Genomic DNA, 72,089 nt, shown 5'->3' with positions numbered 1-72,089 from the left:
TGGTCTAACAATGAAGGAATTTCTCTCATTTTGTGTAATCCTACACGAAGGTCGACTGACTTCAGGGCAGAAATTTTTTGAAGTAGGAAGAAACCTAAACTTACAAATGTAGGTCTAATTTCAAAATGCTTTTTTTTTAGTAACTGAAAAATATTTCTGTGAGTTCCATTTTATTGCGAGACATTTCAATTTTTACGGAGCTATGTAGCCAGTAAGGTAATTGAAAGTGCACATCATGTACTCATAAAAATATTTTTCATTGAAAATGGATGAAATTATTGTTCATCAAGAAATGTTTCACATCGTAATGTTTATCGCGCATATGAACTAGATGCGTACCTGTATTTAGATAAAAATACCATATTCTTTTTCCACGATAGAATTTAGGATCAGAGAGGCAAGAACTTGACCTTTTACGACCTATGCACAACTCACTGGCTGTAACTGCAAAATGAGGGAACGCGTCTCCAGTATTTCACATCTTCCACTGAAAATTACTTGCTTATGTTCTTATTACATTCTTAACCAAAGTCTAAATGAAGCCAAAGTAGTAGCTTCTTAGCTAAAGCGATGGCAACTACAGAATACGCTTCTTAGGAGAACGTGTGGGGAAAATGATTGTGAACGACTTTTTTTCTTTTTAATTTTCCATCAAAGTAACACTGTATCACTAACTGGTATCTGTATTAAAAGGAATATCATTTTCCTAAAATGTTACATTTTTTATAATTGTATGTTCTCCTTCGCTGAGTGTGTTGAACGCTAATCTTAAGCAACGTAGTGATATTTTCAGCGAAACTGCTTGGTTGGAAATTTGACAGCCTCCTAACAGCTGTAAAAACAATGTTTGTCAGCTTCTGCTTAAGGGAGTGTTTTTCTCACTGTTAATGTACTTGTCGTCTTTCACTGTTTTTCACATCATGCTGAAGGACAGTATGACAGTTGGCTCTGCTCTTTCCGTTGGCTTTGTGCATTAGGAGTAATCCATTAGCAGTAATTTAATCCACCAGTATCGCACATAATATGCTGTTCGTTCCAACAATTATTATAACGCAGCTCGATAACGATATCAGCCTTAGTCATGAAACTCTAATCACTTGCACATTCTTCCAGTCATGTTAAAACACTACAGCGTGAAAGATATGGAAAGCGTACCTATTTTCTTTAATTCAATCGGTAGTGAACTACGATAAGGCTCGCTGTTTTCTCTCATTTAATTTAAACTTGGAGACTAATTTGATGAGGTTCTATTTCTTGAGCTACCGCTACGCGTGCTTTCTACGCTCCAATCACACACACACACACACACACACACACACACACACACACACACACACTTAGCCACACTGAATCCCGTGAAGAGAAGGTGGAGGGGACTCTATACTGCGAGAATGTAAAGTCTTGTGGCGGTAACACTGAATTAAACATTCTCTGGGTTCCAGACGCGTCATGTGGTAAAAAGGTCAAGAGCATTAGACCAAGGACTCCCGGGCTATTATCAAATGAATGAGTGCTCATGGGCTACTGGTAAGCCCTTATATACACTAGCTGCTTGCTGTGAAGCCCCTGACGCTCATGTTATCGTTGTGTTAGTGTACACGTTGACTTGCTGTTCGCTGTGACCACTTCACCCTCGCGTTCTCTGATCCCACACGGCGCTAAGCTGTAGCCCGCCGTCTCTCTTAAACCTTCGCAAATAAAGTTTTTATACACCCGCCTGTTTCTCTGGACTGAGTAATTTTGGGATGGTTGACTTACATAGATTTTTGGACACAAAACAACCTACCGGCTTACTACTTTGGAAAAGAAAGGTGTTTGCCGGCCGGAGTGGCCGAGCGGCTCTAGGCGCTACAGCCTGAAACCGCGCGACCGCTACGGTCGCAGGTTCGAATCCTGCCTCGGGCATGGATGTGTGTGATGTCCTTAGGTTACTTAGGTTCAAGTAGTTCTAAGTTCTAGGGGACTGATGATCTCCGATGTTAAGTCCCTTAGTGCTCAGAGCCATTTGAACCATTTTTGAAAGGTGTTTCTATCAGTGGGTCTGTAGACCAATAGTCCTTTATTTTGCCCTTTTTCACGCAAGCAAGCCATCAGCCTGCAGACAGCTAAAAATAGATTAATTTCATCTGCGCTTGTATCTGTCAAGTGTATTCCCATAGAGGACCATAGGTATCGTTATTTCACTACTTTGTAAATGCTGCTTGTTTCACTGGCAATGCATACCATCAGTTGTCTGTCCAATATAAGCTCAAAATATTCACTTTCACTGCGTTATTCACAAACTCCACAATGAGGATTCATTCGAGAAATATCGTTTGAAAAAGAGTAATGCTGAAGTGTAAACATGCCATCTGTCAGCTGTCTATATTCAGACATAAGGCCTCCTGAAAATGCAAGCATATCCAAATATTCGCAACAGATTTCAGCAACATTCAGTCACAGAAAGGAGCAATCGTACCGACACGGCGGCGATACATATGACAGAAAGGGGGAAACGTACCGGTACGGTCGTACGCTGGAGCAAAAATGTGGCCGCAACCGTAACAGCACGGTTTCCGTCCGCAAGGGTAAAGGATGTTGTCGGCGATTTTCATGCAACGTCTGCCGTGGCTCGTACTAACGGCTTCCAGGGTAGTTTAATTAAAGAAGCCATCATAATGAAAATCACCAGTAACACATTTAATAGAAACGGCGGCCTGTAGCTCTGGTAGCGTGGGATCTCGTGAACGCGAGATCGAAACGGGCGAAGTGAACGCCCAGTCAGCATACGGCTACATAGAGCGATGCCCCGAGAACAGCGGCGTCACAGCCGGCTGCTAGAGTATTTGAGGACACACGGTATAAGAGCGTACCAGGAGGCCATTAGCAGCCATTCATTTGACAGTGGCCAAGGAGTGCTTTGTTGAAAGCTCCTGGTATTTTAACCACTCGACCCGTCTGGAAATCTACAAAATATCATTCACCACCAGCTTAGGTGCAATATACAGGGTGTTACAAAAAGGTACGGCCAAACTTTCACGAAACATTCCTCACACACAAAGAAAGAAAATATGTCATGTGGACATGTGTCCGGAACCGCTTACGTTCCATGTTAGAGCTCATTTTATTACTTCTCTTCAAATCACATTAATCATAGCATGGAAACAAACAGCAACAGAACGTACCAGCGTGACTTCAAACACTTTGTTACAGGAAATGTTCAAAATGTCCTCCGTTAGCGAGCATACATGCATCCACACTCCGTCTCATGGAATCCCTGATGCGCTGATGCAGCCCTGGAGAATGGCGTATTGTATCACAGCCGTCCACAATACGAGCACGAAGAGTCTCTACATTTGTACCGGGATTGCGTAGACAAGAGCTTTCAAATGCCCAAATGAAAGTGAAGAGCGTTGAGGTCAGGAGAGCGTGGAGGCCATGGAATCGGTCCGCCTCTACCAATCCATCGGTCACCGAATCTGTTGTTGAGAAGCGTACGAACACTTCGACTGAAATGTGCAGGAGCTTCATCGTGCATGAACCACATGTTGTGTCGTAATTGTACAGGCACATGTTCTAGCAGCACAGGTAGAGTATCCTGTATGAAATCATGATAACTTGCTCCATTGAGCGTAGGTGGAAGAAACTAAAATGAGCTCTTACATGGAAATTAAGCATTTCCGGACACATGTCCACACAACATCTTTTCCTTATTTGTGTGTGAGGAATATTTCCTGAAAGTTTGGCCGTACCTTTTTGTAACACCCTGTATACTTTCAAAGTGAGCAGCTACATCATAATATTATTGCTATAAACAGACAAGAGCAGAAATTTTTTACACACATAAAAATCTATTTTTGGAAGCGATGAACGACAGCATCTTTCATTTAAGATTTTCACTATTTCATGCTTTGTTATCGAAGCAAAGGAAACGTTCTATCCTCTTTTAACTATTATTAATATTTTACTTATGTGGTCGCACCATTAAGTTTACAATGTGCCACATGTTGCCTTTCATTTTCAATATTGCCTTCGCTCAATTGAGGACTGCCTCTCACTCAATAGCGAAACCGTAGTCCTGGTAGGTTAGAGAAAAGTAGTTTTATGTATAGCAACACAAAACTACCATTATAAATACCTGAAGTTTTGGGTGGACAGCAATCAATTAATTCCTTGTGAAGAAAGCTTCTCATATGAAGTTTTTTATTGACTTGACCGCGTGTATGTACACTTGGTTACTAGTTTTGATAAGACTAAGTTGCCATCTTCAGATCGATAGAGCACTCTATGTAGCTGATGATGTAGCTTAGTTATGTCAGAACTATTAATCCAGTGTACACATACGCGAACAAGACAATAAAAACTTCGTTAAAGGAGCTTTTTTTCACATTAAAACTGCAATTTGTTCTCGACTAGATCATGTCTTACACTCCTGGCCCACTTCCGCAGCACTAACTAAATGTGTATAATACACTACGTGATCAAAAGTATCACGACGCTTAGCCGGCCGTGGTGGCCAAGCGTTTCTAGGCGCTACAGCCTGAAACCGCGTGACCGCTACGGTTGCGGGTTCGAATCCTGCCTCGGGCATGAAGGTGTGTGCTGTCCTTAGGTTAGTTACGTTTAAGTAGTTCTAAGTTCTAGGGGACTGATGACCTCAGAAGTTAAGTTCTATAGTGCTCAGAGCCATTTGAACCATCACGACGCTTATTAGTGGACTTTAGTTTGGAATGTAACCGCCATCCTTTCGATCTTCTTTGGGGACGATTCAGTTAGGTATCTGAATGTTTGTAGAGGAAGGGAGGCCAATTATGCCTCAAGAGGCGAAACCAGGGAGGGCAGTGACATTGTACACTGAGATCGGGAGTGAAGTGGACGTTGTCACACCTTCCATAGGGGTACACTGGGTACTCTGGACAGATCAGTCAAGCATTATTATTTTCCGCAAACCATTGCCTCATATACAGCGTGTACTGTCATGCTTACACAAACAGTCATCGTCTCCGAACCTATCTTCTTACGCAAGCAGTACACAACGCTGTAAAATACACTACTGGCCATTAAAATTGCTACACCAAAAAGACGACGTGCTACAGACGCGAAATTTAACTGACAGGGAGAAGATGCTATGATATGCAAATGATTAGCTTTTCAGAGCATTCACACAAGGTTGGCGCCGGTGGCGACACCTAAAACGTGCTGGCATGAGGAAAACTTCCAACCGATTTCTCATACACAAACAGCAGTGACCGGCGTTGCCTGGTGAAACGTTGTTGTGATGCCTCGTGTAAGGAGGAGATATGCGTACCATCACGTTCCCGAATTTGATAAAGGTCGGATTGTAGCCTATCGCGATTGCGGTTTATCGTATCGCGACATTGCTGCTCGCGCTGGTCGAGAATATGGTGGGTTCAGGAGGGTAATATGAAATGCCATGCTGTCCCAACGGCCTCGTATCATTAGCAGTCGAGATGACAGGCATCTTATCCGCATGGCTGTAACGGATCGTGCAGCCACGTCTCGATCCCTGAGTCAACAGATGGGGACGTTTCCAAGACAACAACCATCTGCACGGTTCGATGACGTTTGCGGCAGCATGGACTATCAGGTCGGAGACCATGGCTGTGGTTACCCTTGACTCTGCATCACAGACAGGAGTGCCTGCAATGGTGTACTCAATAACGAACCTAGGTGCACGAATGGCAAAACGTCATTTTTTCGGATGAATCCTGGTTCTGTTTACAGCATCTTGATGGTCGCATCCGTCTTTGGTGACATCGCGGTAACGCACATTGGAAGCGTGTATTCGTCGTCGCCATACTGGTGTATCACCCAGCGTGACGGGTTGTGGTGCCACTGATTATACGTCTGGGTCACCTCTTGTTCGCATTGGCCGCAGTTTGAACAGTGGACAGTGGACGTTACATTTCAGATGTGTTACGACCCGTGGCTCTAACCTTCATTCGATTCGTGCGACACCCTACATTTCAGCAGGATAATGTTGCAGATCTTGTACGGGCCATTCTGGATACAGATAATGTTCGATTGCTGCCGTGGCTAGCACATTCTCCAGATCCCTCACCAATTGAAATCGTCTGGTGAATGGTGGCTGAGCAACTGGCTCGTCACAATACGCCAGTCATTGCTCTTGGTGAACTGCCGTATCGTGTTGAAGCAGCATGGGTTGCTGTACCTGTACACGCCATCCAAGCTGTGTTTGAGTCAATGCCCAGGCGTATCAAGGCCGTAATTACGGCCAGAGGTGGTTGTTCCGGGTATGGTTGTTCCGGGTACTGCTTTCTCAGAATATATGCACCCAAACTGGGTGAAAATGTAATCACATGCCAGTCTAGTATAAAATATTTGTCCAATGAATACCCGTTTACCATCTGCATTTCTTCTTGGTGTAGCAATTTTAATGGCCAGTAGTACATGTCCATGTCCTTCCACATTTAGCGTTCTCTTAAGTGGCACACCATAACGTGATAAACAGCCTCGTACCGTAACACGATCTCGACCGTAATTTACTGTTTGCACTACACATAATGGCATGTAAAGTTCTCCATGAATTCGCCAAACTCAGACGCTTACATCAGATTGATTGATTCAAAGTCCCCGTGTGCTCGGCCGACTTTGCATAGCCCGCGACCATTACCACCCCCGCTCAGGACAGTGACGTCCTGCATTGACTGTTGGAGACGAGTCGCACGGTTCTCGACCAGGTTTCTGGGAGATGTTTCTGGACGGGCAGAGCAGGCAACTGACCAACAACAGTTATCCTTTATCTGGCTGTGACTACCCAGACCACGGAGCGAGAGGATGAATATCTTTCTCAGATGCTCCCTCCTGGACAACATCGGTAGTGACTTTCTATAAATTTAAACTCTTTCATATATGCTTGGTGACTGTAATGAAAGGACAGCTGCTTCCGGAGCTCCACTGCGAGCTGTAATTGTCTTATGGCAGCAAAAACTGGTAGATACTATAACGCTTTAATGTGGAACCAAACTACGCTGGGAAAACGTTAGTTCCAATTTGGGTCACCACGTGCAAATCTGACGCTGTACAGCACCTGGTCGACGCCTCCGGTGTTCATGTTGAGCGAAGTGTGCAAGGGGCGGTAAATAATATAATGAACATTATGCCTTTCTCAATTCTTTGACCTTTGAATCCACGTCCCTTTGCTAATCTTTTTCATATGGAGACATGTCTATACATCTTTCTTGCATCCACAACGCCACATATGCATCTGGTGGCCAAAATAAGAACTAATGTTCTCTCCAGTGTAAATCGGTTCCCCATTAATGCATTAGAATATCTACTAGTTTAAGCTACCTTACAATTATTATAGCCCACACTGTACCCTTGCGACTAGCCGTTAATTATACTACTTTACTGTCTTCTTAATAGAGAAACTGTTAATTTTAAGCATTTTCGTTCCCAGTTATTTTTTAATTTTAAAATTATTTATAACGCTGAATTATTAAGACTTTTTCAGAATGATAAGAACTTCAGATTTGATAATGTAAAAACGCCACCTTAGTCACTAGGTGGCAGGTTATTTGTAAGTGACAGGAAATAAACATTATAAAAAAGATTTCCAATGTTTTCCACCAAGGCAGCTCACGTACACGTGATGCTAGCTGCAGTACAAACGCCTCCAAGCCTGCCCCCTAATCAAAGAGATGCATCAGAACAGAGCCACCGCGTCCTGATGGGCGGGCAACATGGATGGCGTGCTGCTAATGTTAAATTCATGGCAAACAACTACGTCTAAGCTGCCACTATGTCGCTCAAGGTTAACTCTCAACATTATTCAGCAGAGTCCAGGACTTGGGATGTTATCTAAAAGTAGCTTCCCAACGAAACTAGCTAACAGGAAATCTGAGTCCTTTATATCCGTTCAATGGGCTGAGATTGTCTACGGAATCTGAACTACATTTTTATGCTTCTTTATCGCTATGAACCCAATGATTTTCTTGGATGGAAAGCCTTTCAGTAAACATTAAGATCAATGAGACATCCCACAGAAAGAAACTGTCTTGCTGTTTTTCCCTATCTGCATGCAACTCGGGTAACAGTGTTCCATGTTACTGTGGCGACGGATTAGAGGCTTTAGTGACGGAGATATTCTGTAACACAGACTCGTGATTGCCATTTGTCACACCCCCTTAAAGATATTTCTGCTTGGTGGATATAGAACCAGACGAGAATTAAAGGCGACTATGTCCAAAAACCGCTGTTGAAAAATCTGGACCAAATGCGTCTTATATCGTATCTCGTGTTCATGCCATTTATTGTTTGTCATCTTCTATTAATGTACTCCCGCCTCGTTTTCTTAATCCATTTACTGGCGTCACTAACTTCCTGCCTTACTTGCCCGTGAGTGGCACCATCAGCGGTTATCGATAAGTGCACTGTCGTACCATCTCTGGAGCGAGCGATAGTATTCCCGGGTCGTCGTGTGTCTGGCAGACGGACCAGCAGTGCAGTCGGGAGGCAGCAGCAGTGAAGTCGGGGACGGAGCTCCGGTGAGGCGCCGACAGCCAGTGCTCGCCGACGGCTGGCGGCAAACAAATAAACTGTCCGACGGAGGGAGGCTGGAGTGGAACAACCGTTGGTTGGTCGTTCGGTTGGTCGTCTCATCGGCCGACGCATATTTGGTCCTTTCACCGTTTCCGGGCCTGGGCAGTTGTCGGTTGGCGTGGAGCAGCAAGGAAGTCTCCGGCGCGTGTACTCTGGCGGGAGCTGCTGGCGGTCTGCACGCGCGGTTGGAGTCTGAGGTGCTGCTTGCGCCCACCGATCTTGGACATGAAAGTTATGTCCTCACTTAACCTACTATCGAGCGTCAACTATTTACATTTCTTCGTCTGATCCAGGTAGTCGCTTTTGGGACATTCCCGCGAGTAACAACGTGTGTGTATTCAAGTCGGCTAAGATTCCAGCCATCTTCCTGCAGAGTTTAACTTAATTTATTCCCTGTTTTTGAAGTTGCCCATCGGTATCTTCTGCCTTGTGGCCATTGACGTTCCGGTTACCTGCCCTGATCGTTGACGTAATTTTCGGCAGTGTATTTTCCCCATCGTGTTGTTGCTGTCCAGAGCGGCGTGTACTTCGACAGCTGAGGTTTGGGTGGTCAATGTGGGCGTCAATATTCTGTGTGTCGTATTGAAATCTTGTGGTCGTTTTGTTGGTTGCGAGGAGCGGAACTAATCTTGTTGATTGGTCTGTCGGCTTTCTGTGAGTTGGGTTGCCTTCAGATTAAGAAATCGTTGAACAGGCGTTAATGTTACAATCTCAGGCCAATCCTTGGAAACTTCTGAGCACCGTTCCTTGTGTGTTGCACAGTAATTTCCCTGTTTGTTGATGTGTGGCCTTCAGCCGAGTATCAATATCTCTTAAGTTAATGTCATTGACATGCCCTTAAGGCACGAGATTTTTTTTTTTTTTTGGGGGGGTGGGTGGGGGGGGGGGGGTCTTCAGCCGAATTTTACACGAGATGTTTTAAGATATGGCCTTCTGCATTTTAAATTGTAACTCTTCTTCTAGGCCTTAAGCCGTTAAACATATTTTGTTGATATGTGGCCTTCAGCTGAGTATTAATATCTCTTAAATTAATGTTCTTGTCTTGGCCTTAAGGCATAAGAATGTTGTGCTTTTGTATGGCCTTCAACATAATTTTGCATGAAATGATTTAAGAGAAGGCCTTCTGCCTTTTGATTCAAACTCTTCTTATTGCTTAATATGCGGCCTCCAGCCAAGTTCCTTTAAAACTGAATTGCTAAGGCCTTCAGCCTGTTTAGATTGAAGATTGAGAAAATATTTTTGGGTGAAACCTCCAGAAGAGCATTGTATTTCAATGTCTTCCTTAGGCCTTGTATCTTGGATTTTGAATGTGGCCTCCAGCCGATCTAAAGTTAATCAAAGGAGGTCGATTAAAGTTCTGAGTGTTTTGCACCCTCGTTGTTATGTTGTGTGTCGATAAATAACGTTTGTATGTTGAGTGCAACTGACAGTAACTTATTTTGGCCCCTTTCCACAACCTAATCCGCTCTGTCCTACTAGCTCCGGCAATTCAGTATCATATCGCAGAACGATATTTCAAGAAAATGTTCCATGAAATTACACGATATAAGATGCACTTGATCAAGATTCAGTGAAATGTAGCGCAGAAGGTCTGATGATGGCAAATTAGTTTGCTGAAACCGGTCACCACAATAAAGGCTGTACTGTAGCGAAGTTCGCTGTTTGAAGTTGTCCTTCTGCTTCGGCATTAATCTAGATTGCCCTTGACAGTGTCAGGTGCATACCGAACACCATTGACCTTGTCGCAGTGGTGTGGCTTGAGTGTTTGGAAGATATACAGGGTGAGTCAGGAGGAAAGATACGTGTTTTGACGGATGATAGCATTAGTGATTCTGAACAAAAATCTTGATGTGGACGTATGCACCATTCTGAATGGTTTCCGAGATAGATGTACATTTCTATTTATTTTCTGTATTAGTTTGCTGAAACCGGTCACCACAATAAAGGCTGTACTGTAGCGAAGTTCGCTGTTTGAAGTTGTCCTTCTGCTTCGGCATTAATCTAGATTGCCCTTGACAGTGTCAGGTGCATACCGAACACCATTGACCTTGTCGCAGTGGTGTGGCTTGAGTGTTTGGAAGATATACAGGGTGAGTCAGGAGGAAAGATACGTGTTTTGACGGGTGATAGCATTAGTGATTCTGAACAAAAATCTTGATGTGGACGTATGCACCATTCTGAATGGTTTCCGAGATAGATGTACATTTCTATTTATTTTCTGTATTATTCATTGCCATTGTTTACAACGCACCACAGTAATATAGTGGAAATTGAGACGGAAATTTTGATACAGGACGCTTGTGGTCAATCAATCCGGAAAACTACCTGAAACTGACCTACAAAATTACAAAAGCTAAAGCGCACGCGTGTTTCGTGAGACTTTCAATATTCTCGCCGTCTCTTCGCGCAAACTGTTGGACCTAGCCAAAAAATAAGTAGGAACTTTTTTGTAGGAAACTTAATTTAGTTTAATTGTGTACTGAGACACGATTTCGTTGGAGTGTGGGGTTTTCGAGTTAATAAAGAAAAACGTACAAAACTGATATTAAACGTCTTCTATCTTGGAAACCATTCGTAATACGGCATATGTCCTTATGAAATTTTTTGTTCAGAATCACTAATACTATCGCGTCTCAAAGCATCTACCTTTGCTCCTGACTCATCCTTTATATAAGTCTACCATAAGCGCAAATGCATCAGACGGGTTTCTGCGGGGAGATCGCACTAGTACCTCGTTTCTGAGGAATGGGGTGAGCCTTTTCAGATGTTACACGGATAACGCTCTAGATGGCTGACTGGTGTCAGCCAATATGTCCTTACAATGTTGGTGCTGCGAAACGACTGAAAGGAACGGGACTGGAGGCCATTACATTTTTAAAACGTTCAACTCTATTGTATAATTTGATGGTGATGACATCGTCCTGGCTAATATATTCTGGAGGTGGAAAAGTCTCCCATTCGTACCTCTGTTCAGGGACTGCTCAGCGGGACGCAATCATCAGAAACAACTCTTTTGGCATTCTCGTGTTACTTATGGCTGATACAAGTGTTGCTGGAACAGGAATATCCCAATTTATTCTTATTTCTTAACAGGAGTATTCTGCGTTACTAGTTGCCTTTCATACACTACTCAGATGGCAGCAGCGCAACAGCTGGGCGAGGCTGGTTGGCGGCGAGTGACGTATACCGAGACTTTAGAGTGCTGCAGGTGCGTAACAACCGCCGGCAATGACGGCAGCCCCGTTGTCACAAATCGGGTGTCAGGTCAGTGGCACTGCAGGGACTGGCTAGATCACCCCACACGCGGCCAGAAGCGGCTGGAAGGAACTTGCAGCCACCCCGACTTGTACTCAGGACCCTGGACACTGCTTTGAGTGACAGCCGCAGCTTCGCTTGACCAGGTCCAGTTCCAAGTCCAGAAATACCATGGTTACCTGATCTTGCCTAACTGGTGACACTGCTAGATAAGGCTTTCGTAGCTAAACTACACAGTCGATCGATGACTAGTACACGCAAAAACTTCACCAGTAAATGCGCAGTGACGAAGGATAGTTGCTTTCGTCTGAGCTGGTAGCATCTGTACTCGCTCTGACCAGGCTCTGCCCACCACACATCCCCTGGCTGCAGAAACGCCGCTCTGTATTACAGCATGTAGCGATCTACTGCGCCTCTGACCGTGGAACGTCACATTGCAGGGTAGTGAGCCAATATCACAGCTCCAGAGGTAAGCAATATTAAACTGAACGTCATGTCATATTTGGAACTGTAGGCTTGTTTACGTCGTTACGGGGTTAAAAAGTTGATATACGTCGTTAGTGGTTAAAAAGTTGATATGTTTGTAAATCTGATGTAATTAACATTGCAAGATCGCAAGTTAATGGGAACGCGAGGTATCTCATTGCAAATGTGAAGTGGTGGTATATTAATAACCGGTGTAACAGCCAAAATGTTGAATGCAAGTAGGCAAACATGCATGCATTGGGTTGTACAGGTGCCAGTTGTCAGTATATAGGATATAGTTCCATGTTTGTTGCACTTTGTCGGTCAACGCAGGGACAATTGTTGCTGGTTGTCGACGACCCTGGAGTTGCCGTCTGATTATGTCCTCTATGTGCTCCATTGAACACTGATTTGGTGAAAGACGAGGCCCAGGCAACACGGACGAGAGTTATCCTGTAGGGAATCACCCCCTGGAATGGCGTGCAGGAGATGGTAGCACAACAGGCCCAATTACTATACTGACATTCAAATTTGTAGTCAGGCTGAATGAGATAACTGCAAGAGATGTCCTGCCACCATACGAAACCGTGCGCCAAACCACAACTCCGTGCCGGCCGGAGTGGACGAGCGGTTCTACGCGCTAAAGTCTGGAACCGCGCGACCGTTACGGTCGCAGGTTCGAATCAGTGGAAAGCATGTTACAGGGCGTCTGGCTAGGAGCTATCCTTAACGTAACTGATTTGTAACAGTTCGTTGTGTCACTATGGTGCCAGGCCGTACGCCGTACACGAGTCTTCCCTCTCGGTTGCTCCACGTGGCCGTCCGGAGTCGCGTCTTCTCGTGACCACCGCAGACAGCAGTCACATACAGTGGCTACATTCTTGTCGTTTTGCAGTAACACAGAAACGACTTTCAGTTACTCGTAGCCCTACTACACGACCTCTTTACGATAGTGAAGTGTTGATAATGACGTCATTGTTGCCTTAAAGGCTTTCTTGTATCTCAAAGGTAACTAACGCTCATGACCGTTAGAGGGTGTATTTAAGGCAAACCTGTATTCAGTCCTCCAGTCGTTTTGCGACTGGTACGAAATCTAAATAGACATCATTTATCAGAGTTAGACACACGCTTACCAGTTTTCGTTTATATCGCACAGCTCCTCCTTGATGTTGCCATCTTTATTTCGTCAGGGTATTTACTCATATTGAAACTTCTTAGAGGTCTAGTTTCGTATTTATTAACCAGTTGCTGCTATCTTGTGGAGCTAGAATTAAATTACATTATGGTTATACAATAATGGACTAAAGTGTCCGTATTATGTCTTGCCGGTAGAAGCAAATTATGAAGTCTACAATACGCAACATTTTAGCCATGGACGTCGCAATTATCCATGCAGCACTTGCCGTAACAGTGGCCGCCGTTGTTGTTAGGAGAACGGCAGGACGACGATGTAATGCCTGGGTGGGAATCAGGATTCCTGGCCGGGAAGACGGGGATAAGGCAGGGACATACACTCCCTGTTAATCAAAGGGTAGAGGCCCGAAGATCGACAAGATTTGAGGCACTTGGCCCAGAATAGAAGAAGCTGCTATCCATATGCAGGGAGGGTTCGCGCAAATGTCACAGTTATAAGTATACCAGCAAACGCTCGGTTGATGCAAATTTTACCGAGCCTCTTATTGTTATATAGTCTCTCTTTTTCTGCTTTGCACAGTAGTGCGACCGTAAAGCTGCAATACAGCTTTCACAGTCCTCACTGGTCCCATAGGCACAACCACTCTGACTCTTGTGTCTCTTCTCTCAAAATTATTGTCCCTGGCATACCGACATATTACAAAGGGTGCAATCTAATGAAACACGTGCGGTGCCTTCAGCAATGAAGGTGATATGTACATACATCGAAGGTTAAAATACCTGCACATTTACGTAAAACATATAAACTCTGAATTAAACGTTTGTAGACATACCTTATTATGGTACAGCTTATCTAGGCGATCATATAGACACTTTTCTTGCTGTATGCTTCAATAAGCATGCTCATATTTCTCTCTTCCCTTTCCTTTTCTATAGTAAGAAGTAAGAAGTTATCTTCAGATATACAGCTTTTCTGAACGCAATACGGAAAAGAGAAGTTTAATTTGTTTTATTACTCTATATAAAAGAATGTATTCACTCATAAATGTGTAAAGTGTCTCGGGCAATAGGCAGAACAGTCCTCCAGAGCTCCCATATATCTCGTCTGCTGAATACAGGTGAAGACATAAACAAGCAGAAAATGCGCTCGATATGCAAGTTCCTGCACATGCGCATATACACCTCTCCTGCCCATACTCTTTTCCAGGGCAGAAGAGAAAGGCTCCTGTTTCTCCACGGCTGCGTGCTAACATTCTATGCAAAAATTCTGAAAACGTTTGCTCTTGATATTCATACTGTAATTGATTTTCAAGAGAACTTAACTAGCAAGTTTTCGTCGTGTCTTGCTCAATTACTGTGCAGACCGAGATACTGTTTCCTTTACTGCTTCCTTGCTTACAGATTTAACATAATGGCGGACAGGTTTGTACCGTCTCTGACACCCTCCTAAATTACTGCCTGACTCCCATGTCGCTCGACTCTTACAATGGCAATTTGGTTTCGTGTAAGTTCTCCGAAAAGGGAAGATAATGTTATTATGACTGAAAGGAACACTCAACCACTGATGACAGCAGAAGGCCTGTCACGATGCCAGAGAGAGCAGATTAAAGTATGGTATGCCCCTCCACGATTGTCCGAACTGTGATCAGGACGTACGACATGAAACTATTTCCCGAAGACAAAGATGTTCGCGAATGCACTCGTATTTTCAGAAAGTCTGATTCAGTCGTAGGTGTCACCATCTGCTATGAGCAAGGACGCTCAAGTCCAAATTTTCTGTGAACTAAAATCGCAGCTTCATCTTTTATGCCGTTACGTAGCTGGCCGTCTACGGCCGACTTGACCACGTTAGGTGAGACGCTTAATGACGGCTTTACGTCGGCAGCTGGCCCTCATGCCCCTTGGCCAGCTGTGAGGGCACACCTGAAGCTACTGAAACCAAACTTGTTGTCCAGTTGGTGGAACTCTGTTCTAAAAATTCCAGCAGTGAACTACTAAAACAACAACTGTGTTTACATTTTCCTCCTGCCCGCGCTGTACACTATTTCTACTTCACACATTGTCTGTTCTTCTGCTCTACGCACTCCATCACATGCTCTGTGGTGGCCGGTATACCCGGAATAATTCATCATCCCCGTTCAAACTTGTGGTAGATCCAATGGTTTGTTTGATAATGAAGTGGGATTTTAAGTGTGCTGATGGTTCTCAGCCAATAACGGAAATAGGCCACTTGAGCGATGTCCAAGACTAAGAAAGTTTCCTGGGACGAAAGTCCCGTTTCCACCATTCGGTAATGAGATTCGCCACATTATATCTGAACATTGTAGAAAAAATATTCTGCACAAATACGTCCATTCTGTGCTGCAAACAGTTTGTCGAATGAAAAAAGTGTGGTGTAAACTTTGGCAGCACTGAAGTAGATTCGGAGCCTCAGTCCCTGTTATGGTCGCTCAAACAGTGAAGCTTATTTCGAATTTCGCACATTTCGCATTGAGTCGTATTTAGCGGTACTCCACCGTGCCGTAATTCTAATCGCCTTGAACGTCCTTGCCCCTAGCAGGTGGTGACACCTACGACTGAATCAGACTTTTTGAAAATGCGAGTGGGTTGTAAGGCCGTCCCATGAGCATCCGCGAAAGTCTTTGTCTTCGAGAAATAGCTTCATTTCGTACGTCCTGATCACAGTTCGGACCATCGTCGAGGGGCATGCTTTAATCTGCTCTCTCTGGCGCCGTGGCAGGTGTTCTGCTGTCATCAGTGGTTGAGTGTTCCTTTCCAGCATATTAACATTACCTTACTTTTTCGTAGAACTTATACGAAACCAAATTGCAGTTGTAAGAATCGAGCGACAGGGGAGTGAGGCGGTAGTTTAGGAGGGCATCAGAGAGGGTACAAAGACGTCGCCATTATGTGAAATCTGTACGCAAGGAAGCAGTAAATGAAATCTTATGGGACTTAACTGCTAAGGTCATGAGTCCCTAATCTTACACACTACTTAACCTAAATTATCTTAAGGACAAACACACACACCCATGCCCGATGGAGGACTCGAACCTCCGCCGGGACCAGCCGCTAAGTCCATGACTGCAGCGTCTCAAACCGCTCGGCTAATCCGGCGCGGCCTATCTCAGTCTCTACAGTAATTCAGCAAGAGACGACGAAATACTTTGTAGTTCAGTTGTCTTGAAAATCAATTACAGTATGAATATCAACAGCAAACATTTTCAAAATTTGGTTCTTGTGGCGGGCCGGCCGAAGTGGCCGTGCGGTTAAAGGCGCTGCAGTCTGGAACCGCAAGACCGCTACGGTCGCAGGTTCGAATCCTGCCTCGGGCATGGATGTTTGTGATGTCCTTAGGTTAGTTAGGTTTAAATAGTTCTAAGTTCTAGGGGACTAATGACCTCAGAAGTTGAGTCCCATAGTGCTCAGAGCCATTTGAACCATCTTGTGGCGGTCCACAGCCTCAGTACGTCTTAAGAACGAAAACATGGTCCAAGCAGGTTGTAATCTATTTATTGTCTGTGCTGTTAGCTAAACTAGAACGTTGATCTTTTTCAAGCACTTATCACAAGCTTCTTATCACATTTGAATGAACAGCCAGTACATAAGTAAAGCCACACATCAACTTCATGTGCGCGTGTAGCACAAATACAGTCCAGCAGTGCACTAGATTACATAATCTACAATGTTTTCGCTATTAAAACTCAGATAGTACCTAAAGTGATAGTGGAGGAATTTGATTAGTTAATGGGAAACTAGAGCAATAAACTAATTTTGCAATTTGTGTAGCAAAAATATTGGAGGACGTCAGAAGTAACTACTTCTAAGTCCATATCTCGCATACTCGTCAAAATGTTATGAAGTGGATGAAAGAGGCTACTCCCCATTGTATCACTTATTAGGCCATTTTCCCTCTCCATTCGAATACTGATTGTGGTAGGAATGATTCCCTAAGTGGCTAGGTGCACGATGTAATTTGCTTCATCATTTCTTCGAGACCTCATGGGAGTTGTAGGTAGGGGGTTGTAACAGGTTTCTAAATTACTCATGTGGTAACAGTTTTTCAAATCACGTAAGTGGGCTATGGCAAGATAGTTGGCATTTATCTTCAAATGTCTGTCAGTTCACGTTTTAAGTAAAGAGAATAAAATAGCAGGAAATACCCAAAAGAAGAGAATAGCTACAAAAAATTGTCACGACTAGATGCGTCGATCGGGTAACAACTGAAGGCCGGATGCGTCGAATCAGCGAAAACAAGTAATTCGCGGCAGATCCTCACTAAACAGGTGAATAGGTGTAACGAAATAATTCATTTAACAGTGGACAGAAGTGTTTATAGGGGTCTGAGATGGTGTAATGTAACACAGATATCGAAGTAAATGAAATAAGAACTGTAAATGAAGGTGTCATCACTACTACATTAAGATATATAAGGGCAGTCAAATGAAAACGAGACAGATCGAAAAAAAGTACACAATTCATTGTTTCAAAAGTAATTGTAAAAGTTATCGAGACAACGTTGGCAATATGAGGTCACGCATATGCTGGAGAATTTTAGCTGGGAAGCCCTTACACGTCCGCAACACAGTCCCATTCAGTCCCGATGAGATTCCGTATTTTTGGAGTCCTGAAGAAACATGTTCGTGCCTGTCGATTTGATTCGGACGAGGTGTTGCGCGTCTGGAAACAATTATGGTTGCATACGCATCCGCAAACTTTATAGTATGAAGGCATTCAACCATCTTGTCTCACAGTAATATAAATGTATTAACAAGTACGATGATTATTTTGGAAATAATGAGCACTTTACTTATTGTTTCTCCATCTGTGTCGTTTTCATTCGACTGCCCGTTATCAGTGACAGTTATCATTTATGAACAATCAGAAGATGAATGCATGAACATTCGAAGTATTTGGGGTTAAAAATGTGGAACCAGAGCAAGGGTTCACAACAGTTGGCAGGTTCAAGCGTACAGAGATTATAGTAGTTGAGATGAGATTTTCTGAGGCTAGCACGGAGAACAGCATCCATTCTGTTCTTGAGTAAAGCTCACTGGAGCAACAACTGTTAATTACGCGCAGTTTCAGCATAGAAAAAATGGTTCAAATGGCTCTGAGCACTATGGGACTCAACTGCTGAGGTCATTAGTCCCCTAGAACTTAGAACTAGTTAAACCTAACTAACCTAAGGACATCACAAGCATCCAAGCCCGAGGCAGGATTCGAACCTGTGACCGTAGCGGTCTTGCGGTTCCAGACTGCAGCACCTTTAACCGCACGGCCACTTCGGCCGGCTTCAGTATAGACATTTTCTTGAATGCAAGAGTATGTATTTATTAAACATCATTGCGGTAGATAAGGAAGTAACTAATTATGTTTTATGTTAGTCGTATCTGTCAGAGAAATTTTTAGACGTTACGCTGTACCGTTTGAAATATCTTTGAATCACAGAGAAAGACTGCGTAACTGGTCCTATTTTTATTTCATCTCGCCCAGGAACCTGATTAGCATTAACTTTGGCTATCAAAGTAGCGCCAAGTTTGGCGGCGGACATTACGGCTGTAGTTGATATTCATAGCGGCGAAGAGAGACGAGGTGCTGAGGGCGGCGTTCTGTTGAGGCGTGCTGAGACCCCGATCAGGGTGGGGTGGTTGGTGGGGGGAGGGGAGGGGGCAGTCGAGGAAGGGGAAGGGCTGGACCGAATCCGATCCAGCAGCTCATCCTGGGAGGCAGCTTACTAGGCTGCAGTCGATTCACGCCGGTCTAATGAATGCAGAGTAGACTTGCGAATGGAGGACGAGGTGTGCTCTTTTACTTGGTTGCTGAGAGTGCGTTATTAGCGAGATGAGTACACTTTGCCATTTAACGTAATAAATAAATTATTTGTTAGTAGTGACAAAAATACTATATGTATTGTAACAGTTTTCCGAAATTAGTAAAAATGATACATTATACGCTAGCCGGAAAAATCACTAGCAACTTCCCTTAAAAGAACACACTGTTGGATTTGGAGCTCTATGTGTATTGTAGAACTTGTACCAAGAGGTCATGTGACCTTCGACCCCTGACGTAAGTAGTGGCAGTGCCGCGATATAGCTGGAGCGTTCAATAAATAACGCGGCTCAATTTTTATGAAACCAGGTTGGTTTTCTTCAAGATTCCAGTACTCTGTTATCTCCCACTCTTTTGCCTAGAAAATGCTTTTTTTTAACATAGTCTCTGCTCAATGCGACGGCATTATGCCACATTACTGGTAGAGTCCGTATGTCCGCGAGGGAACGCTCTACAGTCAATGTCTAGCTTTATCAATAGTCTCCCAATCATTCACGTACTGCTTCCCGCGGAGCAGTTCCAAATAGATGCTTCCTCGTTGCTTTTTATTATCTTATGTTGGGAGGCGCGGAACACTCCTTTGAGTAACCAAACTGGTGGACGAGTGTTTCAACACTACCAGCAGAGACGTCCAGTCGCGCAGCGAGGTGTCTCATTGTGATCCGTGTATTGCAAGAGTCACAGCAATGTGGAGCCGGCTGGCAATCGAGAGATCGGACTGATCGGCTGTGATGACAGACGCCTCACCCAACGACTCAACGTGCTTTTGTTCACCGTAAGGTCTCCGTAGAGATGCTGCAAGCACCTATGAACACTGCGATGCTCTGGTTTTCCGCCAAAAGAAACTTTATAACAGCGCTCTGCTTGGAAGGCTTCTCCGTTACATACGCCATTTTGAAAGGTGCATATAGCGCCACATCTATTGGAACTTCATAAAATTATAATGGCTTACAAAAAAATATGTTGCATTACATACTGAACACTCGTGTACATCTGTCAGTCGTATGGAATCCCTTAGTTCAATTTGAAGACGAGAAACGATGGCAGATAAAGACTAACATGTCTCGGCTTAACAATGATCCAACTGTGATTGAACTTGCCAGACTTGTTGGTGTGGACCATCCAACGTGTCTACAAGGAGAGGTGTGCCACTACAGCAATATAATAAGGCGCAAGAACAGTGGTCGTAAAAAATATCTTAACCATCACGCTTTGTCAATAACAATCGATTTCACACCCGACCATAATTGCTGTTGCCAATGAATGCGTATCGATTTTAACCCGTTTTCAAGCCAACATTGCGAAGAAAACTCCATGAAATGGACATTTAGGATCAGGTACGTCGTAAAGTCGTAGTGCTCACAGTGGCACGTACAGCTGCATTTCTGAACAGTAGGCTGGGTGTATGTGTTTTAGAGTGGTCACAGGAGACGCGGTTTCGCCTCTTTTCAAATGATGCAGTGCACCGACGGCACTAAGGGGGGGGGGGGGCGGGGGGTAACCTGGAGTGTGTGGAGGGTGTAGTTCATGCCGGAGTTGGTTCTGTAATTTTTCGCGGCTCTTTTTCGTGGCTCAATTTGGTCTCAGTCATTTAGGTTACCGCGAATATGTACCAGGATATTTATTTCTAGGTTCTCGGGGACCAAGGTATTTTCTTTCTTCCACATTTTATGATGAATATGCTGCATGTCAGCAGGGGACTGTTCAGGCTGGTGAGGATCTGTAATGGCGTGGGTTGTGTGCAGTTGCAGTGATATGGGACTCGTGATACGTCTTGATATGACTCTGACAGGTGATACGTAGCTAAGCATCCTGTATGACCACTTGCATCCATTCATGTCCACTGTGCGTTCCCACGGACTTGGGAAATTCCAGCAGGACGATGAGATACCCTATACGTCCAGAATTGCTACAGAGTAGCTCGAGGAACACTCTTCTGAATTTAAACACTTTCGCTCGGCATCAACCTCTCCAGACATCAATATTATTGAGCATAACTGTGTTACCTAGTAACGAGCTGTTCAGAAGAGATCACATGCCCCTCGTACTCTCACAGATTTACGGACAGCCTGCAGGATTCATGGTGTCAGCTCCCTCCAGCACTACTTCAACATTAGTCGAATGCGCGCCACGTCATGTTGCGGCACTTCTGCATGCTCGCGGTGACAGTACAATATATTAGGCGGGTGTGCCAGTTTCCTTGGCTCTTCAGTGTATGTAAATGTTTTCAACTTGCTCAGCTAAAACTACTGGAAAGTTTTCAACCGAACTTCATCCATATATCAGTTACTATCTGGGAGAAAGCACTTTGGGGTAAGAATCGCTTACCTCTCAAATGGATGGAGGTAGAGTTGGGAATGAGAATGAAGCGCAAATCACCGCGTGTGAAACCCAGACTATACTCATCCCTTATTTGATATGGTAACACTTAGCAACTTGTAACATGGTCTTACATGCATTGACAATAGAAAATAGTTCATTGAGAATGGCTAGCTACCAGCCGAAATCTGGATTTGCGTAATAAAGTCTAAATAAGGCGACTGATTGCTGCACTCTATAATTTATAACTTGCAACAAACTGTAAACATAATTTCAAAATGGTTTGTAAACTCATTCTCGCTTTCAGGCTTCACGTGAAATATTTAATACATCAAAGGGGGCATTAGTGAAGCATAACTGAGGAATTCTTGGAGCAGTGTCAACCCAATACGTTACGGCACATGAGTTATTGTTTGCATAAAAATAATATGAGAGTAAGATTCCCCTTTACCACTAAGGATGGGGGTGTGAATGAGAAGGGATGACGAAAAAATGTTAAATAATGGTCATTGGTATTTATTTCTCATGCTTATTAGGTTGGTGCATTAAGTTCACAGCATTTTTGCATGAGCTTAATAAACACAACAGATACACACAATAGACTTAAGTCATCAATAATATACTCTACTATTTATGACAGACTGCCAACGATGCGGTAATTTTCCAATTCCGCGACTGTAGAAATAACGCGGTTTCGAGGCGAAAAACTCGTCGAGCCGTGTTCGGAGCGCATTTTCTTACAGTAAGGAATCTCCTTGAAATGTGTTCGATAGAGAGCGATAGAGGTAAAAATCTGAGGGTGTATGATGAGATGAGTAAGATAGGCTCGGAATGGCTTCCCAACCCTACTTCTGTGTAATGTTTTTTTGTCAGTCTAGCGGCATACGGGCGGGTGTTATTGCGGAGGAGCATCACTTCATGCAGTCTTCCTGGTTGTTGTTTCTGGACTGCGTCTGTAAGACGTCTCAGTTGTTGACAGTGAATGTCAGCAGTGATGGTTACTCCTCGAAGAAGGAATTCTTAGTACACCACACCGTCACTATTCAACAAAATGTGAAACGTCCCCTTAGAAAAATTTAAGAATGACAGTGCTGGAAAACCTCTTACATTATTTGATTTTCAAACAGCTGAGCAGAACTGAACGTACTCACACATTTCTCTCTTTACTTATTCTGATCAACACTAAACTGACACACAATAATTTTAGCGCAATGCAATCTGACTTTCAATAATCACTACAAAAGATTGGCCCTGACTAACAATAACCTATACCTTTCATGAATCACTTACCTCTCAAAAATCTTCGTTACTCAAACTACTGCAATACAGCGTGCACCAACACTGCCAACTGAATAAAAAATTCTAACTACTGAAGGCACTAACTACTGATAGGCATAGTTATCAAATGAAAGATTTTGATAGAGAACAAACAATGTATTTACCTTAATAATGTTCAAAAGTGATCACATACATATAAGTTCATGATATCTAGTATTATGAATATACTTTTTCTGATGGACACACGTCCGGATCGTCCGCTCTCAAAATTCTGCCATCTCTCTTCCCACACCCACCACTGTGCAACGCTACGCGCTGTTCATGCCCAACTGGCTGACACTACAATAGCGAATATTCCAACAATGCCAACCAGCCACAGACTGCACACAGCATAGCCAGTGAGTTTCATACACAGCGCTATCTGACGTTACCAACATAAAAACCTACTTACAGATGCAGCCTACTTACAGATGAAGAATATTATCTTTTTTGGATGCACGCAGATTTTTGTATGACGAGTTGCTGATTTGTTTGGGCTCAAGCAATTTCCATTTTTTTCGTTATAAAATACATACATTTTCATCACCAGTAACGATACAGGATAGGAATGGTCGGTGTCGTTCAAGAGCCAATTGATAACGCACGAGCAGAGATGCACATACGGCTAATCACTGATTTTTATTATTCTGGCTTAGAGCATTCTGTGTCCATACACCCGATTTTTAAATCTTCCCCACTGCATGAAAATGTCGCGCGATGGTGGAATGATCACAGTTCATCACATTTGACAGTTCTCAAGTATTCTGATGAGGGTAATTTCAGAGTAATGCGTTCAAACAATCTTCATCAAACCACGGAGGCCTTCCTGAACATGGAGAGTCACTAACGTCAAAACGATACTCCTTAAAAGAGAAGACCGTTCAATGGCATTATCCCCATACACGGAGCAAGTTTTCTGGCTGTCTCTTCTGCTATCACCCCAGTACTGAACTCAAACAGAAGTACATGTCGAAAACGTCCTTACTCCTCCAACATGGCTCTTCGTTTTCTAGCGTCCACAGCTGCACTCACTATAACCAAATGCCAAAACAACAATGTGTTAACTCAGATAGCAATAGTGTACGACAAATAAAATGACTACCTACAAGTAAACCAATAGCAAACGGAAAACCAATGTGCAAAGCAAAAACACAACGAACATACACACCAATCTAATAATTGACTTGGAATACTTGTAAAAGTATGAAGTGCAATTAGTCTCTTATTTGTGGAGTGAGAGACGGAATGTGGAGGTGGACGGACAGAGAGGAAAGAGAAGAGATGGGCAGCGATAGGTGAACAAATAGAAGATCGGGATAACAAATACCCTTGCTACACCGTGTTTTTCGACTACTGTGATAATAATTGTAAGCATGTAGAGTTAATCAGCTAAAGGTATGACAAAAACCTTAAGCGTTAAATGTCAAATATAATATCCTGCTCTAGGTTGATCGGATATCTAAGGAATCTTAATAGACTTTTATATTATGAATTTTGTTAATTAATTAGCTGGGTTAGACAGGACCCGTTTTAATATGAGGGAGGCAACAATCAACAATAATCAGTAGGAATATAATGAGAATTCTGGATGAGAAATGACCATGAAGCATCAGCTTGCCAGGGCTGTAGGGGGCCTGAGTAAATGACATCATCTTGTCACTCTCCGCTCATAAGCCACGTCGGTTTCCTCGATATAGTCCAACCAGAGAGTTTCAAAGCCTGCTCACGAACACACACACACACACACACACATACACACACACACACACATTTATACACTCCTGGAAATTGAAATAAGAGCACCGTGAATTCATTGTCCCAGGAAGGGGAAACTTTATTGACACATTCATGGGGTCAGATACATCACATGATCACACTGACAGAACCACAGGCACATAGACACAGGCAACAGAGCATGCACAATGTCGGCACTAGTACAGTGTATATCCACCTTTCGCAGCAATGCAGGCTGCTATTCTCCCATGGAGACGATCGTAGAGATGCTGGATGTAGTCCTGTGGAACGGCTTGCCATGCCATTTCCACCTGGCGCCTCAGTTGGACCAGCGTTCGTGCTGGACGTGCAGACCGCGTGAGACGACGCTTCATCCAGTCCCAAACATGCTCAATGGGGGACAGATCCGGAGATCTTGCTGGCCAGGGTAGTTGACTTACACCTTCTAGAGCACGTTGGGTGGCACGGGATACATGCGGACGTGCATTGTCCTGTTGGAACAGCAAGATCCCTTGCCGGTCGAGGAATGGTAGAACGATGGGTTCGATGACGGTTTGGATGTACCGTGCACTTTTCAGTGTCCCCTCGACGATCACCAGTGGTGTACGGCCAGTGTAGGAGATCGCTCCCCACACCATGATGCCGGGTGTTGGCCCTGTGTGCCTCGGTCGTATGCAGTCCTGATTGTGGCGCTCACCTGCACGGCGCCAAACACGCATACGACCATCACTGGCACCAAGGCAGAAGCGACTCTCATCGCTGAAGACGACACGTCTCCATTCGTCCCTCCATTCACGCCTGTCGCGACACCACTGGAGGTGGGCTGCACGATGTTGGGGCGTGAGCGGAAGACGGCCTAACGGTGTGCGGGACCGTAGCCCAGCTTCATGGAGACGGTTGCGAATGGTCCTCGCCGATACCCCAGGAGCAACAGTGTCCCTAATTTGCTGGGAAGTGGTGGTGCGGTCCCCTACGGCACTGCGTAGGATCCTACGGTCTTGGCGTGCATCCGTGCGTCGCTGCGGTCCGGTCCCAGGTCGACGGGCACGTGCACCTTCCGCCGACCACTGGCGACAACATCGATGTACTGTGGAGACCTCACGCCCCACGTGTTGAGCAATTCGGCGGTACGTCCACCCGGCCTCCCGCATGCCCACTATACGCCCTCGCTCAAAGTCTGTCAACTGCACATACGGTTCACGTCCACGCTGTCGCGGCATGCTACCAGTGTTAAAGACTGCGATGGAGCTCCGTATGCCACGGCAAACTGGCTGACACTGACGGCGGCGGTGCACAAATGCTGCGCAGCTAGCGCCATTCGACGGCCAACACCGCGGTTCCTGGTGTGTCCGCTGTGCCGTGCATGTGATCATTGTTTGTACAGCCCTCTCGCAGTGTCCGGAGCAAGTATGGTGGGTCTGACACACCGGTGTCAATGTGTTCTTTTTTCCATTTCCAGGAGTGTATCTCCCAACCACAGCCGAGTGTTTCATCATTCAATAACATTTATCGGATCATTCCTAAGCTACGACATTTTCTTGGAAATAGCCTTGTCAGTATCTTCTAAGCACTAACTACATATTTAGATCTACCAGCCACAATTAGTATTTTACCAGGCAGTGAAATTAAACAGCCAACCATTATGTATCCCAGAGCTGCCATCTCATCGGTATTTGTAGACCTCACACATCATCCAGAGTCTTCAACAGAATACACACACACCACACACACACACACACACACACACACACACACACACACACACACACGCAGAGAGAGAGAGAGAGAGAGAGAGAGAGAGAGAGAGAACTCTGTCGTGTCACGACTTGCCAGGTAAGGTTGCTGACATTGCTGAACTCACACAGCTTCGTCAGCAGAAAAGATACACTGAGCTTGTCAACGCTCTACTTTCTTACCTGACAGAACACACAAAGCTCCGTCACTAGCAGACACACATTTTGCACATTTATTTAACCATGAATTGAACCAACGTATACAATCACTGTCCAGAATTTTACTGCCTATTAAAAGGAACAGCCCGTCACCTGCTATCTTACTCTTCATACCCCATTTGGGAACGAGTAAAGTACAATATTTGTACCTCAATTTGTGCATGGCACAATGGATCCTCAAGTTAAACACCAAAGTGTTATTTTAGCTTGCAGATTAAGGACCACTTGTTGACGAGAACAGTTTGACCTTTGTAGTCCACTCTTTGAAAGACACTTTGATCTTTGTAGCCTACTTTTTGAAACATGCAATGGACCCTCGAATTAAATATCATGATGTTATTTCCGTATCTAAATTGTCTGTATTGTTCGGTATAAAAGCATAAAACACACATGGCTGACTTATTTCCACTGCAGTTTAACTTAAAGGTTGAGGTTCAGATGGTGCGAACAGACAAATGTTGTGCATTGTGAACACTGACGGACACATCAATTAAGTAAGATACTGAACCATAGTTTTTCTATCTGAATTTAGAACACATTTGTTTACGTGAAAAACAAAGCTTACTACGCTTTCAAGCACTCACTTTAAAACGAATTTAAACAGCCAAATATGAAATAGAGCCTACGCTAAGGTATAACTTCATCTTGCAGTACAAAACATTCGTCTTCGACTATTGACATTGTTACCCTAAGCTATTACACAGTAGAAACCGTATGCAACTTGCATGTAATTACGTACTGAACAGTCGACTTGTCAACATTACATGATACACATTTGTACCCGTAAGAAATGAATGTTCCTATGCACTCAACTATGTGTTAAAGTCGGCCAAACATTTAAGTGGCCCCATACTAGAGTATTAACCTCACCTTGCAGCACAAAACGTTTGTGTTATTCTACTGATAATGCTCACTTTTTCTGTCACACAGTATAGTTTCATGTATTACACTTAGCAAGCTCCACCACACCATCCCTTCTAGTTATAAATCGTAGCCTCCAATCTAGTAATAGCCTGTTGTTTAGCCAACGAAGACGTATAGGTTTCTCATAGATGCTATAAACGTCGATAAGATGGTTACCGATATCATTGTTCACTCCTGGGTTTGTGATATGAAATACGATTTTATTTAATCTTCAACTAGAGCTCTTCCAAACTGAACTATCTATTCCAGCTGTGTTGTCATTATTAACAGTTACGATGGTGTCTATTTGGTTGCCTTGTAGCATTGAAAAATAATGGTTAGGTGGCAAGTAACCAAACATTTCCATTTTGTTAATAATCCCATCAAAATGTTGCGTTAAATCCAGTTCCGAACGATAATAGTCATCTACATGAAGTTCCTGCAATATCCAAGGCAGCGCATCTTGGAGTACACAACACATTCCATGCTTTAACTTTACAGACGGTTCCTTCCCTGGTTGTTCTAGGCAGCCCACTAGTACACAGGTGCCATCATTTGACAACAAACGGACACACTTGCAGTCTACATCTCTGTAATATGAGAAATAGGCACGTGCAAGGTTCAACGTGTCAAAAAGTTTCAATTTCCCTGAGACTTTGCTGACTAGGCACATGTACGTTCTGATCAGACTATCCACTTAGATAATAATAACATCACTTCCGGTTAAGCGTCCTAAACTCAGAACTCGTCTCGACCAGACTGAGAGCTTGCTGACTACGCATATGTACACATATCAGCACAGTCTCCTTCATGTCACACACACATGTGGCTCCCCTCCCGCCTCTCGCTCTCCCACTCCCTCCTCACTGTACATGTTCCTCCGAAGTATGCCAAAATTTCATCGGATGAACTCGACACCTATTCGACAATGATATGAAAACAATTTTTCACGCTATCCCAATGTTCTGTTTCTACTGTGCGGTTAATCACGCCTGTAGCATTAGTCCCAGGTTAGATGATTCCGAAACTCCATTTCAGTTAATGTAGGGTAATCTGATTTTGCTGTTGGATTTCTTCAATAATCAGGCAAAACGTTTCATTTTAAGACGTTAAGGCGGCAGGGCTTTATTAAGCTTCTATGAAGTCCAGTTTTACATAATTTTATTTTTTGCTTTAAATTCTATTTGACATAAGCAATGCCGATTGAAAAACGTTATGACAACTTTGCGTGCATCTCTTCCAGTCACGTTCCAAGCACTTGAAATTTATACCATTGGCCATTAAAATTGCAGCATCATGTAGGCGGCATGCAACAACTGTTAAATTGGCGTGAAGTATTTGGCATGCGTGGGCATGCAAGTCCTAGTATTCAGCCAACTTACGGGTATTCAGCCAGGTAAAATTTTCAGCGACCGCCGATATTTCGGCGGGAGTACACCCCGCCATTTTCAAGGCAGACTACAACGGACATGGGATGTACAGGCAAATTTAAAACCTCGGTTCTTAGACTGACGCAGGATAGATAACACGCACTGAACACTAGTGCCACCAAAGATGACCAAAGTCAGAGATATCGATAGTGAGACTACGAAGGTGAGGTAACATTGACTTTATCCCTCTGTTTTTTGACAAGGGAGAGAACAGGATTCCAAACAGAGTTAAAACAAAAACCTCCAGCTCTGTTTACCAGGTTGCTCGCTAGTTTAATCAAAATTGCCTCCTTAATAACACTGTCCCTATAGATGGACGTGTATGCCAATATGTCCTCCACGGTCCTGATAGTTTGACTAATATATTCCATGCCACAGATACAAGGAATGCGATATACACCCACCTTACGCAAGCCAGTATCATCCTTCACAGAACTCAAAAGCACTTTAATTTTAGATGGAGGTCGGAAAACACATTTCACATCCTATTTCCGTGTCATACGATCGATCTTGTTGGATGTGCTTCCTACGTAAGGGAGAAAGGCAGTAGACTTAGGTGTCGACTCAGAATTACCGGCCGTAGTGTCCGAGCGGTCCTGTTCGCTACGATCTGGAACCACGCGACCGCTACGGTCGCATGTTCGAATCCCAGTTGTTTGTGGGGAGGTCGTGTTATTCCTGGTGTGAGAGCGAGAAACGTCTAGCAGCACGCGTCGGAATCAAAATGCGGAACGACCGTGGTCTGTCAAGGGCGTGGTTTACCATTCCGATACGTGGTTAAGTGGATACGTGCATTGTTCGGCATAATGTGATTGCCTTGAGAATATTGAATCGATGGGTTAAGATGGGCGATACTCAGCGCCGGGTGGTATCTCAACAGCTCCACACAGATATACCGTCCTATAATCCCTTTAGGATCATGCAGCTGCGTTGCGTCACGTGCATTGAGTCAGGAAGTAGGCTTGTTTGAATCAAGACAGTATCCACGCGAACAGTTCGACCTTGTCTGGAGGACCGTGGACTATCAGCAAGGTGACCATAGCTGCGCGATACCGTGACGTGGTGGCGGAAGAGAGAGGTGCGTCGACAACTGGACAAACAGTGACACCACTTCGTCATTTCAGACGAGTCCCAGTTTTGCATATAGCATCGCGATGGTCATATCTGTATGCCGAGACTCTGACGAGAACGAACGTTGTCACATGGACATTCGTCTTCGTCATATAGTCCTAATACCTAACTTTGTGGTATGGGTAGACATTGATTACAACATACAGTCACCTCTGGTTGGCATACCTGTAAATTAGAGAAGAGCCGTTACATCTAAGACTGTCTTTCAGCTCTTCGTCATGTTTCTTTCAACAAGATAACGAAATAAAAGTTTCCTGTGCTATCCGGTCCTACGCTGAAATACCACGTTCTTCACACAAACCGCGGGAATCATCTGGTGAAGGGTCACTGAGAGACTGGCACACGGCTATTCACAAGCCACTACGACTGTCGAACTCTCCGAGTAGAATTCAAGCAGCAAGGGATGACGCGCTCCTATCTGTCATGCAAGTTTGATATACAGTCGGGTTAGAGCCATTGTGGTCTGAGGAGATAGCTCTATGTACGAGGAGCATTCAATAAGAAATGCAACATATTTTTTTCTGACAGCGGATCGATTTTATCCAGGATACCAATACACCATCTTATTTCCCATCCTTTTGTCTACAAACCCATATTTCTCAAGATATTTTCCGTATATCTGCATGGTAGATGTAAGTCGGAGGGTGCGAGATCCGGACTGTAGGGTGGATGAGGAAGAACGAAATTTTGTGAGCTCCTGTAGGGCACGCAGTCTTGCGTGAGGTCTTGGGTTGTCATGGAGAAGGAGACTGTCGTTTGTATTTTTGTGGCGACGAACAAGCTGAAGCCGTTTCTTCAATCGCCTGAGAGTAGCACAATACACTTAAGAGTTGATCTTTGCACTACGAGAGAGGGCATCAGACGGAAATACCTGATCAGAGTTCCAGAAGGCCGTCGCTATGACTTTACCTGCTGAAGGAGCGTCTTTGATCTTTTTATTGGAGGAGAGGTGGCGTGACGCAACTCCTTGAATTGTCCTTTCGTTTTCAGTTCAAAGTGATGAACCTAAAGTTTCATCGTATATGACGATGTTTGACAAAAATTGTCATATCAGCTTCGTAACGGGCAAGCAACTCTCCACCAATTGTCCTTGGTAGCTCTTTATGGCCCTCTTGTAGGCGACCTGGAATGCAGCGGGCGCAGACCATTAAGTACGCAAGCTGCTGGGCAAGGGTGTCAGCGCTACCACAGAGACGTCCAGTTGTGCAGCGAGATGTTTTATATGACCCGTCGGTCATTTCGAATGAGAGTGTCTGCACGTTCCAACATTGCAGGAGTCATAGCTGACTGCGGCCGGGCGGCACTCGGGAGATCAGACAGGTTTACGCGACCATGTCGTGATGGTGACAGAAGCTCCGCTCAGCGACTCACCGTGCTAAATTTAACCGTATGTTCTACCGTATACTCTAGGCGTACGTACAATAAGCAAATTTTCGTGATCTGCTATCTTTTCTAATATTGCATTTCTATCCTCAACAGATTTGAACTTAATTACCCAACAAATGATATTATTTTTACAAAACATATATCAGAAACTCTTACTATAAAGAAAGACGATCACTGCAGATAATAATTTTGTAGCAAACAGGTACACACTCAATCTACTGCAGTCGATTTACTGACGATAACTGGCAATTAATGAGTTGCCACCACAGTATCTTGAAGGGGAGGTTCTGATCGAGGGAGCAGGATGAAGCTGCGATTTCTTTTTTTATTTTTTTACGAGGGATGTGTCTATTAAAATGTGGATTTACTATTTTGTTATATACTCATTAGTGCATCCTTTTTTACATCTCATAAGGAAATGGCGTCTGCAACCCTTGTCAACTTATGCACCTCGTGTCCAGTCCTGGTTTGCGCGAAGCTTGGTACAGACTCACGGCTATTTATGAGACCCGTAAAAATAGAAAATTTTTAAATTAGAATGAATTCGGGAGGCCATCACAATGAAGTTTTCAAAAATACCTCGAAAAATAAAAGTGGCAACTATTTGAAGGACTTGTCAATTCCTTTAACTCTTTTCCTAAATTCAAATGTATAAAAAGGTATTTCAAATTCGAATTAAAAAGAAGATTTCGCTAAGGCACCCTACATTTAATTATCTTTCATTTTGAAGAACCAAATGAATCCTTTAATCAGTCGAGGCTCTAGAGTACTTCGAGCAGTGAAAATAGTTTTGAGAAAAACGGGTTAAAAGTCTGCAGTAACAAACCTGCCATCTTAAACAAACTGAGATATTCCTTGATCCGCAGCTGGCACGCGTTTCCTGTTAGGTAATTCCACGAGTTTTTCACTGTTCGTCCCTTTCACGACTCCTCAGGCGTTCACGGACTTCATAACAGGTGAATAACCTTTGCTGAATATACCTGAAGCTATTACAACCGTTTCTGCCCCACAATGACGATGTTTCGGTACCAGTTTCCAAATGCACGCTATGAAGTCCCGTTGTTATCTTGCGTATTAGCACTATTGCATCTTTGAAGCAAACCTACGGTGGAGAGAATTTCGTATATTGGTTGAATCTTTTCTTCAACTAAATCATTGAGTGCCAACGGCTGCCTGTGTTTCAGTCGCCACACGGCTCCATTCAAACAAGCTGTAACTACCAAATCGTTTTCACAATCGAAACATTCTTTTGGGGCCATGATATATATACTTCAGGGATTAAAATTACGTAAAAAAATAATTTATTCATCGGTCTTGGCCAGAACCCGCCCCTGATGAACAAGATCTGAGATGTGATGTAGCCACACCGGGATGAACAGTGTGATGATTTCAGAGAATCACTGCGGTATAGCCTGGGTTGTGTGAGAGACTGTAGTGAGCTAGGAATCTGCTGATAGCAAAACCGACGCGATGAAGCTCACAGGTCTCGCTGACACTAAGTGGTAAATGACACTAGCCTGTTTTCTTCGTATAATGCTACGAGGGCAACGAACGCGACCAAATTTCTGAAAGGTACGACAGGACTCGGTGGAGGAGGAAGGGACGCCGAGACAGCGGTTTGTTCTTTCCCTTAGCTCGACAATGCTGCCATAGGCGTCTCAGGGCGAAGTGCTCTTTGGCAGACAAAAGGCTGAGCCCAACAGAGGCCTTTAGACGGGGTTGTGGGAATACAACCCTCTTAATGTTCTCTATTTGTCGTTCATTACCCTTACGACAAAGGGAGGCGGAAGTAAGCGTAGCTTGCGACGTAATACTGATACAGGGAGAGTGATTCTGAGTGCAGGAAGAGTGTGTTTGAGTGCAACGTTCTTGTCACAGAATATTTTCTCACATAAACAATTAATAACAAAAATAACTGATCTTCTAAACTGAAGCCAAATGTGACCCGAAAATATTAAAAAGGAGGACACCTGATACCTTCCTTATAAGCAGAGTACAGCACCTACAGTATTTAATTGTTGAATAATTAAAACCATAAAATTTTGAATTTTCCCGGAATTCACCGAATATTACATTGAGGCTGAAACAATTTCTAATATTCAACAAACAAGTAAGCAAGGTCTAAGAATTGTTATGGACGACGAATGCTGCTTACTCGCATCTGTGATATTTGAAGTTTTCACACTGTCTAAATCATCCAGCAACGGATGCATACCTATACGTTCCTCTTTGGTCGTAGCCAGCTGCCTTGATGGCGAAACTATACAACGGACGTATTGTGGTAGCAGACTGCATTAAACAACATGTAGTTGACATGAAATACGGATAAATAGGCAAAAGAACACTCGCAAACACTAAAAATACGCATTTATATGTAGTAAAAGATAGAGAAAACAGAAAAAAATTGGTCATTGCAGATGAATTTTAGGACAAGTAGTTGCTATAAGAATGAGGACCATGTCAGAACAGGAAGTACTAGCAATACTATAATATTTTTCTATAAAAGACCAACTAATGAGAAATTAATTTCAGACCTTTTGAAATTACTGAAGTAACGATATAAAGCGTCTGGGATTTAAAATGACTGAGTTTGGTCGCAATAATGAGAAGTAGAAGTAACTCTTTAGAAAAAATTGTATGTTTATGTATTACGTAAGTCTTATCATATAAATTTACGAGAAATTTAGTTGTCAGAAATGGCGTGTTGTCATTCTCATATTAATGTAATATCATGAATTGCCACAGGAACTGTTCACTTTAGATAGCAATTTGTATATACGTGCAGTAGAAAAGGCGTTCCTTTTAGTCTCCTCGTTGATGGAAGTATCTGTAGTCAGTGATTTTTTCAAACATGGACCATCCACAAAAAATGTGATGTTCGCGACGTCGCTGCCACTATCAAAACATTCCTCATCACCGTTCGTGCACAGCAGTTTTTGTATATCTTTCTCAGATATTAGTTGATGGCTAGACCCAATTCACTACATTTACATTTCGCAGTCCACGTTATGCATTGGAAGCAGTTAACTCGTAAACATGTTGCTCCACTGTCCAAAAGCCGTAGCTTTAAAAAAATGGTTCAAATAGCTCTAAGCACTGAGGGACTTCACATCTGAGGTCATCAGCCCCATAGACGTAGAACTACTTAAACCTGAATAACCTAAGGACATCTCACACATCCGTAGCTTTCAAATCATTATTTTACATGAGAAGAAACACAGCCCACTTGATAAATTTGTCTCCTCACTGCTCCGATCTTAGATCGTTCTCGTTTTTATTTTCTGATACAATCATCTAGAACGAGAGTCACTTTGATCTCTACGTCCATTACGTTCACAGTCCACGCTTGCACACCGAGAAAAATCCTCTCAGCCAGCACTTTACTTCACTGTCCGTACATTGTAAATCTCAACTTTAATTTGTGAGATGATAGTCCATGACAGAAAGCACCCTAATATATTTATATTTTAATATCACAGCCCGCGATATGCAGCGGAGCAGTGCACGTTATGCACTGAAAACAAGATCTAAAACTGCTGCTAATAAACACGCCAATCCCCCGCTCACACACGACAATAGTACCTACCATTCTACTCACACTCCTTTGTTACCATTTGACACAGTGACCTCTTGTTACATTTCAGAATTTATCCCATACAGAATACTACACAGATCACAATATTTAAAATTTTAAGCGAAATTACTCGCAGAAATATTTTAAGGACACAACAACAGAAGATTACTGATAACAATTCCATAGATGGGAATTACAAAAAGTATATAGAAAGGAACTCAAAACATGTGGTACTGTAGTTCTGTTTGATGCGAAAAGGAAAGAAGAAAGAAAAAGAAGAAAAAGTCAGACTACTGTAGTAACTTTACGTCCCGCGCTTGCTGCATTTCCTGAGGCTCTATTTCTAAATTGTGCTTGTGACAGGTACTGCGGCTCTATTTCTAGGCTGAAGATACAGGTAGTGACTTCAACTTTCTACTAAACTATCTGGGTAGCCAGCGTTGCTCGGTCATGAAATTATTCCATTCTTCTAATAGTCCATCTTCTCCTATAGCCTCTCTCTGTAGATCTCCTCCTCTGTCAACCTACTCCTCTCCCTTTTCTCTATCTCTTCCATCCTTTCTCTCTGTTTATTTCCTACTCTTCTCTTTCTCTGTCCATCTTTTCCACTCCGATCTCACTGTCCATCTCTTCTTCTTCTCCTTCTCTGTCCATCCGCTCCTCCCGCTCTATCAATATCCTCCTCTTTCATCGTTTTTCTCATTTTGAGAGTACTGAAAGTGGGATCTGTTTTACTTGCTAAAAAAATTTAACATCATAGATCGCACAAAATATTTCTTTGTTGAAGACAACCGGTTTCTCCAGACTTTGCAGTCATCTTCAGGTCTTAAAAATCTTTTTGTGGCAAAACGTGATCATTTTGCGTTGGAACCTCACGCCAAGTGGCCAGGTCGATAAAAACCAGCAGATTATAAAAGTTTTGTCATATCTAAAATATATAAAAACATGTAGCCATTAGCACAAGGTGCTTCACGTTTTTAAACATTTTACTTATGACAGACCTTGTATAGCGTTATCATTTGTATCCAGTTTGCGTGAGCTTTCAACATAAAATGAACACGTTTTACAACAAAAAGGGTTTTAGGACGTGACTATGACAACAAAGTCTGTCCAAACTGGTTGCGTTAAATAAAGAAACATTGTATGTGATCAAGGTGCCCTTCTTTCCCCTTTCTTCCTATCTTTTTCTCATCCCTTTCTCTGTACATGTCTTTCTCTTTCTCTCCTACCCCTCTCTGTGTGTATCCCCTCCTCTCTCATCTCTGTATACATCTCTTCCTCGTTGATTTCTCTATCAAATTGCTTCATGCCCTGTCTTCGTCAACTTCCTCCTCTCCCCTTCATCTCTTCCTCCTCCCTCTTTCTGTCCATTCACTTCTCTTTTCTTTCTCTGTCCATCTCTTCTGCTGTTCTCTCACTGCCCATCACCTCCTGCTCCATCTGTGTCTACCTCCTTGCACCCCTTCTCTCTTCTTATCACCTGTGCCGCAATAGGAGATCGCTGTTTCTTAACCCCCAGTATTTCTTTCCAGACAGTAAGTAGCATTGTACCAAGTTTGGTTGAAATCGATCCAGGGGTTCAGGAGGAACTTCTTACTTGTGGCTTTTTTCCACACGTTTTTGTATTCATAGTTGATATGTATCTCTATCGATTTGCACCCTACAGTTTAGTTTTCATGCCTACCAGGGTTTATAAATCATATCCCCTTAACAATAATTCACAAAATTATATAATTTTGTCTGCGAAACGTTTCGCGAGTGTAGCAAATAGTGAAGAAGTAATAAATTAAAACATCTGTCCTGATGCGGCAGATTTATTGCATGAACGGTGAAAATGTAGTAAGCGATAAACTCTTTTCTTTTAATAATTCTTTGGGGGTTGTGAGCGAGAATAGTTTGTTAAATGTTTGAAGTTATGTGCAACGTTTATTGCAACTCATTAAATGCTCTCATTCTCAAATACCAGACGAATAAGGTTTCTGTACTGGCGCATCATAGGCTACAATTACTTTTCGCCCCGACCGCTTACGGGTAGAGGGTTCTTACCCTCACAGCAGTTCTTTCCAGACTGTAAGTGCTATTTGATTGAAATCGATCCAGAGGTTTACGGGGAGATGTGGAACATACACACAGTTTTTTGTAATCACTGTGCAATAACACATGTTATATAATCTTCTTCTGGTACATACGTTTTGTCGAAGAATTCTAACAAGACTGCATTTTTGTCACCTTATTAAGGATGCCATTTGTAGTTTACGAAGAATTTCAGCGTGTACCTCACATAGGCACAATCTATAGGATGGTTCAAATGGCTCTGAGCACTATGGGACTTCACATCTGTGGTCATCAGTCCCCTAGAACGTAGAACTACTTAAACCTAACTAACCTAATGACATCACTCACATCCATGCCCGAGGCAGGATTCGAACCTGCGACCGTATGTCACGCGGTTCCAGATTGAAGCGCCTTGAACCGCACGGCCACACCGGCTGGCCCTATAGGATGCTACAGTACCATAAACTGGACGCTCTGAAATAAAAAAATAACGGTTTTAAAGAATATTTAACTTTTTTATTGACACACTGCAATAGCTTGAGGTCATAGCAACTGATGAGTCTTAATGCGTGCTTTGCACGACACATTTACATTTATCTGAAACAGGCCCATCACAGAGTTTATCCTTAGTTTCTCCCTCGATTTCGTACACAAACGAATTCAATCATTCCTTAGGAAAATAATTTCAAGCATGTACGTTTTACTGATGATTGATTACTGGTTTTCAGAGTAGTGTCATAAACCTCGGTACAGAGTCATAAGTGGTCTACATACCTCTAAACTCGTACCATCTGAAATTTTTATTTACGATTTTAGTTCTGTATCAGTTTAGTGATCTTGTAGCTGTATAGTCTATCTATTTCACTTTTTGACGTAATTTTCTCTCGCTGTTTATATTTCCTTCGGTGTAAAAATACATTAATTAAACACATATAATCATTCTACTAAGCAACACGCAAATCTCTTAAATGTTACCAAGTGTTATAGTTATTCCAAAGTAAAACTCCAATATTGCCTGCTATTAGTTAGCTTATTACTGCTTCAATAATATTTTACCTTTCTAACACATCGCTAGCTACAATACAACGTGGCAGTTTATCAACTCGGCCATTGTTAAAATCCTGTCTTCCAGGAAAAAAAAAAAATAAAGCACCTATCTAATTAATTTCATCTGCATCAATTTTTATGTTACGTAAGGGAAGGAACTATTTACACAGTGTGTTGGTTCTTTTTTTGTAAAGATGTCAATCTATTTTCACTTTTGCTGCCATTGTTTTCCTATGGGCATGATATAGGCAAAAAAATCTCTCCTACTTCGTGACGTATGGTGACGGAAAACCATTTCCGCCATCGCAGATTTTCTTAAGATTGCACTACATCTTACTTAATTTTATGCGAATAAAACTAAAATGATTATTGGCATGCTTGGGCGACGTATTAGCTTGAATCAAACTTTTTTTTTTTCAAAATTACAAATATTTCGGAGCATTATATGAAGGGATGTCTAGGTGGGAACAACATTTTCAATTACTCGCAAGTGGCGATTTTCAATCACATTTGATGGGAACTGTCGGTATGCGTCTTTAGTGACGCGATCCTCTATTAAACAGAATAGACACATAAAGAAATTAGTAATAGTACGCCTTCATGAAAGTGTTATTTAGTAATCAATCATTACGACTTATAGTAATATAGTAAAATCACCATTTTTGCATCAATTATAGCTCAATCATCTGTACCTCTGAGCTTAAAAATCACTTTGTAGCATCTCAGCAACCTTGGCTACTTGGAATCATACGTTATATACTCCACACGGAAGAAAATAGCTGTTTGAAATCACAGACTCTGATCACTCAAAATTAATATCGTTGCTTAGCACGACACCAGATAGCTCTGACTACATACTGTTACCTCGTATGAATGCAACATGAGAGCTGTCCTGAAATAGAAGTCCTCAGATAAAAGTGACTTACCTGTTTCTCAGCATACTGTTTTGTGCTTGACGTAATGACGTTCTCTTCGAAACCAAATACAAATCAGCAGGTGCAGCAGCTAAGCACAGTGAGTCGACTCTCTCTTTCTCTCTCTCTCTCTCTCTCTCTCTCTCTCTCTTTTTTGTTTTTTTTTTGTTTTTTTGTTTTTTTGCTTTTCAGAAACGATCTGTTGTTGTGTGTGGCGCAAGGGATAATGAGCACATGAGAAATTTAAGTATAACAGAGGTGGGTTTTAATTTACGGAAAATAGTTTTGAAAAATTAAACTCTGATTATTGAACAAAGAGGACTGTACAACAAAAGAACCCTTCATCAACTGCGAAATTCTCTCATTAAAAAAATGCATAATTTGTGACACAATGACAACAGAGAAGACCAAATTAGCACTATTAGATCATTAATTACCTGAGGAACAAATATTTCCTAAAACTAATAGTTCTGACGAACAGCCGGCAGGAATGGCCGTGCGGTTCTAGGCGCTTCAGTCTGGAGCCGAGCGACCGCTACGGTCGCAGGTTCGAATCCTGCCTCGGGCATGAATGTGTGTGATGTCCTTAGGTTAGTTAGGTTTAATTAGTTCTAAGTTCTAGGCGTCTGATGACCTCAGAAGTTAAGTCGCATAGTGCTCAGAGCCATTAGATCCAGCCATTTTTCTGACGAACAAACACGTTACTCTAGCTTGATTTTCTTGGACGAAGCTTGCTCCTGTCTCCGGGAAGGTAAACCGACATAATTTAAAGATTTGTGGCTCTGGGAAACATCACTTTGGCAAAGGTGTGGTGAACCTCAAGTCCAGTTGGTGCGACCGTTTGTATTTGGAGAGTAATAAATAACTGTTAACGTGGGTATGTTGGAACAGTTAGCTCTCGGGATTGACTGAGAAAGACCCATTTCCTGGTAGGAACTGCGAGCTCGCATCAGGTAGCAAGTGTATACGTTAATGAGGACACACTGGATCGGGTATGGCAGGAACTGTATTCGTTTAGATATCCTATGTGCCACACATGACGCACATACTGAATTTTGTTAAACGATTACTAAAACTTTAGGTGTGTGTAAAAATTACGTTACAAACAGCGCCTCCTATCTATCCCCAACTCTGAAACATAGGTGATGAAAGTTGTGAAGATAATTTTGGAACACCCTGTACTACGATGTTGCCATGACTGCGACAGCATCGAACTCATACACAAATAGCAAAATAGTCAACTCTTCATCGGAATACCATACTGCTGTTTACCACTGCTAATGCACATCTGCTACTGCTGGAGAAAGAAATCCGAGACAGAAGCAAGCAATCCTCAATCTGACTTTGAGGGTGATATGGGCATTACTGCTTGTCAACAGCAGGCACGGTGATTTAACTTCACAAGCAAGTTTCCAAACAAGGCACGCAGCTGCTATAGTCGACGCGGTGGCTCAGTGGCTGCAGTTCGTCTTTAAAAGTCTTCCAAGACATACTCTGTAGGCGTCAGAGCCAAAAATGTCGCAAGAAAGTCTACCGGAAACGTTCGTTAACTACAGCGTGGTGTGACATGGTATTATATTCTATGCAGAGGATGCCTCCACCAACTCTCTGTGTTAAATCTCACACAAATATATTCAGTTCTTCAACTCCTTTGCAAAGAGAACATCATAATATAAACATTTTTAGTGCAGCTGTAGCGTTTTGCAAATCGTTGCTGTAGTTTGGGAACAGGAAATGGAAATTGACGATAGAGATGAAACGGTAGTTTGGTGTTTTATGATGATCAGTAAAAGAAATATAGGCCTCGTTTATGAATTCTAGAATCCTGTGTGAACTAGCAGTTATCTTTCTCTCGGAAACAGATAATGTTGTCCTTTGAATGCATTTGAAAAGTTCCTTCCAAAGTGGATAAAGTAGTCATCAGTGAAGATTATAACAGAGCTTTCACGTACGCATGTGATGCAAGGCAAGCAAGTCCGCGGTCGGTCACGCGAGAAGCTGACCGGCCGCAATGACATTGTCTGCCATATGGAGGAAGTATGGGCTCAGCACTACATTCCGCCGGCAGGTTTCAGCTTCCTAAGCACTGGTCTCGTCACTTTTAATTCAAGTAGCTCCTTAATTGATCATCTTCCACTAAGAAATTATACCTGGCAGAACAAGGAATTGCACCACGATTCTCTGCACAATAGTCAATCGCGCTGACTCTCATCTACTGAGGCTGAAATACGTTTCTTGATGAACAATCATAAACTCCTCGTTTCACGACGCCCCAGAGAGTTAACCGTTAACAATTTAGGTGAAACATGCCAAGCTGAGTAATAAGAAGAAATTCTTATTTTTTTAAAAGCTGTACTTATTACACTACTGGCCATTAAAATTGTTACACCACGAGGATGACGTGCTACAGACGCAAACTTTAAACGACAGGAAGAAGATGCTGTGATATGCAAAGGATTAGCTTTCCAGAGCAGTCACACAAGGTTGGCGCCGGCGGTGACACCTACAACGTGCTGACATGAGGAAAGTTTCCATCCGATTTCTCATACACAAATAGCAGTTGACCGGCGTTGCCTGGTGAAACGTTGTTGTGGTGCCTAGTGTCACGAGGGGAAATGAGTACCATCACGTTTCCGACTTTGATAAAGGTCGGATTGTACCATTTCGCGATTGTGGTTTATCGTATCGCGACATTGCTGCTCGCGTTGGTCGAGATCCAATGACTGTTAGCAGAATATGGATTCAGTGGTTTCAGGAGGGTAATACGGAACGCCGTGCTGGATCCCAACGGCCTCGTTTCACTAGCAGTCGAGATGACAGGCATCTTATCAGCATGGCTGTAACGTATCGTGCAGCCACGTCTCGATCCCTGCGTCAATAGATGGGGACGTTTGCAAGACAACAACTATCTGCACGAACAGTTTGACAATGTTTGCAGCAGCATGGACTATCAGCTCGGAGACCATGGATGCGGTTACCCTTGACGGTGCATCACAGACAGGAGCGCCTGCGATTGTGTACTCGACGACGAACCTGGGTGCACGAATGGCAAAACGTCATTTTTTCGGATGAATCCAGGTTCTGTTTACAGCATCATGATGGTCGCATCCGTGTTTGGTGACATCGCGGTGAACGGTCTCGGTCACCTCTTGTTCGCACTGACGGCACTTTGAACAGTGGAAGTCACATTTCGGATGTGTTACGACCCGTGGCTCTACCCTTCATTTGATCCCTGCGAAACCCTACATTTCAGCAGGATAATGCACGACCGCATGTTGCAGGTCCTGTACGGGCCATTCTGGATACATAAAATGTTCGACTGCTTCCCTGGCCAGCACATTCTCCAGATCTCTCACCAGCTGAAAACGTCTGATCAATGGTGGCCGAGCAACTGGCTCGTCACAATACGCCAGTTACTACTCTTCATGAACTGTGGTATCGTGTTGAAGCTGCATGGGCAGCTGTACCTGTACACGCCATCCCAGCTCTGACTCAATGCCCAGGCATATCAAGGCTATTATTAGGGCTAGAAGTGGTTGTTCTGGGTACCGATTTCTCGGGATCTATGCACCCAAATAGTGTCAAAATGTAATCACATGTCAGTTCTAGTATAATATACTCGTATTTGTCCAATGAATACTCGTTTATCATCTGCATTTCTTTTTGTTGTAGCAATTTTAATGGCCAGTTGTGTATTACATGAAATCGATATTATCATATGTGAACGTCTTCTGAAACATTAGTAATCGATAGTTATTTCATAGTCCTTCCAATAAGAATGTCCGTAGTCAGTCCGTGATATGAGTAAGTGTAAAACTTACGTCGTTTGTACGTGGGACCGGCCCCTATCCCGTGTGTGCAAGAAGGTCATGTTGCCACAAACGCAGCGAGCAACCACTAAATGAAATATAAATGTGAAAGAAAATGCCCGAACGACTCACCATCCTCAAGAGAGACAAAGTACACAGTATCCGCCTTTGAGCGGATAAGGATAGAGGATTTTCGTGCATAGTGTGTGGTCAACGTACCCATACTGCAACCTATCGACGTCGACAGCGTCTGCTGAAGGTAGTATCTATAGCATACATGCTATTCCATACCCCGGAATCACCTGAGATTCCAATGGACTGGTTAGCGCAATTGTTGGTATGTAACGTGAAAAAATAGTTTTCGGTTTTCGCTTTAGTCTACATCACTGCGACTTAGGATAGATGCTATCCCGGCTTCCGAAATTTGAAAGCATTTACTGTAGTTAAATTCCAAGTGTGGTGTCTTGGGGTGATGTTGAATGCGAAGTTCAAAAAGATTTATGCGTTTTCGCACTTTATATCTACTATACGAATAAAGAATGAAACCTCGAGTGGATTTTAATAAACGCATAGGGCTATGAAAACATCTTTTCAATCTATAATTTTTGTTACAAGAGTGCGTCTTTTAAATGTAATCACATATAAAATATAACGGTATGTCTTGCAGTTATGTTTAGTATTAATATTTTTACCTTTCACGGATATTCTATTTGCCCACGTACGATAAATATCTAGTAAATGTTAGAACGAGACATGAAAATGGATAACTCTCAGTAGGCACAAGGAGTAGACTTGTATGGACTACGTGGGAAACTTACTCACTGTGATTTACAGTTTAAACAAGGACACATGGATGGCCTGCGACAGTGTCTTGAAACTTCGGATGCCATCGTCGAATGCTTTGAGCTGTACAGGCGTGCTGTCATTTTCTGGACAAAAATCACGCTGCGAAACTGTCCCGGAGTCGCTCTTCTTGAAAAGGAGAACACACAATGCATGTTGTGACCGATGTCGCAGTCTCGAGTCGCCGCGCTTTGTGTAACGAACGAGAGGACAAAGCTAGATACCAATAGACTCTGCCAATTACCATTTGAACGACAAGCTACAACCGGTGCCAAATATAAGGAACTGATCTGCAGCCCAGTTTTGCTACCTATTATACTTCTCGATATATTAAAATGAATCACTCGATAAAGAGACATTCTTTAGAAATCACAGAAAAATGTTTGATTTTGTGATTGTAAATAAATAAATTGTAGAGTATTATTCTGCGTATAAAATAAGAAACGTGTAATGAGGAAACATAAATTTAAAAAAAATTGTTTTTCTTATTTTTATTTATACAATGTCATCCGATAGTTTGAAAACATTTTTAAACTACATTATTAATCACATATGATGTTCTCTCTGAAAGTATAAATCGATACCTTGCAATATTTCTATAGTGCGATATTTTCATCTTTGGTCATCTTTGTTTAACTTTTGGCGCTTGGCAATAGGAGTGTGTTGGAGAAGTGATATACTACCATATTACCAGTCCTGTTTCGTTACATAATTGTGGTGAGTCGAGGTTTTCCGGCTGAAACAGTAAATAATGAAGAAAAAAAGAGCTCCACATGCCTTTACTTAAAACTAGAACACAAACCAAGAATAGCCTGGGTAAATATTTTCCAGTTGTCTAACAGAAACAAAACAAAAAAAAAAAAAAAAAAAAAATAGCTGTGTTTGCGTTTTACTACTAGGAGTCAGGGATTTCCTTAAGTTGACTCGATTGTAGAAGCGTCTTGGTAGTAAAGAATAAATGTATTAAGACTTCGTGCCTGGTGCTGCAATTTTTCACGCAGCTCAGTGTGTTTGTGGCGTCATATCTCCTGAACCATGTGTGATACCATGGTATAAATTTGTAGGTGCCTTCGGCGACGTATGTGGATACACTTTATGAAATTTGTTGTGTGTAAGCTTACTAGCAAAGAAGTAATAAATTTAAACGTTATGCATAATCCGGAAGTTTTTCACGGATCACAGTGATTCTCACGTTGCATCTCCTGATCAATGTGTCATGCAGTTATATCATTCTGAAAGTGCATTCGGTGACACATGTGAATGCTGCCTGCAAAATATTTTGCGAATAGAGTCAGTAATACATTTAAACGTCATGAACAATGCGGAAACTTTCCGAACGTCTCAGTGTTTATGACATCGTGTTTCCACAACTACGCGTGATACAATTGTATAAAATTGTAGGTGTGTTTGGCGGAATATGTGGATGTTGTCTGCGGAATTCATTGCGAATAGCGTTAATAGCGCATAAATAAATTTAAACGTCGTCCATGAAGCGGCAGTTTTTCACGCAGCTCATTGTTTATGACGTCATATCTCCTGTACTGTGATAGATAGATAGTTCTTACTTCCTCAGCGATGTTGCCTGACTGTAAGGGAAATGTGTACCAAGTTTGGTTGAAATCAGTCCGGTGGTTTAGGAGTTGTGGAACATACTCTCACACACATACATACATAGAAACTATTTTACAATACTTGTAAATAATAAATTTCAGCTATCGGTCGTCCTTTATAAATTTTATTGCCACATCCAGATTTCAGCTAGGAACTAGCCATTCTAAATGCTAAGAATACAAGAGGTACAAAGTTAGATGATGTCATAAAAATTTTTCAATTAATGTCTTAACTCATGTGGTTTGTATATTACATACCACTATCATTGTTGATCAGTGCATGTAATGCCTGTTGGTCGGGCTACATCCACAGTTCATTGAATACTACTGTTTGCGGAAAATGGCCTATATGGAGAACACATCGGTTGGTAACGTAGCACCATCTACGTGAACTACATATAAACCTTAAGGGAAGTAAACAATATCAAACTTAATTACATAAAACGAAACATAAGTAAAATTTTTAAATTGTTGTCGAGGACTTGTTGCTGTGAAAAGGAGTGGGGTTTGATCCAGGGGTAACGACGTAACACCTGGCATAGGCGCTGCTCTTCAGCCGAAAGACATAGAACAAAACAATAGAAGACATTTAAAAACAGCAAAGGAGAGAATAAGGTAAACATAGATATATAAAAGGGGGAACATCATGGAAGGCAATAGACAAAAAACGGGGTGACTGTAAAATGGAGATAAAAAACTGTTTAAAAGTAGAACACACAAAAAGCCACACACTGCGATGGTTAAAAGAACACAAGGCACAGTACAACAAGAGCATAAAGGTAGCGACGAATGGCATAGCACATAACGTAACACTGACGGCGAACCTCAAGGCAGTACACAATTAAAATCACACCTCTAGATGCACACGAGAAACAGCACTAAACACAACACTGATGTGGCACACTGATGATGATCAATACAGAGGATCTGCCAGGCTCTAGGAGATGAGGGAGACCTGAAGAAGGGAGGGAGGGGAAGAGATGGCGGAGGTGAGCGGGGGGCGCGCGGAAGAGAGCCAGGTGGGGAGGGATGTGGGAAGGAGAGAGGCATGTATGGGGTGCAGGGTCTCAGGGGAGGGGGGGGACGGAGGAAAATCCGCTCTGGGAGAAGGAGGAAAGAGGAAAAGGGGGCCCTGGGGAGGGGGGGGGGGGTGAACAAGGCCAGGTTATAGTTGGAAGGAAGGGTAGATGTCACGGCCAAGTTCGTCATCCGGGAGGGGGAGGCGTTGGAAATTGCCCTGATGAAGGAGATGGAGGGTGTGGAGGTGGAGAGAGGGAGGGATACAGCGATAGAGGCACGGCAACGGGCGGGGGGTGGAGAGGAAGGAGGAAGCCAGAGGGTGGGGGGGATCAAGCCTGAGAACAATGTAAAGGATGCGGAGATGTTGGAGGAACAGGAGGAGGTGGGGGAAGGGGATCAGTTCATACAGGAGCCGTGTGGGGGAAGGAAGGCGAATACGGAAGGCAAGGCGGAGCGCATGGCGTTCAAGGATTTGGAGGGCCTTGTAGAAGCGGGTGGGGGCGGAGATCCAGGCGACGCTGGCATAACAGAGGATAGGACGGATGAGGGATTTGTAGGTGTGGAGGATGGTAGAAGGATGCAATCCCCACGTCCGGCCAGACAGGAGTTTCAGCAGATGGAGGCAGGAATGGGCTTTCTGCTGGAAGGTCAGGAGATGAGGGGTCCAGGTGAGGTGTTGGTCAAGGGTGAGGCTAAGGTATTTCAGGGTGGGGGTGAGTTGGATAGGACGACCATAAAGGGTGAGGTAGAAATCATGGAGGCGAAAGGAGCGAGTGGTGCAGCCTATGATGATGGCCTGGGTTTCGGAGGGGTTGAGACGGAGGAACCACTGGTTACACCAAGTGGTGAACTGGTTAAGGTGGGTTTGGAGGGTACGTTGAGACCGTTGAAGGGTAGGATAGAGAGCCAGGAAGGCGGTGTCATCAGCATATTGGAGAAGGTGGACTGGTGGGGGTGGCTTGGGCATATCAGCTGTATACAAGAGATAAAGGAGAGGGGAGAGGACAGAACCCTGGGGGACGCCAGCCGTGGGATAAAAGATACGGGAGTTGGTGTTGTGGAGGGTGACATAGGAAGGACGGTGCGAGAGGAAGGAAGCGACGAGACAGACAAAAGTGATAGGCAGGGCGACATAACACCTGCCGTCTTGCCGGTATGTAGCAACCATTTGCATTATAATATACGAATACGATGATTATAATTCTCAACCAACAGAACTACGTCCATGCATAACAGTATTATTAACAGCAATTCAATACATTGGTTGTTTTGCATTTACAAGGAAAATCGGCCTTAAGGGAGAAAGAGGTTAGCCCCCTCTAAATCTATAGCGGAGTAGCCAAATTGTAATAACCATGCATCTGCCTTTGTTTGCCGCCATGTATGAACTATTTAGTAAATATGATGAACAATATACTTATTATGTTTTAATAAAGGGAGATATAATATAAAAATAAATATATTTAAGCCATATCAACTAATAGGTGTATACAGCACGTGTCTTCTAGTGTTTTATAATTTTAATTTTTTTTTTTAATTTAAAGAAGTTTTACCCACCTGACGAAATTTAAATATTTAATAATAATAACGGACTCACAAGGAGTGAACGTGGTAATTTTATTACTTGACGGTAAATAAGAAATAAGTCGGAAGAAATTTCAAAAATTGTAGTCATGTCTCATTTTATGTAATTAAATTTGAAGTGGTTTACTTCCCTTGAGGTTTATACGTAGTACACATAGATGGCGCCACGTAACCAACAGACATGTTGTCCATACAGCACGCCTTCCGCAAACAGTAGTATTCAATGAACTGTGGATGAAGCCCGACCAACAGGCATTACACGCTTTGATCAAATATGATAGTGCTATGTAATATAAAAACCATATGAGTTAAGCCGTTAATTGTAAACTTTTTATGACATCATCTAACTATCTACCTCTTGTATTCTTAGCACTGAGAATGGCTAGTTTCTAGCTGAAATCTGGATCTGCCAATAAAATTTTAAAGGACGAGTGATAGCTGAAATCTATTATTTACAAGTCAGTATAACTGTCGCTGAGTGCAACAGCCTTCTGAATGGAAGATAACCTGATGAATTTTGCAATGCTTATGGATATGGATTAACCGAAGTTTCTGTCTTCATTCATGTATGAGTTATGGCATTATGAAAAGGGATACATCTTTTTGAACCACACTCTATGTCGACATATTGAGATCAGTCAGGGGACATTCAATCCGGGGGAGATCGTGATGCTCCTCTGTCAGGCAACTACACAAACAATTACTTCAGTCACATAAGGTGAGTAACGTAAAAACTGATTTTGAAGAACGACATGTAATAATGCTTCTTTGGTCCTCCCGTTTGCCTGAAATATCAGTTGTCGAAAATTTCTGACGTGGTGGCATTATTTACGTGTTTGTTTATGCAATGAGCATCTTTACAGAAATATAACTTCCAAGTAAGACTGTAAATCGGTTTTTGTCATATTTTATCAGGACAGAAACTGATTAAGCATCTTTACATAAATATAACTCCCAAGTAAAACCGTAAATCGGTTTTTTGTCGTATTTTATCTGGACAGAAACTGAGTAAAGTTATTTGAAGGCAAAACCGAGAAACGAAAATTCAGTCACCAGCTTCTGATACGCTCCTTCTGAAACAAATGTATAACACGTAACACTATCCATCTCACGTTGTGCAGTGATCAGTACTCTCTGAGAGGAGAAACTGCCACATCATTTGTTCCTCGAAAGTCTTTCCCCACAGTAAATAAAAGAAATGGGCGGACATGACGCAGGCAGGAATTTTGTTAGGGCTGTACTCAGATGAAATTTAGTGTAAAGTTTCTGGGTCGTCTGGAAGAACGTGGGATGAATGTTTACATCGACTCTTCAAACAGGGCAGTCCCTGTATTCAAAGCGAATCGCCAGAGATACCGAGCGCCGGTCCTGAATACGGAGCGAGGCGGTGGTGGGTAGGGGAGTGGAGGCTGCACCCATCAAAGTTGTGTGTTCGCTTTTATTTGCGCCGCGCGGGCCGCTCTGAGATATGACAGAAGTTGACCGTCACACCGCCGTTGAAGCTGGCAATACTGCCAGACCGCATCTGTACCGGTGTTGCACGTTTCACATCCGCGGCGCAGAAGACGAGAGACATTTCCATAGCTGCACTGACTCTACTTTCTGTTTCTTTTATTCACTGTGCTTTTTGAGCATCTGTCTATGTCATTTTCTCTCTCTCTCTCTCTCTCTCTCTCTCTCTCTCTCTGACTCCCTCGGCTGTATCCGTAGATACACTAACACATTCAGTGTGGGTTCGCGTAAACCTAGAAAAGGACCTCCTTTTATAGTGCCATTTACTGCGTTTCTCGTACTTCGGCACGTGATACAACACAGTTGACTGGGTGATCCAAAAGTCTGTTAACATTGTAGAACGCACTTGTTCGCGGAATACCGTAGACAGAGAAATAGATCGTGACACACATGCGTAAATGACAGCAGGTTTTATTGAGACCAACAAGAGTGTAAAAACCAGCCAACAGATGTACTGGACAGCAACACGTCAATGTAAGAAATGAGCTGTAGTGAGAGAGGTGCTCAGGCCTCAACCTGTGCTGTTATTGGTTGAGAGGTTACCTCAAAACGCGAGTCTACTGCGATCGTCAGACCTCGTTAGGGATGCTAAAAGACAACATCCGACGTCAGTATTTCACCGTACCTGGTAACATGCTATTCAGTGCTGCCTCACAACAGTAGCAGTCGCTGCAGGTTTAGTTGATGAATGTCGACCGACATGGTGAGCGTTTCTTATAAACATCGTCTTTGCTGAAAGCCGACTGTGGTGTTAATTATTCCTTTTGTAATATATGAGGCGCCAGCTGTTGGTCATTTTTTACTTTTTCTTGGTTTCAATAAAACTTCACGTAATGTGAAGCGCGTGTGTCAATTCCTACCTCTCTATCTACATCATTCCGATAGAAGAACTGAATTTAGTGCTGGATATCAACTGCAGTGATTAAACATGACCTATTCACAAACTGAATAAAGCCACGATGTAAACAAATTTTCACGCGATTTGATTGCCCTCCAGTATGATTCGTCACAAACACACATTCTTTGCACAACGGATATCCTTTGGTGTCCGAAATGATTTATTATGGCCAATGATTAACTTTCTTATTGCTGAACCTAAATCTGGACCACATAAGTAACACTTAGATTACACTCAATCTACCAAAATCCTCTTGGTTGTTGTGAGCTGGTAATGTTGTGTTAATTGAATAACGTATAAGCAGTATGACGGAGCTTCTGCCCTGAAATTCTCGTGGCAAACTTACCTTTTGCGATTTCAAAACAATTCACTAAAATGAAAGAATTCTTGGCTATATGAATAATTCATATGAGAGCAAAAGTGGTTCCGATAGAACTATTGACTTTCATTTCTTTTGGAAATTCTACACGAGGCATTGGAGCAAGGCCTCACGATTGCTGAGTGCCGCCATCACAAAAATAAATTGACGAAGGAAGGAAAGGTAAATAAAGATATGAGATGTTCTTTAACCTTGCAATTATTATTGGATCTGAAGAGTACGAAGGCTCTACATAGAACAATATGATTGGTGTTAAGTGACTCACGTGGTGCCTATGTCACAATAGTACAAAGAAGTGCTCCATAAAGTAGCTTTGAAAAAACATACAAAATGCGAAAACCTTTTCGTGACTGAAATACCGATTTGCTAAATCCAATGTGCAACAAATCCAGTACCTAAACTAAAGGAAATCTTCCCGACATTAATCGCACCGCAAACACCACTTCTGCTACTTTCCGGCATCGGTGCCTGAGAATTATAGTCCGTCAGTGATGTAGTTATGGAAAAACCTCACCCCACGTTCCGCAGTATAGGCATGGCGAAGAGCTCTTTGTAAGTCCGATTATAGCTTCACAAATATAAACCCGTAGCTGCTTTCCAACCTAGATCTTTCTCTCTGTCAGAGTATCATCCCGTGTAGCCACTTTAATTAGCACACCATATCTGACAAAGGCACAAACACGTTTTCACTCAAGATCAGTCTCGAACAGAGCAGATACGGTGAAGAACCCAAGTCATGTGTCTTCGCTTTCATACGTCAAGGCCACTCTCGTGTGGAAGATCTTGGACAGAGAAACTAGCATATCGTACCCAGCAGTGAATATACGGAAATAGACTAATGGATGCGGAAACGTCAGCAAAGGTTGCTCGTGAGAAATAGTTACATAATAATTATAATATATGGGGGCTGCCAAATGTAACAAGCAACTTTAACTCTGCTAAGGCAGTATGAACTTAAACACATGAAATGGATTCAAGGGAAGGCCAGCGTGTTAAAAAAAGTTCTTGGAAGTTGTTTGAGTGCCCTCAGCGTTAAAACTGCTTTGATGTAGCTCTGCATCATCGTATAGTATGTGCAACGCTCTTCATTTCTGCTTATGTACCGCAACCCAGAACCATTTGAATCTGATTACTATACTCAAGCTTTGGTCTCCCTCTAAAGCTTTTACCTCTCAAACAGGCATTCATTATCAAACAGACAGTTTGTTGATGGAGCAGGATATATCCTTCCACACGATCCCTTCTTTTAGTTGCGATACAGCACAATTGTTTTTCCTCTATTATGTTCGTTAATCCTTCATTAGTCCTTCGATGCACTCATCTAATCGTTAGCCTTCTTCTGTACCAACACATTTAAAAATCGTCTGTTTTTTGTGGTCTGAACTTTTTATTGTGCACGTTTTACTTCCATGTAACGCTATACTCCATACCACACAAATATGTTAGAAATGACTTCCTAACACGTAAATTTATATAAAACGTTAACAGTTTTTTCTTGTTCAGTATCATTTTCCTTTTGATATCCAGTTTGCATTGTATATTCTTTCTAACGTGGCCATATTCATTTATTTTTGCTAACCGAATAGCAAAAGTCATAGACTGGTTTTAGTGTCTCACTTCCTAATCTAATCTATCACCATCACTTAATTGTATTCGACAGCATACGATTACCTTTGTTTTACTTTTGTTGGTGTTAATCTTATAACTATCTTTCAAGATATAATCAGGTAATCCAACTGGCTGGAATTTCATAATAGTTTCCGTCCAATTAATCTTCCAAGTGCTTTGCCATCTCTGAAGAAACTACTATGTCATCGACAAATCTCTTAGTTCTTATTTCTTCTTCCTAAACTTTAACCCCCTTACTAAATTTTGCCCTGTGTTTCCTTCATACCTTGAGCACAGTACAGATTACATAACATGGGGGAATGTGGTAAAGTAGCACATCCAATAAGAAATGAGCTTGTATTAAGATTGTTGATGGAGACTGATAGCAAAATAATTCAGAGACGTCCAAATATGAAGTGGGCTGTAAGGTAGAACTCATAATACGAAAAGGTAAAGTAATAGGGAATCGTTGCAGAAAGACAACGATGATTTTGAAAAATTCGGAGAAGTAAATTTATAGAAACGATATTTGAGCTAAGCTGTGAAACAATTTTACTGACTGGATGGTACATGGCGGACATAAAAAATGCTAAGAAGTAAATGAAGAACAGAGTTCCTACTGTAACAAGCAGTCTTCCTACCTCATTTCATACTTCAGTAGAATAGAGCAAAGAGTTTCTCATATTACTCCGCAGCACAGCCCAGGATACATTGCACGGCGGGTTACTGACACGTGTAGAGACGTGCAACTCATCGGTGACATCTTACTTTCATTGTTTATTATTTATACGTCCTGATGGCTATTTGTAACTTGCTCTTCGCTTAAGTCACTAAGGGTACTGGTAATAGGTTTGACTGTCTCTAAAGATTTATCTGGAATATGTCCCAATATGAGTTGTAGGTATGATCCATCCAAAGTTTCCGAATGCGCACAGACAATGTTAAAACCCATTAAAGATTCTAGATTGCACAATATATTTTTTATTCAAAACAATTTGTTTCAACAGTCTTATCTGTCATCCTCAGGTCTTAAACATTCTTTTTTAGTAAAACATTACCTTTTATGCCTGAGGTTCAGCATATAATGAATAATTTTGTTCTGCAAAAAATGTTAAAGACTTGAAGATGATAGCTAAGAATGTTGCAACTGGTCGTTTTGAACAAAAAATATTTTGTGCGCTCGTGGCTTAGGAATGATTTTTAACAATTATAATATGTCACCTTTCATTACTCCCATAACGAGAAAATTCAGTCGCACAGAAATTGTTTGCTCCAAGTATTCTGTACACTCACGGCGTATAATCAAAACATTTATAAAATATTTCAGAAGGTCGAAATTTATCTGAAGTGCTTGCAGACATACTCGATTTGGTGCTATCGAGAAGTTGCTGACATCATTGTGTGGCCAGAACATTCGATTCTCCTTCTGGAGAAAATATTGAGTGGTGCATTATTCACATTTAATTCTACTACTCGAATGGTATACAACGTGAAGATGCTTCGTTTAGCCAATTTTGGACTAAAATATTAATGATATTACTAACTACATTAGATAATTGTCTATTATCATCCTGAACAGTTTCCAACCGCAGGCTGAGTCTGTTTGAAACATAAGCCTTGTCGTCTAGTCCTGTTTTCCCCTCTGAGTTGACTCTAGTCCAGTCCCCGCCTCTTTTTGCAATAGACTCATCCTCTCCTTCCAGTCATTTATCTCTTGGCCTTCCTCTTCGCCGTTTTCTTCGCTTCTCCATTTCAAGTACCTCCTTGGGGATCGTCTTGTTTTCTAGTATCTTTAAGTGCCCATAGCATGTTAGCCTTGATGTTTCTATCCTGCTCTGCAAGGGATACTGTTGCACTGTTTCCCTTACCATGTCATTCCTCACCCTACCTCTGCTTGCTACTTATATCATTTTTCCTTTGCCTGTCAATCATATCGAACTTCTGAGGAACTTCATTTGTCATGCCTGTAAGCCGCTTACACCTCTTTTTGCCATTACTCATGTTTCAGATGCATAGGTTATTAGTGGGATTTAGTAACTTCTGTGTATTACTTCTTTGCTTTTTTAAGGAGGAATATAGCAGTGGAAGTTAGAAAATAGTCTCTATTCTTTGTAATTTACCCCACTGAAAAGACAGCTTCCTCCTCGGGGTCGGCACGTTAATTCATGAATGTTAATGGTTGGGAGTGACCGGATGCCTATCGTGATGTGACGTCTCTTACCCCTCCCCGCTCCCCCGCGTCATCGTCCACTCACCCCTCCAGACAAAATTTGTTCATCCCAACAGCCTGCGTCAATCCGGGCATCACTGTGACTGTGTGTGAATTTTATCTAAATGTTTGCGAATCGGGACGTGGTTACCAGACCCGCATTCTCCTGGTCGGATGTGGGGAAACCGTACAATAACCACATTCAAGCTGACTGCTCCATATCGGCCCTCGTCGTTAACCCGTGGGGCGGAATCGAACCGGGGCCGCGAATCCCCGAATACCGAAGGGTCTTCTTACACTTGTGACGCTCCGGGCTCGTTAAGCAGAGGCGTTCTAATGAGCTCTTTTAAGTTCACCCAGCTCTGATAAGTTAGTCATCAATTACGCTACATGCCATACACTGTCTCAGAGTATGACGGTGACTGAACATGTCGTTTATCGCCTCCGTGCTTTGGCTGATTTCAGGCAAGCATCTCGGATTAAACTGAGAGTGGAATGGGTGAAACAAGTTCCACTCTACACCGTCATGATAACTGTGAATCTGTACGATTTACTACGCATCTGCACTAATAATTAAATCAACAGTATGGAGAACACATCGATTGGTTGTACCAAAAATCGATGTGTTCTCCACACAGCCTACCTTCTTTATACAGTAGTATTCAGAGAAGTGTGACTGACGCCCGAACAACAGGGAACTAACATGCATCGAGATTAGAAAATAGCCCATTGATAATGGCTAGGTACTATCCGAAATTGATTTGCGTAGTAAAACCAGGAGAAAAAGAACGACTGATTGCTGCGCTCTGTAATTTAGTAAAAAATTCTCCTGTATTTTCTTCCTTTAAGAGCAACGTTTCTTTTAGCCTCGGAATATAATCCAGTTGGTTTACCACCTCAGCATAACGTTCGACTTTTGCTGCTGAGTGAATTTATTCCTCACTCTATCTGGCATTTTCAGGTGTGTAGGTGACACATTATGTTTGTAGCTAAAGATTATAAAATTGTGTGTCTTAAGTTCATTCATTCCACATACTATTTGTTCCGGAATGTATCCCCCATTTCCAGATATGTTTAAATAAAGAAACTGAGGAGACTAAAGTCATGGGATACTTCGCTAATATTGTGTCGGACCTCCTCTTGCCCGGTGTAGTGGAACTATTGGACGTGGGTGGACTTAACAAGCCTTTTGAAGACCCCTGCAGAAATACTCGCCATGCTGCCTCTATTGTCAACCATAACTGCGAAAATGTTGCCGGTGCAGGATTTGCACGCAGCTGGCTTCGCGATTACATCCCATAAATGTTCGATGGGTTCCTTATCAGGCGATACGGGTGGCCAAATCATTCGCTCGAATTGTCCAGAATGTTCTTGAAACCAATCGCGAACGGTTGTGACCCCGTGAAATGGCGCAGTGTCATCCTGTAACATACCATCGTTGTTTGGAAACATGAACTCCATGAATGGTTGCAAATGGTCTCCAAGTAGCCGCTCATGACGATTTCCAGAAAATGATCGGTTCAGTGAATGACTGGGTAAGATGACCCAGTCCACTCCATGTTCAAGCTTTGTGTGTTCGATATGTCGCGCCGCGTTCTGTAGTAAAATATCTCTGCCTTAGGAGGGCGTGGTTCGTGCAGAGATCTGAAGTGTGAGAGCAATGACAGTGAGGCCGGGAAGGTGAAACCGTTCGCTCGGGGTGAGACGGCCGAGGAGGAGGAGGGGGCGAGTAGCTTGCCGGCATGTGATGGCTATTAGAAGATCGGCAGTTAACGGTCACTGGCTCTGAGTGATGCCAGGAAATGACACTGCGAACTATTATCACCTAGGCTGCTACCGATTGCAAACTTTTGGACGTGTGGGTGTGTACCGATGGGAAGAGCGTGTTGTATGCTTCAGCGAAAGACCAGGCCTGGAGGAGAGCGGTGGACCGCCACTGTGTTGAAGTTGTGTGTCGGCTCCGCGCTGTCCTTCCTCGATAGTGGTACGGATGTATCTGGAGAGCTTGTTATCTGGTATATCGGATGCAAGTGATCCGAGCATCGGCGGTACCATAGCTATAACTTCCATTTACTGTACCACTTCTGGTTGTTTGTTCGAGGGTCACGTAAGATTCCATATCCAATCTCTGCTTATTAATTCCACTTATGTCTATGGGCACGAAAGATATGTGTGTACTTCTACAACATCCCGCGTCCGGCCATCCTGATTTAGGTTTTCTGTGATTTCCCTAAATCGCTCCTGGCAAATGCCGGGATGGTTCCTTTCAAAGGGCACGGCCGACTTCCTTCCCCGTCCTTCCCTAATCCGATGAGACCGATGACCTCGCTGTCTGGTCTCCTTCCCCAAAACAACCAACCTTCTACAACACTACTGAATCTGTTTCTTTATTTGATGCTCTAATCTGAGTGTTATTTGCGAAGTTCGATCTCCAATCTCGAGCTGTTAGCTGTAATACGTCGGATTCGTTTCTGAGCCCATTTTTAAATTAAGTGCCTTCATTTCGTGTCTCACCTCCCGCATGTACGATTACTGGTGGGCACAATTCAATTTATTGTCTTATTTAATGTTTGTACCACCAAGTTTGACTGTGCTTATTGTTTATTGTTTGTAATGGTGGTGTCTCTTAATCTTTGCAAAAACAGACATAATGTCTATTGGGATAACAGCAATCAGTGATTTTATGTTACTTTAAATCCGTCTTGATTGCAAATTTTTTTTTTTTTTTATTATTCATATGACCGGTTTCGGTTCGTTCAGAACCATCTTCAGATCTGATATTTAAGTTACAGGAGTAACCCGTCCAATTCAGCAACTTTCACATGCTACGTCACATAAAAAAAGCATGTGAAAGTTGCTGAATTGGACGGGTTACTCCTGTAACTTAAATATCTCTTAATCTTAACTGCTAAGCCTGGTACAAATGGCTCTAAGCACTATGTGACTTAACATCTGAGTCATCAGTCCCCTAGAACTTCGAACTACTTAAACCTAACTAACCTAGAGACATCACACGCATCTATGCCCGACACAGGATTCGAACCTGTGACCGCAGCAGCAGCGCGGTTCCGGACTGAAGCGCCTAGAACCGCTCGGCCGCATGGGCCGGCTTGCTGAGCCTCTCACAATGAGGACTTTATTTTGCGTTTGTTACAACCAGCTTACATGTGGCTGTAATTTTATTCAGAAGGTTATGATCTATCTAATTTTAGCTGGGGACTGCAAGTTTAGTACAATTCGTGGTTGGTAGTCGAACTTCCTATTCGGTAACTGTATTTAGATTTTGGCCGCGTTACAGGTTAGGTGATCTGACCCCAAAAACTCACTGGAAAATTATTTACTTCTTTTTCTTGTAGCTGTAATTTTGACTGTCGTCCGGCTGCGTTAGGTCTACAGTATAGCCCTGGCCCAATTCCAGTATTAAATGCCACATATCTCTGTTAATTAGGCTGACAAAAGTTGGAACTCAGGGTGAAATCTGCCAGGTTGAAAGAGCAGGAGCAAGGTCCGAAAGCGGAGCCGTTCGCGCTCGACCAATCGACCAGCCGACTGCATGTGGTTCCGTACCACTTAACCTTTCCGAGTCCACTACGCCTTGCCAAGGCAGGGTTACGTAGCATGTCGATGTATTTATTTGTGTACTGCGCGCCTATTGCAGCTCTCCATATAATCTTTTTATTTCTAGTTCATGTAAATTGTTGAAGTGTTAACCGGCTAAATTGCCAATTGAGTAATTACTAGATTTGGTTTGTAAATATTAAATGATTTTTATAATTTTTTTTTACTTTTTTAATGTACTGCAACAGTTTTATTATTTTATTTAATATGTTGCCATTTTTCGGGCTGCACTCAGCCTCGTGATGCCAATTGAGGAGCTACTCGACCTAATAGTAGCGGCTTCGGTCAAGAATACCATCTTACGACCGAGAGAGCGGTGTGCTGACCCCACGCCCCTCCTATCCGCATCGTCCACCGAGGATGACACGGCGGTCGGATGGTCCCGGTAGGCCGCTCGTGGCCTCAAGACGGAGTGCGTGGTACAGTTTTAAGACTGTAAATTATTCTGTTTTTTGGTAGCGTATGCTACTGGAGGTGTGTTTCAAATAGATGTTTAATATATACATAACATAGTGTGTTCTGTTAAAATAAAGAGAAAGTTCACATCACGAATGATGTTCACTCTCCCTTTGGCCCTGTCCTTCCTACCACAGGCAGCGTGACGTTGGTACCGCGTACCACATGCAAACACAGCGTTCACTGTTATGGAGCCACCAGCAGCCAGCGTTGATAACTTGGGTACATGGCTTCGTGCAGTCTGCACCATTTCTGAACCCTACCACCAGCTCTTACAACCTAAAATCGTACTCATCTGTCCAGGCCACGTCTAGGGTACAACCGATACGGTCAAGAGACCAAGAGAGGCACTGCAGGCGACGCCGTGCTGTTAGGAAATGCACTCGCGTCGCTCGTCTGCTGCCATAGTCCATTAACGCGAGATTTCGACGCACTGTCCAAACGGATACGTTCGCCGTACGTCCCACGTTATTATCTGCGATTATTTCATCTGTATTGATTAACATTGACAGCTATATACAAAGGCGAATCGTGTCGGTCGCGGCGTCCTCCGTGGTGAGAAGTAATGCCTAAAATGTAGTAATATCGGTAAACTCTTGACACTGCGGACCTCCCGCAACGATTTCCGATATGGAATGGCCCAGCGTATAGCTCCAACTACCATTCCGCGTTCAAATAATGTTGATTCCCGTCGTGTGATGATAACGTCGGATACCTTTTCACATGAATCGCCCGAGTAGAGACGACAACTCCGCCAATGCACTGCCCTTTTATACCTTGTGTACGCGATACTACCGACATCTTTATTTGTGCATATCGCTATCCCGTGACTTTTGTCACCTCATTGTAAGTGGATTATGGTAGCCGCCTTCGTAAACTTTGTAGTGTGAGGAATGTATCAACTCAATGGCAAAAATGGTACAAAAGGCTCTAAGCAATATGGGACTTAACATCTGAGGTCATCAGTCCCCTAGACTTAGAACTACTTAAACCTAACTAAAATGTGGTGCTACAGAAGAATACTGAAGATTAGATGGGTAGATCACATAACTAATGAGGAGGTATTGGGGTTGGGTTGTTTGGGGGAAGAGACCAAACAGCGAGGTCATCGGTCTCTTAGGATTCGGGAAGGACGGGGAAGGAAGTCGGCCGTGCCCTTTCAAAGGAACCATCCCGGGATTTGCCTGGAGCGATTTTAGGGAAATCACGGAAAACCTAAATCAGGATGGCCGGATGCGGGACTGAACCGTCGTCCTCCCGAATGCGAGTCCAGTGTGCTAACCACTGCGCCACCTTGCAAGGAGGTTTTGAATAGAGTTGGGGAGAAGGGGAGTTTGTGGCACAACTTGACTGGAAGAAGGGATCGGTTGGTAGGACATGGTCTGAGGCATCAAGGGATCACCAATTTAGTATTGGAGGGTAGCGAGGAGGGTAAAAATCGTAGAAGGAGACCAAGAGATAAATACACTAAGCAGATTCCGAAGGATGTAGGCTGCAGTAGGTACTGGGAGATGAAGCTTGCACAGGATAGACTAGCATGGAGAGCTGCATCAAACCAGTCTCAGGACTGAAGACCACAACAACAAAAACAAAGCTAACTAACGTAAGGACAGCACACACATCCATTCCCGAGGCAGGATTCGAACCTGCGACTGTAGCAGGAGCTCGGTTCCGGACTGAAGCGCCTAGAACCACCCTACCACAGCGGCCGGCCAATGGCAAAGGTATTACAATTTATACTGCCTACCCTGGTTGACAATCTATGGAGATGCACAACTTTCAGAGATGCACCATTTTGTCGCAGAAGCAGAAGGCGATGGAGGGGCTGGTGAAATGTGAAGTTCTGAACGTTGCCATCACTGCTATGCAGTAGGGTCTGTATGGCTGGGATTCTTGGCCAAAGAAATGAAGTGGGATGTGTCGACGAAGTAAGAGAAAGGCAAAACGCGCCGCGCACGGCGAGTCCCAGAGTGGACAACTCCAAGCGAGCACCGTGTGTGTGGCGCGTCTGCGTCGTTAATTAGTTCCAGGCGAGCGGACGAGGCGGCGTCGCGGGCGCGCTCACCTGGAACAATTTCTCGCCGCCTTAAATCTCCGGCCGGGTGTGTTGTCGCGGATGGACGCCACCAGCATGCCGCACCTCGGACGCACCAGCTGGCAGAGCCGCCGTAATTCAAAAGTGCGCTTGATATATACCCGCCGGAGGCCGGAACCACCGGGCCGGAGATTTCTTTCCTTCTGGCGAAGCCCGGGATTCCTTGTCGTTCAGAGCAGGGAGCCAGAAAATGGGAAACACATTTCCCTCAGTTCCTTTCTGAGGCTGTTTTTGTGGCTGTGTGACACAGACTCTGGCTGTAGGAGGCAAATCCGATCCTCCATGTTTTTTTGAGCATGGTTAATAATACTTATGGTACATAAAAGTCAAACCAAGTATAGTATTGTGCAATATGAGCAAGGCCTACGACTGGGGAAGCCTTATATGAGCTGCATGTGTCACTGTGTTGGTTACAGTTGACAAAGCAAGTGTATACAGGATAGTCACTTCATATTGGCTAAGAGAGGTAGTCCAGTGTTTGATAGGAAGGAACCTCCTGACCTCTGACGGGCTAAAACTCCGTGCCACTGCTATTGATTGTTGGGTGGCAATGGACACAATGGATGGGAGTGTCAGTTACTGCTCTCACCTTCTATTGAGAAATATTATTTTACTACCCTTTTTCACAGCTACATCTGCATATACATTCGACACATATATTGATTACTTCTCCCCCTCTCACTCTCTGTACCATTTCTGCTTCCCACTGTCTCTCCAATTACTCCCCCCACCTTTGTGTCCCCTCCCCCCCTCTCCTCTGACCAATCCCCTTCCCCTCTTCCTTTTCCACCTGGCCACTAACCCACCACACCTTAAATACCTCCCTCATGCATCTCCACTTCGTCGCGTCTCTATTTCCTCCTTCCCCTCTCTCTTTCCATCCCCTCCTCTAGCCATCTCAAATTTTCACAGCCATGCAAATCAGAACGTGTAGCCCATACGTTACAATTCAACAAAGCAGGTCAATATCATCCCCACAGCACACCTGTCATGGAGCACAGGCTACACATCAGTGGATCGAACATAATTTATTTGCCCCTGACGTACAGGCCGCCATGCTAAATAATTCGAGAAAGCAGTCTAATCTTACATCAACACAGCATGACTGTCATGGAGGGCAGCCTGTGTGTCGGGGCCTGGAAAAATATTTCTTGTCCCTGAAAGTAGGCTGCCATGGAGAGCAGGTTGATTTGGCAGGTCGGTACTGTTTCCACACAACATGCTGCGAGCCAGGGACTGGAAAAAAAATATTTTTACTCTTATCTCCACTCCTAGTGAAGCTAAGAGTTTGTAAATCCCATACTATCACTACATATGAGGTTCGCTGTTTCTGTGCCAAGTTTGGTTGAAAACCATCCTGGTGTTTGCTTGGAGATCCTAGAGACACATACAGACACACATACACTCTGAGTATATATATGATAAGCCATGGAGGTGGTCAACATGAAAGGTTGTGGATGTGATGGCTGAAGCCAAGTGTTCATTCATTATTTTGTTCTTTGTGATTTATTGCAGAAATCAGCATTCAGGCTTGTGCTGGAGCTATGTGCAACTGCGGATATGACCATTTGTGTTCACTATTATCATTATTTACAAGTGTCACATGATGAATGTTGTGTAGTATCTCGTGCATAAAGTTAATTTATGTGCTGAATATCACAGCATGTAATAGATCAATTTTGACAGAAGTTTAGGTGCTGTTTACGGAATGGTATAGCAGATTTTCCTACGATTATCACAGTTATATCATCATATCATCAACAAATTCACAACCGAGAGTCATCTGCTGTATTGAGAGGGACACATCTTTATGCACACGTCTTTATAAGGTGCTTTGGCCGAGCAGTTCTAGGAGCTTCAGTCCGGAACCGCGGTGCGGCTACGGTCGCAGGTTCGAATCCTGCCTCGGGCGTGGATGTGTGGGATGTCCTTGGGTTAGTTAGGTTTAAGTAGTTCTAAGTTCTAGGGGACTGATGACCTCAGATGTTAAGTCCCATAGTGCTTACAGCTATGTTTTGAACAAGGTGCTTTGTAAGGTAAATAGAGAAAACGAAATTTGTTTCATCTATAACGAGAACCCTCGTGTATATGACGAACTGTAACAATCATATACTAGAGTACATCGCTCTAACGATCTGAAGGTGTTGTAGGTTCGTCAGAATGTGAGATTTCAGACACAGAATCCACATCACAGGGTTCCGGTATCAGTATTTTCATCTACGTTGATTTTTGTTATATCGGGTTTATTCATGGCCTAAGATATATTTCTGTGCCTAATAAAACAATAAAAATGAGTGGGCACCTTTTCTTTTATTGCCGTTGATGTTTTTATTCTATGTTAGTTTTGAACTGTCTTTGCTGAAAATTTAAAAAATGTGTTAATTACAAATAGTATTCACATTCACCATAAGATCATACCACCGTGCTGCTTATTTCCTAGTTAAAGCCACGATCTAGATGTGACAGGATAGTGAGGGATATAAAAGACCTATAAATCGATATGCAATGCAAGTTAAATTTCACTGTATTAATAGAGTACAGAGCGAATGTAGCGGCAGTGGCTTTTAGAGCAACGTGGGACCGTGTAGTGCGTGGAGAAGCTGGATAATTAGTAAATTAAAGTGGATCACGACGGACAGAACTCTGGACAGCAAACTGAGTTAGCGATGGCATTGCGATGAGGGTGACGGCTGCAGAATTAATCAGGATTAGGAGATTAGTGTGAGCAGCGGGGAACTGAGTTACTTGATGACGGCCTGTCGCGCAGATGGACGGAGCAAGGGTCGGCCGATAGGGGTAGTTGGGGCGACTTGGACGCAGTGACGTCGGCCGCTGCTGGCAGCTGTTCGGCGAAAGAGCTGGGTTTGCATGCGGAGTCGTGCTGCTTACTGCACGGGCCAGAGCTGCGGCGATCCTCCTCGAACTTGTTGCGCACGTCACTGCTCTTCCACCCTCGCTCACTAATCCAAATAGCTTGAGAAATTTAACTGCCCACTTTCCTGCTCTCATTTACTGATATATTTACTTTATTAGCCCTCCTATTCCCACTAGTTTCACTCCGGAGGAAAATACTACTGAAAAGAGGGCGGGGATGGGGGGATCTTAAATTTCTACTTTAATGAATTTCTTCTGGTATGTTCAAGCAAAAATGTAACGTCTCACTCAGTTTCTGTAAGACGCCTTTATAATTGCTCGTTCACTACATGGTCATACCGGATTTGGACATGATTGCGAAATATTTAATCCCTTTGATAGTAACAGAACTCGAATGGTCCCTTCCTTTTTATCAACAAAGTCTTCTTCTCTCTGAGGTTGGTTTGCGGCAGAGCGCCATTCCTCTCTTCTGTCTGCCTTCCTGTTCATTTCCACGTATGTGTTACATCCAGCGTCGTTCATGACCTGTTGCATGTATGATATCCTTGGTGGCCCCCGCCGATTCCTTCCCCTCAGTAGCTCCTTCTGCTATTGTTACAACGATGTTGTTCTGTTATAGGTTGAGCCATACAAGTTTGTCTTTTCTTGTTTGGATGTGCCTCCACGGAGATCTGGTTTCCTGTACTCTTCTAAGCACCTCTTCATTTGTTACTTTGTCTCTCTACCTGATCTTCATCATCCTTCTATAGCACTACACCTCCAGAGCCTCTAGCCGTCTTCTTTCTTCTCTTCCAACTGTCCATGTTCCACATCCGTATGGGGCCAAACTCCAAACGAAACCTTTAATCATACGTTTCCTTGTTTTCAACACTGATGTTGTTGCTGGTAATTTACTCCTCCGATTAAATGCAATTTCGGCCTTTTATATTCTGCTTGCAATTTCTTTCTGTCTTCACCATCAACAAAGTAGAACATGAAAATGTAAGGATTCTTTGAGATTAATGTAGCATTGAACTTCAAATATGTAAAATGCAGCAGCCCAGGAGCAATCATAAACACAAGGAAAGGACGGAATTACGTTCAAAATCGTCGGTGCTAGGAGCATAACACAGAGGCAACAAATTTTAAATTCAATACACTTTATTACAGCACATCAAATTAATTCAACAGCCGCAATCGAAACATTATTAATTGTAAAGCTGTTACAAAACGGGCACAACACCCCCCCCCCCCCCCCCCCCCCATGCTACATATTTTGCCGACAGCGGCAGTCTGCTGTATCGTGAACAGTCTGGTTACAGGTTGGAACAGGAAACTTCTAAAACAAGAAACAAGTACAAAAGTCCAAAAACTGAATCGACTTCGTGATTGTAATTCTTAATTACAGGAATAATCGTTAAAGAATGTTTTCAAAAAATGGTTCAAATGGCTCTGAGCACTATGGGACTCAACTGCTGGGGTCATTAGTCCCCTAGAACTTAGAACTAGTTAAACCTAACTAACCTAAGGACATCACAAACATCCATGCCCGAGGCAGGATTCGAACCAGTGACCGTAGCGGTCTTACGGTTCCAGACTGCAGCGCCTTTAACCGCACGGCCACTTCGGCTGGCAAAGAATGTTTTCACTGATGAGGACTACTTTAAATACAAATACTAGGAGTCAGCTAATGGCGCCGCTGAAATTAATCAGCTGTGAATATACTTCTAAGAAATGAAACTCTAGCAAAACAATATGCGAATGGTTATTGTGGTAAGCTAATAGGCCAATGAGGGTAAATTAAAATAATTAAGTGAGAATCTATTTCAATAAGCTCGGCACCATCTAAGAAAGCTCAATAAAGTCTAAATTACACAACTGTTCTGAAACAACTTTGACAGAATATACAATAATAAAACTCCTGGCTTTCAAGTGAACCCAGCATATTGGCGTTTAATGATAATATACAAAATTCCTATAAAAGTAATAGAAATCAGTGCTGTTGGGAACGTGGCGACACCCACTCAATTTCATGTCTTCCGGAAACGTTAGGCCTAGATGTTTAAACAATATAGCTATGTCAAGCAGCACACCACTGTTACAGAATTGTCTCTCCCGCTGATCTGCATGAAGTTTCATTTTCAACATTTTCAGTAATCTGTCACATCATCCCTCCTAACAATTCTGTTCAACTTATCTTGTACCGACCTACAGTCACTCAGCGACAACACTTCCCCATACAGTACAGCGTCATCAGCAAATAATCGCACATTGCTGAGAGCACCTTGAACGTGAGATATTTTACGTACACAGACAACAAGGGCGTCCATAGCTCATTTCTCTGACGACAGTCACCGTCCAGGACAACGTACTGGATTCATTTAGTTACTAAGTCTTTGAGCCACTCCCGTATCTGAGAACGTAATCCCTACACCTGGTCCTCAACAGCCTGCAGTGTGGTACTGTGTCAAACGCTTTCAGGAAATCTAGGGACTGAGAATCTGTCGGTTGCCCTTCATCTATGATTCGTCCGATGTTGCTCGAGAAAAGGGCTACCTGACTTCCACAGGGGGGTGAATTCAAAACCTATGTAAAATTTCGGATAGAAAGGTTTCTCTCTCAAGTAAAGGTATCATGTCGAATACGCTCAAAAACTGTGGAGACACCGACAATAAGGGGGGATGTTCATGAAATTCACCGAAAATGTTGATTTTCAATTTCTAATTTATTTATTATTAGAACTCATGGGCAATAAGTTTCCTGAGTTTCAATGATGATTTCGCATCCGAACTGCCCGTAAACTACAGATCAACATCTCATCCGTCATGTGTGCTACTCTAGCTGGAGTACATATCTACAGTATGAGAGGGATAACAACCACTACATTCACAAGAAAAGTCTTCCAAGTTGTATCCTGGATGTTGTCAAACCAACTTACACGTTTGTGATGATCCAGTACTTTCGAAACAAGTGTGTTCATGGCAAACCCAGAATCGAAATGAATCTCTGAATTCATTCACATGGAACTGATGCCCTAAAAATACATTTTCATTTGTTGCATTTATCAGAATTGCAACTTATGATGCATTTCTTGCATTTAGTAATGGGAACTTAGAGAGGATGAAGGTATTATAGAGAAAGGGCCTCAATGTAGGATATTTCATTCAAGAGAGTTTGAGGGAAATAGAATTAAAGCGCCGATTTGCCGCTGAAATGTTAGTTGAAGGCTTAATAAAGGAAACAACGTAGAAAATAAGAAACTACAAGAGAAGTCTTGAAGAGAAAGAGGATCCTGAGTACAAATCTGTAGTCTTCTGAAGATGAAAGGTAAAGAAAAACGTTGCGTTGAGCTACATTTCCTGAATATTATGACTTTTGAAGTTTATGTACCCTTTTCTCAGAATATATGAAGGCTAGAAATACGAAATTTTGTACACTAATTTCTACAAACCCAATTGATGTTGTCTGAAGAGAAAATTTTGAATTCTGAGTCCAAGTTGAGATAAAGCGCAAAATACTTAGAACATTGCATTTGTTTTATATTATACTAATTGAATTATAATTTTTCTATTCGATTTATTCGAAAAAACCTTATGAAAGAGAGAAGCTTATTATGTACAATGAGATTTTGCAGATAGAGCTTGAATAACGTCTCAGAAAAAGGTACATACACACATTTTTTTGAAAACGATGTTTTTAAATTCCATAAAAAAGTTGAATATATGTAATCCAATTAACTTAACAGCAAATGTATTACTTCGATGTAAAACATGGTACAGAATTTCAGTGTATCTGCAAAATTGTTGATTTGGTGCATCTTTTAATTACAGTTATGTTACATATCCGTTACTGCCAAAATATTCATTGACCAACAGCAAGTCGATGTCCCACGTTGAACCAGCTATTCTAATGTTGTGAATGTTTATATACTTTCATAATGGCAGAAACACTACATTATCAGATAAATGTTACTTATCTTGCTATGGCTGTCTCGTTGTCTGGGGTATCGGTTCCTGTTTATGTTTTCCGATTAACAGGTCGAAGGTCTTTTGTTTCAGAAAAATACGGTAAAAATCGTTTGTTTATAAATTTTTGAGACTTATTACAACACTACTTGTTAAGTAAATGCACTGTGCTGCATTTCAAATGACACAAGGAACGTGATAATTGCATTGATCAATCTCGACAATAACTGAAACTAATATGTCGCATTGGGCGCCTGAAATTTCTGAAGTGTTACGTACATAGCTTCCACATCTTTCTAGATCAGGATGTAGTTCAAATGAACTTTGTTATGACTGTCTTTGTTGAAATTACTTTTCAGGTATAATTTAAATTATGTTTTCTGGATGTAATGATATATATATATATATATATATATATATATATATATATACATATATATAAATTTATTAATCTAATAATTAATAATGAAGGTTACACATTTTGAAAATATAAAAACGGACAGCTTCCTATCTTTGTAGAATTGTTGATTGAATTGTCTATAATAAATCGGAATAATAAAATCGGAAAAATTAGAATTGCAAACAGAAATTTCTTTTACATTGAAACTAAAGCACAATAATATGAGATGAACGCGTGGTGTTCGTTCTTCCAGACATGTCCGAAAGAACAGACAACTTGCGGAATCCGCAGCTGTGATACATTACATGTCAATCGTTGGCTGAGGGCGAGAAAGGAAAGGAAATGGAAGGGAGTACTGATGTCAGCTGCATCGGCACATTATGCGGAATCAGGGGCGACGAGTGAAAATATGTGCCGGACTGGGATTCCAGCTCTGCATCTCTGGCTTACGAGGAATGTGAGTTAACCACTGCGCCATCTGGGACACTGTTTTCAACTCCCCTATCTGGACTGTGTCCACACCTCTCACAGCTGACCCACATTCCCACCTACTGTCACGTAGACAGGCCATGCAGTTATGATAAATACTGTGCGCAGGATGGCGGAGTGGTTAACAGCCTACCTAGTGAGCAAGAGGCCCCAGGTTCGAATCCTTGGTCCAGCACATGTTTTCACTCGGCACCGATGGTTCCGCGTAATATTGCGACGCAGCTGCTGTCGGTAACCCCTTCCCTTTCTCCCCACTCAATTTTCAATTTACATGTAATGATATTTGTTCCAGTGTAGTGGTTTCTAACTGATTTAAGCTAAGGACTGTGATTACTCATTTCCATGATTCAAAATCAGTGTTGCCAAATGGATGGGTATGAAAAATAAAAGTATATTATCAGAAAAATTGTGTTGTTTTGATCAAATATATTGAAAATTACCTTCAGATGTGGAGTATACAATTTAAATATAAAAAAATAGCTCAAGCCAGGCCCAAGTTTATTGTGAGTCGAGCATTTCAGTCGAAATACGAAAGTTCTGAGGAGGCAAAATTCAATGTAGTGTGTGTTTAACGAACGTCCCCCTTAATGGGGGGTAGGACGTCAGACGGGCCGACTCGGAGCAGGAGAGTCACCACACGACATTTTAATTTCCACTATCTATGCTTTTACTAATGAATTCATAAAACCTCGCCAGCATTACCAGGTAGGATTTATAATTTACTCTCATAGCTGTGGAAGTTCTAAAACATAACAAAATAAATTTTTTTCACATGTGAAATTTCATAATTTTTTCACTTACGATTGGCTGCATTTGTTGCTATAGGTGCAGTTTTCCTCACAAGTAAGAGAGATTCTTCGATGAATTTAGCGCTGGTTACTAAATGGAAACTTCTTAATTCGAAACCCAAGAATTTTTCCTAATCTGTTAAAAACTGTGGTTTAAAACTAACTATAAAATTTGACTTTTTTCTAAACATGATGTTTAAATGTAACAGCTCATGCATATTTTCAAAAAATAAGGAACTTCTAGATTTTCATACATGTGTAAGTATGCAGAGACGAGGTACTGGCGGAAGTGAAGCTGTGAGGCGTGCTTGAGTAGCTCAGGTGATAGAGCTCTTGCCCACTGATGGCAAATATCCCGAGTTTGAGTGTTGGTCATGCACACAGTTTTAATCTGCCATGAAGTTTCACGTGTAAGTGTGATTTGTATGCTGTGCAAAATTCATCGAAGAATCTCTCTTACTTATAGAGAAAAGTGTACCTATAGCAACATATGCATGAAATTTGACATGCAAAAAAAAAAATTACTTTGTTATGTTTTTGAACTTCCACAAGTAATAGTGTAGATCATGAATCGTCCCTGTTCATGTTGACAAGGTTTTATGAATTTATTTGTAAAAGTATAGACAGTGGATATGAAAATGTCCTATGGTGCCTCTCCTGCTCCAGGTCGGCCCGTTTGAAGTCCTACCCCCGTTAAGGATGGTTTTGCAATTTCGCGGATCTCTTGTTATATTAATGCACTTACATGCATTCGGCGTTTCGGTTGGTTTTATCCTTTTTGACTTTTGCAAAATATTAGTGTTGTTCACGTCCAACCTCGATAATTCAGTCTCCGCAGGTGCGTAACTCCTGTATTTCAATCTCCGGAACTGTCATCACTAGGGAAGCCAACAACGGCGTGTGGGCAGCTGGAGGGCGCCGGCGCGGCCGCTACCTGCGCTCGCGGGGACTGCCGTCGGCCGGCGGGCGCTTGCCATGCGCGGCACGTGTAATACAGCAATCCACGTCGCGCGCCACACGGAATAGCAATGCGCCGGTCTTATCTGCAGGGCCAGCGCCACCGCCGCCGCCGCCGCCGCCGCCAGGCCAGCGGCTCCGAGCCTGCTGCGGTCTCTGTCGCTCTGTTCCGCCCCCTCCACCCCCCGTCTTTCTCCTGACTTTCCCCTCTCCCACCTGCTCGCCCGCACCGCCTCTGTATACGGCTCAGTGTCCGTATGCAGGGGCCAGTTTGCCTCCCACGCCGCGGAGAGATAATTAGGCGGGGCGCGCCGCTCAGTTTGCCGCAGCGTGGTCTTCTTCCTTTCGTCGCTTGCTATACAGTTCATTACAATGGAAATTGGGCCAGAGAAGTGGCACGGAATTGGGACTTCAATGGAGACGCGAAAAATAGACTAGAATTAAATTCCCTGTGTTGGATGTGAATGGAAAAATTTAACTTCAAATGACGTATCCTTCGAAGGAAATAGCTAGCGGGTTGTTCCTAACAGCACATAGCGATTTTTCTCTCTTTCCTCCTTTCACGCCATAGCCCTGCTAGCAGCTTCGTTGCTATAACAATTTCACGACTGCAGCTACAATTTTGTAATCAAATAAAACCGTTTTAAAGTAAAACACTTTTAATGCCTAATATGTAATTTTCCTGTTAAAATTAAAGCACGGCGACTAGTTTCGGTTGCTATCTGCTATTAATTTCAGATCCGTAAATAAACGGAAAAATAGTAACCTAACAAAATTTTGTACAATCAGGTAGGTTATAAAAACACTAGACGATATAAAAGCTGAGGAAAAATTACAATGTGAAGCCAGTTCTAATAGTAAAAGTGAATATTTGACAAATCCTTTTAATGTTGTAATACAAAGTACATTACTGCTTATAACACACGGTTCAAAATGTAAAAGGTGGCGGATATGCATTGGAAAGCATCATCAGCTGTATTAGTTGAAACGTCCCCTTAGAAAATTTTATGAATTACTGTGCTGGAAAACCTTTTACGTTATTTGATTTTCAAACAGCTGAGCAAAACTGAACGTACTCAGACATTACTCTCTATACTTATTCTGATCATCACTAAACTGACACACAATATTTTTAGCGCAACGCAATCTGACTTTCACAAATCCCTACAAAAGAATGGCCCTGACTAACAATAACCTATACCTTTCATGAATCACTTACCTCACAAAAATCTGCGTTACTCAAACTACTGCAATACAGCGAGCACCACTACTGCCAGCTAAATAAAAGGTTCTGACTACTGAAGGCACTAACTACTGATAGCCATACTTAGGAAATGAAAGATTTTGATAGAGAACAAACAATGTATTTACCTTAATAATGTTCAAAAGTCATAATATATATATCAGTTCATGTCATCCAGTCTTACAAATTTACCGTCTCTGATGGACACACGTCCAGATCATCCGCTGTCGAAACTCCGCCATCTCTCTCCCCACATCCACCACTGCTGGCGGCTCACCTCCAACTGCGCAACGCTACGCGCTGTTCAAATCCAGCTGCCCAAAACTACAATAGCCAGCAACAATGCAGACCAGCCACAAACTGCACACAGCACAGCCAGTGATTTTCATACAGAGCGCTATACAGAGCGTTACGTGGCGCTACCAACATAAAAACCTAAACAGCCTACTTATATAGTGCAACGACATGCATTCGTAAATAGGAAGATATAGACAATACACAATTTAAGAACATCACAGTGAACGAAGCACGTTGTAGACCTGCCGTAAGAGTTTTAGACCACACATATTACAAAAGCTTATTTCTACATTCAAGTGAATTTTAAAATTATACAGGTAACAGTGTCATGAAGCGATGCTAACCAGCAACCCGTTGAGCTTTTTATGCAACCTGTCTTGCATTTTTAACTTCATTCCCCTGATATTTCATAGCTATAAAATTATTTGGACTTGGGTACAATC

Source organism: Schistocerca americana, chromosome 1, assembly GCF_021461395.2.
Source record: "Schistocerca americana isolate TAMUIC-IGC-003095 chromosome 1, iqSchAmer2.1, whole genome shotgun sequence".
NCBI lineage: Eukaryota > Metazoa > Arthropoda > Insecta > Orthoptera > Acrididae > Schistocerca > Schistocerca americana.
The sequence above is the reverse complement of the archived record's forward strand: the minus strand, read 5'-3'. Positions refer to the sequence as shown.